We start from the raw sequence: 60,948 nt of genomic DNA, 5'->3' as shown, positions 1-60,948 counted from the left end.
AAGAGTGACCACAAAGCCTGACAACAGCTTAACTCCCAGCAAGAAATAGCACAATTGGTTTGGGTTTGCGTTGCCACAATTTCCGTGTTAAAACTACAGGTCACTCCGCCTTGCAAAACTCACACAGCCTTTCATTCATTGTGGCCCAAGCGGTCATTTTCAGCTGCTCCAAGGACCAGGATCCAAGTATTCATGAAAAAGGCCCAAGCACAGTGTTCACTCCATAAATCCACTACCTAAGACGGTGAGTGCTAGCCCAGTTATGTACAAAGTTTCAGTTTTCCATCACTCAGGGTAAAGTGCTGGTGCTGCCGGACGGACGACCTGAACTAGCAAGATTTTTCTCAGAACGAGATGCCATCAGCTCCAGCAGGCGGGAGCAGATTCTCGGCCCTTCTGGAGAGCAGTAAATAGAAGGGAAGCCATCCTTGCTGCATCCTGCTTGTGGCAGGCATGCCCAGGACCTCAAGCAGAGCACTGACAGTGGGTGCTGGGAAACGTCCTGCACCTTGCTGGAAACTAGGTCTCATTTGGATTTTGTGGTTTTAGGAAATTATTTATTTACTTACAAGGTTTCAACTTTACTCAGTCAAGGTGGGAAATGCATTCCCCCCCACCCCCCTTCCAAAGCACAGAGCAAAGAAACGAGGCTGTTTAAATCTAAGTCTCCACACTGGTGTTTAAGTCATTGAAAAGAAGATAGTTGAAGAGAAAAAGAAAATCAATATAGAAACATCAGTAGCATTCCTACACACAAACAATATCCAAACTAAGAGCCAAATCAAGAATGCAATCTCGTTCACAGTAGGCACAAAAAGAATAAAATATCTAGGAATACAACTGACAGGGATGAAAAAGATCTTTAAAATGAGAATTAAAAAACACAACTTAAAGAAATAAGAGATTATACAAACAAATGGAGAAATATTTCATATTCGTGAATAAGAAGAATCGATATTGTTAAAATGTTCATACTGCCCAAAGCCATTTACAGATTCAATGGTATTCCTACCAAAGTACCAATTACATTCTTCATATAATTAAAAAATACATTTAAAAAATTCATGTGGAACCAAAAAACAGTTCAAATAGCCAAGCGAATCCTCAACAGATAGAACAAAGCTGGAGACATCATACTACTTGACTTCAACTATCATGCAAAACAAAGTAACCAAAACAGCATGGTACTGGTGCAAAAACAGAAACATAGACCAATGAACAGAACAGAGAGTACAGAAATAATCCTGCACACCTACAATCATTTGATCTTTGTCAAAGTTGAGGAGAGCACGCAGTGGGAAAAGACTTCCTATTCAATAAATGATTCTCATATAACTGGCTGGCCACATGTAGAATATTGACACTGAACTCCTTCCTACACCATAGAAAAAAATCAACTCAAGCTGTATCAAAGATTTACATGTAAAACATAAAAGTACAAAATGCTGAAAGATAACCTAGTAAATACCATTTTGAATATAGGAACTGTCAGTGATTTCACCAATGAAGATATAAAAAGCAATTGCAACAAAAACAGAAATTGACAGATGCAACCTAATTAAAGAGTTTTCTCATGACAAAAGACACTGTCACCAGAATGAACAGACAACCTACAGAACAGGAGAAAATATTTGCAAATTATGCCTCCAATAAAAGTCTAGCATTCAGAATCTATAAAGAACTTAAACATATTTACAAGCAAAAATAATCAGCCCCATTAAAATGTGGGCAAAAGACTTGAGCAGAGATTTCTCTAAAGAAGACAGACATGTAGCTGACAAAAATATGAATAAATGCTCAATATCACTAATCATTAGAGTAATGCTAATTTATACCACAATGAGATATTATCTCACACCAGCCAGAATAGTCATTATTAAAAAGTCAAAAAAATAACAGATGCTGGCAAGGTTGCAGAGAAAAGCAACACTTTTACACTACTGATGGAAGTGTGAATTTGTTCAGCCTTTGTGGAAAGTATTGTTGTGATTCCTCAAAGAATTCAAAACTACCTTTCAAATCAGCATTCCAATTATTAGGCATATATGCCCACAGAAATATAAATCATTCTACCATAAATACATATGCATGCTTCTGTTAATCACAGCACTATTCACACTAGCAAAGATATGAAATCAACCTAAATGTCCATCAACAGTAGACTGGATATAAAATATGTGATAATATGTCCCATGGAACACTACACAGCCATACAAAAGAAAGAGATCATGTTCTTTGCAACAAGATGGTAGAGCTGGTGGCCATTATTATAAGTGAACTCAACGAGAGCAGAAAACTAAATACTGCATGTTCTCACTTATAAGTCGGAGATAAACATCAAGTATATGGACAGAAAGAAGGCAACAACAGACAACAGACATTGAGGAGTACTTGAGAATGGAGGGTGGTGGGAGGATGAGGATTGAAAAACTACCTATCAGACACTGTGCTCATTATTTGTTGATATGGTTTGGCTGTGTCCCTACCCAAATCTCATCTTGAATTTTAGCTCCCATAATTCCCACATGTCATGAGAAAGATCCGGTGGGAGTTAATGGAATAATAGTGCAGGTCCTTCTTATGCTGTTATGGTGATACTGGATAAGTTTCAAGAGATCTGATGGTTTTATAAATGGGAGTTCCTCTGCAGAAGCTCTCTTGCCTGCCACCACGTAAAATGTCCATTTTTTCTGCTTTCATCTTTGGCTGTGATTATGAAGTTGCCCTAGCCATATGAAACGGTGAGTCCATTAAACCTCTTTCCTTTATAAATTACCCAGTCTCCGGTATGTCTTTATTAGCAATGTGAGAACAGACTAACACAGTAAATTGGTACTGGGAGTGTGGTGCTGCTGTAAAGGTATCCAAAAGTATAATGTGGTCACTCTGGGATCATGTCTGAGTAGGACCAGAGGGTGTAAGTGAGCTTCATGAGCAGGTGCCACAGACATCCATATTATCCACTATGCTTGCTCCAGCATCCTTCTTTATCTTATACCTATGACCATCTGATGGAGGAAAAAAAATGCCTGAGCTTGATTTATAAATATTTTGGCTGAATATTTGAGGTCTAGCTGAAAATGAACAGCGCTTACCTTACACCCAAACTCAGGGGTAGCCTTGAGGAAGAATACATCTGACCAGGGGATTAAGCTGTAAGGGAGCTATGTAAATGGGCCCATGATCATGGAGTACATGATCATACTACATACTGCACTATTCATAAGCAGCTGACTTCACAGAGCGCTTGAATGACCCACTGAAGTCACAATGAGGAAGTATTAGCTCTAATGCAATACTCTGCAAGATAAAGCTCCATCTTGTAGAGTAAGATGCAGTATAAAAATTAAAACAGGTATTTCTAAATGGTGTCTTATCCTCAGTAGGAAAAACACATATGCCATAAAAAATAGAATTAAGAGTGGTCCCACTGGCCACCACTCTCAAAATGACTCACTGGGATCGCATGTGCTTCTTTTCACAGCAGCTCTAGGATCTACATAGTTGTAAGTCCTTATCCCAAAAGAGGGACATAAAGTTTGCCAAGGGACATAGCAACAGTCCCATTGAAGGACAAGTTACAGCTGTTGCTAGGAAACTCTTTACTCTTTATACCTAGAAACAACATGTTGAAAAGAATCACCATTTTGTGAAGGGCAATTTAATCTGATAAGCAGAGGGGAGGTAGAGCTGCTTTTTGCAATGTGGAAAGAAAAGAATATTGGCAGAAGTCACAAGATCCATTTGGGCTTCTCTTTGCAATCCCTTGCCCAATTTTAACTGTGAATGAAGCCTGAGAAGACTGCAATTACTAAGGGTTCAGACCCTTCAGGAATGAAATTTCAGGTTATAACACCAGGTAAGACACCAAGATACATAAGAGAATGAGAGAAATTTAGGATGAACAATGTACAAGGAGGAAGACCAGCTGCGGCCCTAAGATCAAATGGAGGGATAAGGACTGTGGTTTTTCCTCTACCCTTCCTCTTTTAAGTTTTTCCTAAGGAGGAAGAGCCCATAGAACTTTTGAGGAGTGAATACGGATAAATAAATAGATCTGTGCTGTAATGGTCAAGGGAAATTGCTGAACACTTCAGGGGAGACTTTTCTGAGGAGTAGCATCAGCCGGCAGCCTCTGCTAATTTGAGAATCACTAGTATTCAAGCTGCAGCTACACACTCACTGGACTTTTTCAAGACTGCAATAAAGCAATGTGAGAGTACTAATGACTGGATATTTCTGCCTAACATGGATTTCTCTAAAGAGCAGTCTTTGCTCTGGGCTTCTCATTGACCTGGCTGAGATTTTCCCTGAGCTGCAATACAGGTGAGGATCTTTTGCTTCCTTTCTTCTTTCATGGATGCCCGCTTGCATGGCAGTCTACAGTCTCTTCTTGCCTACTTCTGCTGTCTCTCCTTTTACCTTTCACAAGTGTTTCACCAAATAAGTCTTTTATACTTGTAATTATGTCTTTACTTTTGATTCCTGGAATATCCCTGATGTTCCAGGACAGAAGGCTGGGCAGCATTCAAGGTGTCAGGGGAGAAAGGGTGGTGAACAGTGTAGCTGCCATTTACCAACTGACTTAGAAACATGGTTGTATTTTTTCAACCATTACGGCTCACTCAATGTGTACTGGCTGAATATTAGTATTAGGTCTAAACTTCATCTCAATCTCTAACCTATTATTTCTCCAAATACCACTCCTTCCTTATGGGTAACCACTTTTATTATTTTATTTTGCATCCTACCACAGTCTCTTTATGTAAACATAGGCAAATGCAAACATATGTCAGCCCTTTCCTACTTTTAAAAACACTATAAATAACATAGCATATCATCTCTTTTGCACCTTGATTTTTTTCACTTTAATTTATATTGAAGCACTTCCCAGGACACTACATAGAGAGCTTTCTTATTCTTTTTCACATTCACACAGCATTCCATTGTGTTTTAGTACTATTATATATTCAGCAAATCATTTAATCACTTGTTGAGAGCCAATTGGATTGTTTCTAAACTTTTCTTGTAACTTTTTAAAATATATGTCATGTAGATATATGTAAAGTTATTATATGGTTTAGAAAAATAACACCTCTTTAAGAATTGCATCTGAAATGTTGTCATTTCTGAGAGAAAACTGAAGTCAAGATTATAACCAAAAGGCAGAAAGCAGACTGGGTGAAATGAAGGAGGCCTACATACTTATCTCTCTCTATTTCTCTCTCTATCCTTCCACACCAGTATCCTGCTCTAAGCAAATAATGTGACATGCATATTCAGAGAAATATGTAAAGTGATTGAGAAATGTGTGTTATTATCTCATGAACATTTGCAGTTTATTATTAAATAAATAAATGAAATGAGAAAAAGAAGTAAAAGTAAATAGGTTTAGAATTCTATATGTGTGTGGAGGGGATAAGGTATTAAAGAAAAAGTATTCACTGACACTCATTGAAGATGTAAGCAGACTTTCTTCAAAGGGGAGCTATCATAATAGGTATAGGAACCATGGGAACGGGTGTTTCCTTGGAGAAGAGAGATTGGGCTCAACTATGAATGCAGCATGAGCAAATAGGAATTTATAGCCAAAGAGCAGGGTGTCAGTCAGTGGATGGAAAATTACTGAGAGGTAACACTGGGGATAAGGGAGGATTATGGCTATATTGAGTTAACAGGATTCCAGGGTGTTGAGAAATCTCCTGGAGGATGGTGGAACATGAGAAACCTGATCATATATTGAAGAATCAGCTATTGAGGTTATAATACTCTTGCTAAACTGACTTAGCAGCTTTTTTGCTAACACAGATTTTATAATGGAAATGCTTAGATAGGCCTAGGGGATGGTTCAGGAGCATGACTAAAATTTGATCAAACAAAAAATTTTTGTCAGGTGTTACTATCTATATATAGTTCTCTATTTCTCTTCAGGGTGTGGAAGATCTGCTTCCTCCCTTTCATTCTCTGTTTACTTTTAGTTTGAATGCTAAGTTAAAGAGAAGTTTAATGAAATATTATAAGAATGTTGAAGGGGAGTACATTTGAACCCAAATTTAGAAATAGTTTCCAGACTGAAGCTTCAGAACATGAGGTAAAATGCTACATTACTTTGGTCTGAATAATGGAGACATTTGATACATTTTTTAAAAATGTCTATAAATCACTTCTGTAAATTACATGCCAAAAAAAAGCAGCTCTTGATACTCATGGAAGACGTTTTTATTTCAGTTCCACAGAGGTAGAAGTGCTCATATGAGAGGAGCTGGTGCTTACTGTAGTAAGGACGTTCTGTGAAACCAAGTGCTCAGTTGTTCTTTAAAGCAGCTTATGAATCCATGGTGCTTCAGGCTGAGGAACAAAGTAGAACAATGCAAATAAAAAGAAAGATTTTATTTGTCTATTATTCAAGACATCTTTGGTGTGTTAAGGATCACACCAAAGCACAGAATGTAATAGATGAAAGAGAACTTGAATATCATTTTTATTATTTCTTACTAAAAATGCAGATCTCTGATCTCCACCCCAGTCCTACCAAGTCAAAATCTCAATAAAGTCCAGCAATATGCACATTCAACAAGCTCCCTGAATAATCTTAATGAACTCTGAAGGGTGAGAAGTACTGAAAGGTAGTCCAAGCATCAGTGTTTGTACAAGAACCAAGGCCCAGCAATGTAACTCCGTTAACCTACACTTTCACAACTACATTAATTGATTAGAACTTTAAAAATAAAAATATAATGTAAAAAATGAAAATATATTTAAAATATCTTGTAGTCACCCCAAATTCCACCACACTAACACAATTATTTTCAAATTTGCATATTAATGCATATTCTTTATCTATGAACATGAAGATTTTTGTTTAGTTGCAATCCCATAGTATTTTTCCTTGCTTATTTAATTTAACCTCATAATACAAACTTGTCCCTCTATTTCCCTAGGCTCCATCATTATTATTTCAATGAATGCATACTAATCAGTTTCAGATATTACTAACACCTCCTTTAATTTTATGCATTATACATATATATTTTATACATTAATTTATAAGTATAATTTTATATATTATACATTTATACCAAAGTTTTTCTCAAATAGACAGTATTACAATCATGTTCTTTATGCGTAGTTTGTTTTTTTTTCTAAAAATTTTTAATTATATTTTTAGGGGTGGGATTATTGAGTCAAATATTATTTTACCATTTATGACTTTTCTTACATATTCCCATATAGGTCCAGAGGAAGGTTAAGCTGGTTTATATTGGTCCCTTTCTGAAGTCAGCAGTGAGTAAATGTACTGCTGTCACTGAAGCTTCAACAGTTGTAAGACGTATCATACATATACAATACATGTAAAAATTATATTTTATGTATTGACATAGTTAATATACATAAGACTTATATATGTATAATAGTCACATTACTAGGTACAAAATAATTTCTAGGGGTTGCTTTGATTTCTAACCATGGCCAATATTTTTTCATGATTTTACCTCTTATATTTGTTTTCTCCTGTATAAATTATCTGTTCCTATTTCTTGATTTTTTATTATATGGATCTTGTTTTTATTCTCAGAAATATGTCTTATTATAGCACTCTTGATTCACAGTTCAGTATATTTTCTATGTCATTATGCATCCCAAATAATTGAAACAAAATGTTGGCTTGTTTTATTCTCAAACACATGTGTGGCATAACTTCTACCTGTATATTGTGATTTGGGAGAGGCACTAGAAATGTCATATTCTAGAGCATTTCTTTTTTAAACAGACATTTCTTTTTAAAAAGACTTTTTTAAAAAGACATTTTCTTTTTTAAAAAAATCCTGTTTTTAATAGAGATAGGGTCTTGCTGTGTTGCCCAGGCTGGTCTCAAACTCCTGGGGTCAAACAATCCACCCACTTCTGCCTCTCAAAGTGCTGGGATTACAGGTGTGAGCCACCAAGACAGGACTGTCTTTTTTATTAAATTTATTATACTTTACGTTCTAGGGTACATGTGCAGAGCATGCAAACCACCATGGCACATACATACCTATGAAAATAAGACATCTTCTAAGGAAGACAGCATGTGGAATTAGAATTTATTATTGAGATTCAGAAGTCAACAAGAAGACACCAAATCTCATGGTGGGTGATGAAGGCGTTTCTATGCTTGGGCATAGCAAAGTAGCAACACAGTAAAACAGTTAAAAAAATAGGAAAACAAAATCTTTGCAAAGTGCATACAATTTAAAAATGAATCAAAAAGTTATCATAGAACAAACCAGCATTTCCTCCCACCTATTTTATCATTTAGTATATCTTTATTTTTTATTTTATTTTATGTTTATTTCCATAGGTCATTGGGGAACAAGTGGTATTTGGTTACATTAGTAAGTTATTTAGTGGTGATTTGTGAGACTATAAACATTCCAGAAGATAAGATTGGAAATACCCTTCTAGACATTGGCTTAGGCAAGCATTTCATGACCAAGATCCCAAAAGCAAATGAAATAAAAACAAAGATAAATATCTGGGACTTAATTAAACTGAAGAGCTTTTGTATGGCAAAAGGAACAGTTAGCAGAGTAAACACACAACCCACAGAGTGGGTAAAATATCTTCATAATCTATATATATGACAAATAAATAATGTCCAGAATCTACAACAAACTCAAATCAACAAGAAGAAAAACAAAACAAAACAAATAATCCCATCAAAAAGTAGGCTAAGAACATAAATAGTATCTCTAACAAAAAAAAAGTGTTGTAAAGAGGCATCACATATTCTATGTTGCTTTTATTTCCCTTAGCCTGTCATCATGCTTATCATACCACTTGCCAACTCTGTGTTTCTCCCATCATCCACTTTGACTGGCTTCTCAGCTGTAAATTGTTTTCTCCTTTAATTAGTTTCATCCTTCAGAATCATGTTCTACTATTGCATCTCATAATGTAATATCACAGCCCAGTTCTGCTTTTAACTAACTGGTTGTTTTTGGATATAAACTTCTCCGTTGCCTCTGTCAAAATTTTGCTCATCTTTTATAACCCAGCTGAAATATTACTTCACCTTTGTGGTATGAATAAATAATTTATGAGCTGGACATACTTAAATTTCATATGATCTAGTGACAGCTGTGTTTATACAACTGCTGAGAAATTCCTTCATTCATTTTTTGGTAGTTCTCTAACAAATGCAGCATTCACTTTTTCAATAAATATTGAGTTCTCACATTCTTGGGAATTTTAAATATATTAGTAAGCAAATTAAAGATTTTAGTCATCATGTGGCTTACTTTTTAGCAAAATATATATACAATGCATAATCATAATAATAACTGAGTAAATTACATAGATGAGCAAAGAATGTGAAGCTTCTTGTTTTTATGTAATATACTGAATGTTCCTATTTTCAGGGAAGGATACTTTCTTTAGAGGACAGCTAAAACAAAAGCTGCTGGCATTTTCATTCTTTAGGGCAAATCTTTAAGTTCTTTGAAAGAAATAGACATGATATTTATATCTTCATTGGTTTGAACAGTTTGACACGTGATTGATAATTATCCTAAATATGATAGAATTTCTAATATAAACTTTTGACTTAATACAAAATTTTAAGTTAATCAGTCAACAAATAGTTGTTAATCATTTACATGCAGAACAATACTCTGAGTGTTACAGTAGTTAGAAAGAATTGGAACACAATATTAATATCAAAACAATAAATAGAAAGCAAATAAGTGTTACAGTGTTTTGAGGAAAAGTTGAGCTTTGAAGAATACAACTGCAGAAGGAGAAACCAATTGCAAGAAAAAAGGGGAGTATTATAAACGAAGGCATAAGGCAGTAATAGTAGTAATAAAGTCTTATATTTGTATAATAATTTGCCATTTATAAAACACTTTCACATCTTTTTTTCATATTTGAACCTAAGAACAATTTGTTATAATGGGTAGGTTAGGTACTATATTTCTTATTTGCAGATGGCCTTACCCAAATAACAGAAAAAAACCCAGTATTAGTTAATGGTGGATTTAAATCTCAAGTTCATTTTTTTTTCTGATCTCATGGAGCTTAGAAATTGTTTTAATATAGGAGATAACAGACAAGAGTTAGAATAAGAAAATAGTCTAGGGATATACAGTTTGAAATATCTACAAAGAAGTGAAAATTTAAGCCATAGTAATAGATTAATGCTTCCAGAGTATATACAAAAGAGTCGAAGTTTAATAACTGAGCTGTAGAAACCAACTTTTGAGTTGGATATAGAAAGAGGAAGAAGTGCAAAAATTGGAGATAGAGAAACAGTAGTAGGAGTGGGGAAAGAAAAGTATGGGAAGAAAGAAAATCGCAACAGTAGAAACTCAGGGCAGTTAAGGGAGAAGACCTTTTTTTATAAAGGCAAGAGGTCACAAGTTAATGTAGGTGCAGACAAGACCATAGTATTCAGTGAAATGTCATTGCAGGGAACTATTAAAATAGAACTTTGTAAAAAAGAACTAGAGAAAAGGGACAGAAAAGAAGAACTGAAGATAAGAGTAGGGGAACTAGGAAAAATGTTATAAATATAATACTTAACGTTATAAAGGTAATTGTCAAACATATTAAAAACAAATATAGGACCCCATTAGAAAGAGAGAAGAGAGGCTGATGTGCACAACCTACATCTTTATCTGTTATGGAAGAAAACCAACGTAAAGCTGACCCTGAAATACAGTACTGCTTATGTGGTTCTTAGGTGCTGCTGTGAGAATCAGTGAGACTCCAGTGGAGGAGAAAAAAAAAGAAAATTCATCATTCTTCAGTGTAAAATTGAGAAGTAGTCATATAAAAATATTATGCAAAGACATGGAAATAACCAGCAAAGGAAATAAAAACAGAAACATATTAGTAGGTACTTATATCTTTCTGTCTGTCTGGAGCTTTCAGTTACACTGGTACTTGACTTTCACTTTATTAAATATAGTGAGATGGCTTCAAATTAAAACAACTCCAGTATTCTTTTAAATAGATAAAATCAGTTAATAACAGTTTCATAAATAAATGACCTCCCCAGTTATGATTACATATTGTACAAAGACCTCTAAAATCCTTCAATAACCTCTAGAAATCAGTACACAATAATTCATGAGTCCTCCTAAGAATGATTTCTTGTGGTAATAAATTCCATTCAATGTTACCATTAATTTTTGTGCTCTAGTGTGTCAGTCACTTTTGCTATCTGGTTAGCCTCATGAGGAATTCTATCCAGAGTTCATCACCGTTATGGGCAGACATATGACCTATATCTTTCAGGCGCAACTTAAAAATGACAAACTCATTCCACTATGCTAGCCATGAAATTTGAAATTGCAGTTCATCTAGTTCAATTCTTTACTTTAGAGATGAGAAATCAGGCCCAGAATAAGAAAGGGATTTAGTTTCTTTCTTTGATCATTAAGTAACATGTGTCCCACACACATGCAAAAAATAAAAAGCATAAAGTGAACCAAGATAGGCAGTTCTTATGTGTTTTACTTCAATTTGTTTATTTTAATTGATTTCACCAGAAATAAATACTTCCTTGAAGTGCTTTCCAGTTTAATACAGAACAACAACAACAACAACAACAACAACAACATCTTCTTTCCTTGAATAGGAACAATGAACCAACTTGAAGCCTCCTTAGTTTGGGTTTTCTGATTATTTAGTCTGTCTTCTTTTGACTCTTGATTAACTTTAGAAATTGAAAGATAAGCTTTTAAATCAATTGTCCAGTATTGAGCATAATGTCATGTAACCTCTGCATGCTCAGAAAATAATAATTCCTTATGGAAAATGAAATACGGATCAATTAACTAATTTTATTGAGGAGAGGATGGCAGTTAAAATTATTGACTGGCTTATTTGTTGAATTAAACATGTTCTAATAAATTTGTGTCTTTTACATTGTGTTCATATATTCTAGATAAATTTAGAAGCCACATGCATTGTTATTTGAGGGATGTTGATAGGAGTAGTGCTCCCTGAATATGAAGAATGAAATGTCAGATAATATAATAAAAACCTAACATATTTCATTTCCCTATAGGGAAGGTCTTATTTCTCATTTTGTAATTGAGAAAAAATAGTATTTCAAGTGATTAAGAAAGTCCCCCAAAAGTATTCTGTTGGTAAGTGATAGAGTAAGAATTTAAATTTAAATTTAAATACAAACTGTTTGACTCCCAAACTGTATGCAGTAGCCACTAGATTATACAATCTGCATGGGTTTTTCTATTTTTCAAATAACATATTTAATTCTTGTGGGAAAGAGATTAGGAAACCTCCTTTGTTAACTAATTTCAGTACAATGAAACCTTGATTGTCAAAATGATCAATTTGGACATTGATGACAGTTTATTATTTACTAAGGACTAAATTTTGTTTGTATTAGTCCCTGTTAAAGACTACTCTGTGGAGAAGATAATTTTATCTAATACAGAAAGCTAGGGAACAATCAAAACAATTATAGATGTATTTGACTATGTAAAAATTTAGCATTTGTGCACAGCAATATACACTGTGGAATAATTAATAGACATGAAAGTTGGGGAAAATACAACAAGAAAGACAGATGAAGGATTAATACCTACAATATGCAAAGAGACTAATAAATGCAAAAAACATATAAATAATTCATGAGAAAAATGCACAAAGAATACAAAGAAATAATTTTCAAAAGATCAAGCCTATGGCATGACAAATATTCAAAAGATATTTAAGCTCACTAGCATTCAGCAGAATGCAAATGAAAGTACCAATGAGATATCATTATGCATCCATTAGAACAGCAAAAGTTAGGAAGAGCTCTAATAACTATGGCTGACCAAGATGCAAAGAAGTATGCATTATTTCTTTATTTTTAAATAAAATGGTAAGAAAACCTCACTTCCTCCTGCTCCCAGCTGCCATACACTTTCATTCCTGCTCCCAGATGCCACCTCTGTCTGTATGTGTATGTCTCTGTGTGTGTGTGTGTTTGAACGGTTAATATGGTAAAGTGAAACTTGGCAAGAAGTATGGAATGAAACATAGTAAGTTGCTGATAAATGTTACCTAAAAAGGAGAAAAAAGTTACAATGGATAAAAGTGGGAATGAGAAGTAGAGAAATAAGCAAAAATAAAAACTTAAAAGATGGAAGGAAAACAAATTCAGAATGTATGGTATTCTGACACATTAAATTCTGCGTGTGTTTTCATAACCAAGTTGTAAATAAGAACAATAACATTAGGTATATGTCTAACGACTTATATGGATGACCACGATATTGTCAAGTGAAAAAATAACTTGTATTTTAATACAAGAGCATGATTGTATTTTGGTCAAAACAAATTATCTGATTGTTTCTCTCTACCTCCTTACATTTGCTTGTACAAGGAATGGTCTAAAAGAGAGAAATGGCCCCCAGGCTGTTAACATTGTTTACCTCAAGAAGAAGAAAACGTAGAGAGATATAGCATCAGAAAGTGGACATAAGAAGGTAAATGATTAGCTTTTCTTTACATATTTTATATTGTTTCTGTTGTTGTATTTGTATTTTTGCTATCAAAAATAATATATATATATGTATGTATATATATATATATGTGTGTGTGTGTGTATATGTACACACACACACACATATGGAAAAATCAGTATGGAAAACAAATCACCCTAAACATAACACCCTACTTTTCTACCTTAGCACCTGGAGTATAAAGAATTTTCATTTGTGATTGAGAATATTGCAAAGATTTATAAACATAATATCAAATGTAAACAATCCAGGAGTGTAAACAGTGCTGACCCTGAAATACAGTACTGCTTATGTGCTTCTTATGTGCTGCTGTGAGAGTCAGTGCGACTCCAGTGGAGGAGAAAAAAAGGATAGTCATCATTCTTCAAGCACATATTACAAAAAAAAAGAAATAATAAAACTCCATAAGTTTCAATAACATAGTTTGTTCATAAGTTCCCCATACACAAATGAACAGGATACATAGGTATTCTCCCCCAGACATCCACTTAGAATGTAAAGTGAATTTTTGTGACTCCCCTGACTTAAAAAAATACTTTATTTCTCTTAATGACATGTCTAGAGTAAAAACGCTTGAAAAAAAGGATATCCAAATGTCTACTACTGTGGTATGATATGTAGCTCTTTAGAGGGACCAAATTCTCAAGCAGCTAAACATAACATAGGTGCTGTTTTTGAATCTGCAGATATGTATATATATATCAAGATTTGCTGCCTGCATAGAACCTGAATTCTAATGAGGAATGTAACTAACAAAAAAGGAATAAAATATAATTTTAGATAAAGATAAATTCAATGAAGACAAATAATATACAATGCAGTGTTCGGAAATTGACTGGATAGTGATGGAGAGGAAGGTAACAAAACAAGGTAGTCAGGGAAGGCTTCCCTATAGAGAACACTGAAGCTGAAAAAGTAAATAAAGGGAAGAACTAGATAGGCAAAGTTCTGTGGGAGGAACATTCCAATCAGAGGAAACAGCATATAAAAAGGCTTTGCAAGAAAACAATCTTAGTATTTATGACAAACAAAAAGAATGCCAGTTTGGCTATGTGACAAAAGAAAAGAGAAAATGCGCTACATGATTAGGGTGAAAAATGAGTAGGGGCTATATATTGTAGACTTTGGAAGCTAGGGTAAGAAATTTCATTCTGCCAGGCATGATGGCTTACATCTGCAATCCCAGCACTTTGGGAAGCCAAGGCTGGAAGATTTCTTGAGCCAGGAGTTCAAGACCAGCCTGCATAATATGAGTTAATGAATTGATTACCTGTGGAGGGTGAGAAATAGAAGGGAGACAGAGATTATGTCCATGTTTAAAATAAACCAACTGGTTGGATGGCGGTGCCATTTGATAAGATGAAGAAGGCAAGGAGAGGAATAGAATTTGGTGTGGGTTAAAAGTACTATTTAAACATTTTAAGTTTGAGATGCCCAGTAGGTACTATAGTGGAGATTTCAAGTAAGTGGCTAGGGAGAAGACCTGGGAGTTCAACTGGAGAGTCGTAACTGAAAATATTAATTTTGGAATTGTCAATACATAGATAATATTTAGAGACACTTAACTCTATAAACTCACAAAGGGAGGATTGTAAATAGAGAATGTCCAGTACAAAAACAGGATCATTCCAATTTTTAATAATGAGGCAGGGAAGGATACAATAAAGGTGGTTAAAAGGTACCAGTATGTAGAAATAAAAACAGGAGAGCACAGGGTCATAGAAGTGAAGTAAGGGAAATATTTCCAGACAGAGAGGTTAGTTTAAATTGTGTTGAATTATGGAATAAGGTGAGGGGGGAGGAAAAATCTGTAGATAGGGCCACAAGAAGGTATTGATAACATTTTTTAAAAAGTTTCAGTGGAGTAGAGATAGAAAAGCCTAACTGAATGGTGGCTGTGCATATGGAAGTTTATTAAAGAGACTTGACATGAACTGTACAGGCCTAGAACATGCTCTGAAAGTTTTTTTACTACAATTAAAATTAATCCTTGTATTCAATTTTTTCTTATATTTTAATTATTTTTCCTAAAAACTGCCTGTGGAAGAGTCTAGGTATTTGAGAGTCTTTCTTCTTATTTATCTTAAAAATTATTTCCCAGTGTACTTTCATTCCTTTTAAGTTTTATCACTCTAGTGGCTAGCCATCAATTAACTCAATCTGGTAGAGAGAGAAGATAGCACCTAGAGCAAAGGGGTCATTAACCACCTTTGAGTCTCACAGCAGAGTTTTGGGGTCTACTTGAAACCCAGGCTTTCCAAGAGTGATAAAAGGTGTTGTTAACTTCCAAAATATTAATATATGAGGAGCAAATTGATGTATGTAAGTAAAATTTTATTATAAACCAAAGATAGAAAATACTTCATATATAAGATAAAAGAGATCTCTCTGCGTCTAAAAGAGGATATATAAACTTCTTGATTGGAAGAACAAGAAGATGAGAAGGAGAAAGGAGAAGAAAGGGAGGAAGAAATTAATGAAAATGAGAAACTTGGGGTCAAGAACTAGTCATAGCTACAATTGTTCTGAGTTTAGCAGGAGAGAGGGCAGCAGCCCTACCATGTTTGGAATAAACAATGACTATCATGCAAGCAAAGAAAACAAAGGTTGATGCCCAGAAATCATGTAAATGAATTACACCTCAACCGAAAATCGTAAAGCCAGAAAGAAAGAAAACATGTGGAATAGGAACTTGATATGGTTTGGCTGTGTCCCCACCCAAATTTCATCTTGAATTGTAACCCCACAATTCCTACACATCTTGGGAGGAAGCTGGTGGAAAGTGATTGAATTATGGGGGCAGGTCTTTCCTACATTGTTTTTGTGATAGTGAATGAGTCTCAACAGGTCTGATGGTGTTAAAAATGGGAATTTCTCTGCACAAGTGCTCTTTGCCTGCTGCCATCCAAGTAAAATGTGACTTGCTTCTCCTTACCTTCCACCATGATTGTGAGACCTCCCCAGACAAGTGGAACTGTGAGTCCAATTAAGCCTCTTTCTTTCGTATATTGCCCAGTCCCAGATGTATATTTATCAGCAGTGTGAAAACGGACTAATGCAGAGCTCCTCTGTCTAATGTAAGATGTCTGTTTACACTTTCCCTTACAATCAGACTATTTGGGTAGGGATTGAAGGGGAGGTATCCTGGATGAGAGAAGTAGTAACTCTAAGTGGACAGCGTATTTACCCCCAATTAGTCAAATTTAACCTAAGACTTATAAATTAGAGAAGATATATTTATTTCTGAAAAGTTGACTTTTGTTTCCTGATATCAGTTATGATGAGGGCTCATAAAAACTCCAGTTGAGATGTGGATTAAATAATTTAATTTTTTGCACAGCTGAATCTTGGTATGTATTCCACCTGCTGTGTATGGATTTTGGTTAATCTAGCTTTTATTGTATTTGGCAACTTCTCAGGAAATGTCTTTATATCTCGCTTAAATCTGCTCCTGTAGAAGTTTTAGTCAATTTTCATTTTTGTTCTTTTCCAAGTATAAAACTTAACCACTTTTTTTGCAAAATGACCTTATGTATACATAAATTCACATGTTTTCTTAAATCACGAGTCAGTTCTCTTTGCACTAGTCAATATAATTTCTATTCTTTTAAATTTATAACTTTTTTTGCAGTATTTGAGTACTTGCAAAGTACTCTTTATTTTTCTTACCTTCGAGTCAAAGTTGTTAATATTCTAGTAAAAGATAACTATCATTTGGAGAAAATATAAATGCAAACTTTAAAAACATCTTTCATTTTATATGAATTTCAGCCTAAAAATAAAACAGTAGTAAACTTACCAAAGGGGCATATCTTGGTTTTGGAGAGGGAGGAGGCATCCTGCACAGACAAAAACGTTTGACCTTTGGTGATGGTAGAAAAGGGTCACAAGGAGGAAGTGGTGGTCTTTCTCTTGATGAAGGAACTCTACCTGCACTTGCTTCTCCCCCTTTCTCTTGGAATGTAGTCTTCTTGGATGACATTGTGAATCCTGTATTTAATTTCAGTCCTTCCTTCTTTAAATTTGCAGTTGTGCCATTTGATTCATCAACTCTCTTTTTAGCCCTAGGTTTATACAGTGACTTTTCAGATTCAGTATCTGAACCTTTGAGTTTTGTAGACCTTTTAGAGACTGTCTTGGAAGATTCATTAAATTCAGTATCAGTAGACTCTGTGTCTGTCCTTGAATCCTTCTTGACATCCTTCTTTGAGCCTTTCTTTTCCTTCTTTGAGTCTTTCTTATCCTTCTTTAACTCCAAATCAGATTCCATTTCAGAGGATTCTACGTTTTTCTTTGCATCCTTCTTTTTGTCATCTTTCTTTGAATAATTCTTCCCCTTCTTTTCATCTTTTTTATCCTTTTTTGAATCTCTTTCAGATTCAGAATGAGCATTAGTAGACTCTTCATTCTTCTTGACAGACTTTTTATCTTGCCGTGAAGATTTTTTATTCCCTTTTTCATCTTTCTGACTCTTTTTCGACTCCAATTCAGATTCAGAATCAGTAGAGACTGTATTTTTCTTTGCATCATTTTTTTTGTCATCTTTCTTTGAAGCTTTCTTTGACTTTCTTGAATCCTTTTTTACATCCATTGAGTCTCCAGATTCAACATCAGTAGACTCTGTGCCCTTCTTTACATCCTTTTTCTTGTCATCTTTCTTGGCACTTGTCTTACTTTTCTTTGACTGTTTCTCAGAATCCTTTGAGTCTTCAGATTCAGCACCAGAGCTTCTCTTTGCATCCTTTTCTGCGTCCCTCTTTGCAGGCTTCTTTGAATTATTCCGTGAGTAATTCCTTAACCATGCATCAAAACTTATGGATTCATCATCAGACCCTTCTACTAACATCAGAAAATCAACATTTAAACTATTTTCTGAGAAAATTTCTAGTATGACATCATTAATAGTCTTTGGCCTCTTCAAATCTATCTCTGGATTGTTCTTTGTATGTATGGATTCAGTGTTTTTCTTCTTGGAATCCTTTGAATCTTTCTTATCTTTCTGTGAATAAGTTTTTGAGACTGCCTTAGAATTTTTGGATTCTGAATTCGTTTCCAAATTGGGTTTTGACTTTTTAGATAGTCTATTTTCATGTGATGATTTTATGAAAGTTTTAACTGTCTCGTTTTGTCTTTTAGTTTTCTCATCTTCTACTGTTTTCTTGGATTCTGGATTTGTTGCATATGAGCCTCTTTTATTCTTGAAATCTTTCTTCAAAGGTGTTCCTCCTTTTTCATCTTTGGACTCTTTGTATTCTGCATTTTTAAGATGGGTTTTGGAAGTATAAAGATGTCTGAATGGAGTCTGTTTCCTGGCAGCTATGTTAATAGAGGGCCACTGCAAAATTCTTCTTAAAGAATGCATTATCCATACATAAGCTGGTTTCTGGACTTCTTCTGACTTTCTTTTGTCATGACTCTGAAAAGATTAGTAAGAACAATAATCCTTTGTGAATGAGTTATGTCTTTCTATAATGGGACATAATAGAAATTCCATTTGACCTAGCAGTCTCATTACTGTGTATACATCCAAAAGATTATAAATCATTCCTTCATAAAGACACATGCACACCTATATTAATTGAGTGCTGTTTACGATAGCAAACACCTGGAACCAACCCAAATGCCCAGCAATGACAGACCAGACAAAAACATGTGTCACATATACACCATGGAATACTATGCAGCCATAAAAAAGATGAGTTCATGTCCTTTGTAGAGACACGATGAACCTAGAAACCATCATTCTCAGGAAACTGACACAGGAACACAATACCAAACACTGCATGTTTTCACTCATAGGCAGGTGATGAACAATGAGAACACCTGGGCACAGAAAGGGAACAACACTCACAGGCCTAGGTGAGGGGGTGGAGAGGAGAGGTGGTGGGTCAGTGGGGGTGGGGGCAGGGAGGAGGGGAGGGATAACAGATAACACTGGGGAGATTTATATATATATATATATATATATATATATATATATATATATAGAGAGAGAGAGAGAGAGAGAGAGAGAGAGAGAGAGAGAGAGAGAGAAACTCCACTTTGAAAATAAAATGACTTTAGTGGAAACTTTATGATTGGGGCAGGCCCACAGTGATCCATAACATTCCAGGACTTATCCTCAAAAAATAGCAGCAGGCCTTTTGGGACTTCTATATGGGGGAAATCTTTTGGAACAATTTAAACAACCTTTATCCCCAAGTTAAATTAGAAATAAACTGATCCTCTTGAAGTTTGTTATGACAGTTCTGTAATAGTTGTAGAACCCTAGTCTGATATCTACTCCTGCTTTTAAAGTTTCTTGTCAAATTGAGAGCCCATGACCCCCAGCTGCACTGCAAAATATAAAGACATAAATTGAATGAAATAAACAAATGCTGATTTACATTAGCTTGTGCAGCACTAGTGTAATTTCTTTTCTTTTTCTTTTTAATTATACTTTAAGTTCTGGGGTACATGTGCATATCATGCAGGATTGTCACATAGGTTTACACATGCCATGGTGGTTTACCACATCCATCCCCTCTGTCATCTACATTAAGCAATTTTCCTAATGTTATCCCTCCCCAGTAATTTATTTTCAACACTCTCTCAAATATTTGTCAAATCTAGTTGTCATACGTAACCATAAAGACAGATTTTAGAATTACTTTTTATTTTCCCTTAATTATTCAGTAAAGGTGCTAACAATCAAATGTTTTTGAGATTTAAGAGATAACCATAAGAGAAACATGAAAATTAGATCACTACAGATGTAATAAATGACCCTTGAATAAATGCATTGACTGTAACTGTGCTCTGGGAGATGCTTTAAACATTGTTTGATATCACAATAGGTGATCAATATATGATTATTTTTCCTTTCGCTAATTAATAGGATAACTCCACTTTAGAGAAGCAGTAGAAAACTTGAATCTCTTAATATCAAGTATATTGAATTTCATATTTTGTAAAATAGGGAGGCCTTAAAACCTCATTAAGATCAGTTTCTGCTTTAATATTAAAATTTTAGCTGCTTTTGCAGCTGGTAAGCCTGCTAGTTTCAGTATTAGGTTATCCAGCTCGCTTATATAATGTCTTTGGTGTAGATAAAGATGTACAAATATAAGCTTGATCTAAAGCAGGTAGGGCAGTCTGTTGTACAGAGAATTACAAATAAAAAAATCTTCCAACAGATAGACAAATTCAAGTTACATAGGCTTACTTACTATATTTATATGTTTTACCAACATAGATTTTGTTTTTAAAAATAAATTCTGTACTTACAGTAACTGTTACTTGTGATTTCAAAGGTCTTGATTTATCATTTCTACCTCTCTGGGGTCGTTTGGGAAATGTCAAAGCAAGGTGTTTTTCATTCCATGATTTTCTGCTTGATTCACTGACTAAAATGAGAAAGAACAATAAACAATTTGGAGTTAATGTCAGATTTTCCACAGACCTGAAATATTACTAAGTAAGAAACATATCTTTTAAATTAAGCTAAGTTATAAATTAAAATGTAAATGTTTCCCTCAGAGTTTCTAGTTTATTTGCCTAGTAAGTAGAGAAAATAAAAGCCACTTTTCCTATTTATCACTGAATTTTACTTAAAATGAAGTTTGTAATTTTATTTTCTACATTAAACTGATTTTCACACCTACTTAAATCATGATGGTAAAATAATGTAATCAAACATTAGGAATAGAAAATAGAGATTTACTGTTTCCTTTAAAATATCTACATCCTCTCTTCTACCCTGGCTTTTTTTCCCCTTTATGTCACTTTAATTAGATTGCAGACAATATAACTTCTTCTGTACTTTTTATAATAACTAGCATGGTGATGACATCAGTCAGTAAAAGTCTTGATTGATTACATCTGAGTGTTTCTTTTAGCACTTCTCTGACCTCAGTGGCATCCCAAACCACAGGAATTAGGGCCGTAGATGGAAATTGTACATTCCATTCTTGGGATTCTATTTAAAGACGGGCATATACATACTTGAGGACAACCAGAACAGTGTGATCAGGGAGATCAAACTATCTGAGAACTTTGTCAAAAGAAGAACTGGTGAGGAAACTCAAGATAGCTCTCTTGGAGATGGAGGGACTAATCAGAGGTATGGTAACTATATTTAGACTTTCAAAGAGCTACTATATTGGAGAAAAGTGGTCATAGTTGGAAACGATCCAAGATGGCCAATCGATAACAGCTCGGGATTGCAGCTCTCAGTCAAAGCGCAGAGAACTAGAGGACGCCACACTTTCAGACAAATTCTGGTTGCTCATGGAGCAGAAGATCCCCAGTGGAGGAACCACACGGGTTGCCAGCGCGAGTCTTGTGGCCGGCGCAGCAGCTTCACCGGCACCTCGGCGCAGCAGCTCTTGGCGCAGAGTAAACGAGACTGGTTCCCCTTCTGACCAAGGTTTGGAGCCGGGGGAAGGCAGAGTCGCCCATTACGGACACAAGAAGGAAGCCAGACAGGAGAATCCTGGGCAGAAAAGCACCATTAGTCTTAACGCCACAGTTCTGGCCCTGGGAACTAACAACTTGGATGTCCAATCAAGAGACCTAATCTGAAAGTTGGTAATTTCAAAGATGACAGGAGGATAAACTTACAATGATGGGAAGAAACCAGCGTAAAAAGGCTGAGAATACTCAAAATCAGAACGCCTCTCCCTCTAAAGATGATCACAGTTCCACATCAACAATGGAACAAGGCTTGGCAGAGAATAAGCGCATCCCAATGACAGAATCACTCTTCAAGGAATGGATAATAAGAAACTTCTGTGAGTTAAAAGAACATGTAGCCCAATGTAAAGAAACTAGGAACTTTGAAAAAAAGTTTGACAAAATCCTATTGAGAATAGACAACTTAGAGAGGAATATAAGTGAATTAATGGAACTAAAGAGTACAATACGGGAACTCTGAGAAGTATGCACATGTTTAAACACTCGAATTGTTCAAGCAGAAGAAAGGATATCAGGGTCAAAGTCCAACTTAATGAGAGAAAACAAGAAGACAAGATTAGAGAAAAAAGGATAAAAAGGAATGAGCAAAGTCTCCAAGAAATGTGGGACTATGTGAAAAGACCAAATTTACGTTTGATAGGTGTACCTGAATGCTACGGAGAGAATGAATCCAAGCTGGAAAATACCCTTCAGGATATTATTCAGGAAAATTTTCCTGAACTGGCAAAGCAGGTCAACATTCAACCCCAGGTAATACAGAGAACACCAGAAAGATATTCCTCAAGAAGAGCAACCCCAAGGCACATAATCGTTAGATTCACCAGGGTTGAAACGAAGGAGAAAATACTAAGGGCAGCCAGGAGAAAGGCAAGCCTATCAGACTTACAGCAGATCTCTCAGCAGAAACTCTACAAGCCAGAAGAGAATGGGGGCCAATATTCAACATCCTCAAAGAACAGAACCCTCAGCCCAGAATTTCATATCCAGCCAGACTAAGCTTCACAACTGAAGGAAAAACAAAATCTTTTATGAACAAGCAAGTACTCAGAGATTTTATTACCACCAGGCCTGCTTTACAAGAGCTTCTGAAAGAGGCATTACACACAGAAAGAAACAACCAGTATTAGCCTTACTAAAAATATACGAAAAAGTAAAGAGCACCAACATAAAGAAGAATTTTCATCAATGAATGGATCAAACAGCCAGTTAACATCAAATGGCAGTAACCCTAAATTTAAATCGACTAAATCCCCCAATCAAAAGACACAGCCAAAACCCAACGGCATGTTACATCCAAACATGTTTCACATGCAAGGATACACAAAGACTCAAAACAAAGGAATGGAGAAAGATTTACCAACCAAATGGAGAGCAAAAATAAATAAATAAATAAATAAATAAAAAGCAGGAGTTGCAATTCTCGTAGCAGAGAAAATAGATTTTAAAGATATAGTGGTAAAAGAATCAATACAACAACAAGAGCTAACGATCCTAACACCCAGATACATAAAGACTTAGATTCAATGAGGCAGAAAATTAATAAGGATATCAAGGACTCGAACTCAGATCTGGAACAAGTAAACTTAATAAATATTTATAGAGTTCTCCATTTCAAATACATAAAATATACATTCTTGTCAATACCACATCACACCTACTCATAGGTTTAAATGAAACATTGATTGGCCATTATTAATACCCATTATTTTTTTCAGAATAAAGCAGTATTTCCATTCACCCTCCCTCTCTCTCTTCCTCTTTCTTTCTCTCCTTTACTCATTTTTTTTCTTTCCTTCTCTCAAAAAAAGAAATCAACTTGTAAACCTCTAGATCCAGGTCGGCAACGTCTCTCTCATTGCTTGCATTCCTTCCTTCCCTTTCCTCCCTCTCTCCCTCCCCCCTTCCTCCCTTCCTTCCTTTATCCCTTCCTTCCTCCTCCCCTCCTTTCCTGCCTTCCTCTCTTCCTAAAAAAAAATAGTAGTCATAGTAATAATAGCATAGATGCAACCACTAACACTTATGAAATCTTTACTATGTGCCACACTGGTATTCTAAGCATTTTCATAAACTTGTTAAATCTTTACAACGATGTTTTGGATTAGATAATATAATTGTCTCCATTTTCTAGTTGTGGAAAAATAAAGCACAGAGACAGGGAGAGTTTAAATTAATTGCCCCAAATCATAAAGCTAGTAAATAGTAGAGTTGATTCAGACACAGGTACTTTTGCCCCAGAGCCCATGCTCTTAATCACAGTGTTATAGGCTTCTTTTATATGTATTCTGAAGGATGGGCTAGAACAAATGAGTAATAGTTATAGCATTGCAGACAGATTTCAGCTCAGTATATTAAGGAAAACTTTGCTAAAGTTGTAGCTGTTCAACAAATGGCCTGTTCATTAACAACTTTCATCTCTCTGACTTTATTTGTCTTCTTTACTGTAATTATGAATTTTAAACACAAGGGAATCTTATACAAGCAAAGTTGTTTTGTATTTTGAAGAATAACAATAAATCTTTCTTCAAAACCGGGGAGTGCAAACCTACATCAAGGCCAGAAATATACACAAACACATATACACCAATCAACATATGCATATGAATATACACACATACATACTTTTATAAAATTTTAACAAAAATTCATAGAAGTTTCTGCTTTATCACATTTAATGGAATACACTAGTCATTAGTTCCTAAAATTATTTTCCAGTCTAAGACATATTAAACTTCAATAACTAAATTCTTACTTGGAATGGAATTATCGTATGTTCTGGTGTTTACTTCTAGTCTATTAAAAGAAGAAAATGCATTAATTAAATTTGTATTATGGAAAACCAATAATAATAATTATTATTTTTTAAAGTAAACTATCCTTTATTTCTAAGAAACAAAGCCCAATGCTATGTTTCAGCAGTGATTTGGAACTGTCTTATTGTCACTCATTTCTATTGCAACACTTCAAAAACTTTTATTCATTTTCATATCTCCATTATTTAATAATGTCTACCTTTAATTCATATTACAGTCTCCCTATTCTAAACGAAGTGTATTTTTACTAGAAACTTAAGCAGAAACCTGAAATAAAAACACTAATGTAAGTAATCTCTTACTTAATGATATAGGACAATAAATTGAACCAGTTAATATCCTCTAGTGAAAAACTCTAAGGCAGAATTTTCTTAATTCACTAAATAAATTCTGAGGAAAACTCACAACATTTTAATGTTTTCAGAAGTTACATCAAATCACTAATGTCTGTTGGGGGTACATATAAGTGTTGACCTGGATTTTAAATTGTCTCTCTACACAGGGATAACTGGTCCATGATAGTGTCCATTTGGAAGGTTCCCATTTCGTTTGGTACTAATCAGTATTGTCTACCAAAAATAAGCATGGCATTATGTGTTTGGAAAATGTTACTTCCTTATTAGCTGGAACAGTGAATATAATCATTTCTAACATTGAGGTTATGCTTATATAAATGCATATCCTAATAAGCTTGTGCAATCTATGCTCAGGCCACATGTGGCCCAGAGGGCTTTGCATGCTATCCAACACAAATTTCTAATCTTTCTTAAAATATTATGGATTTTTAAAATTTGTTTCTTTAGCTAATCAGCTGTCGTTAGTGTATTTTATGTGTGGTCCAAGACAATTTTTCTTCCAATATGGTCCAGGGAATCTGAAAGATTGGATACCTCTGCCGTAGATTTTGACTTTTTTGATTTACCTAAATCATCAAGTTTTTAAACACAAAACAAAATAAGTCAAAATGATCGAAGGTATTCATATTTAACTGAAATCTATTTTCATTTTCTAAAGTAAAGTGCTAGTGCCCAGCACAAAATCGGACCTACACTCATTATTAAATAACAACTGACTCACAGAACACATGCACACAGGGAAGGGAGCATCATACACTGGGATCTGTTAGAGGATTTAGGGAGGGCCTGTGGTGGGTGGAGAGGGATAACATAGGGAGAAATGCCAGATACAGGTAATGGGGGAATGGAGGCAGCAAACCACCTTGACATATGCAACAATCCTGCATGATCTTCACATGTACCCCAGAACCTAAAGTACAAAGTACAATATAAAAAGAGAGAGGCTTTCTACAATCTCTAAACAAAAACAAAAACAAAACAAACAAAAATAAATCACTGACTTATTTAGGAAGGCTTTTGGAGACATTAGTCAATAAATATCTAGTCCAGTGACACAAAAGTGAAGGTAAATATCAGAATTAATTTGGAAATTTTAAAAACATAAACACATCTGAGAACTGCTCACAGAATCATGAATCAAAATTTCTGGATTGAGTAAATCAAGTCTGTATTGTAAACCTTCCCTAAGTGACTTTGATACTCAGCTCTGTTTAAGAACCACTGCTCTAAATTGTTACGCAAAAGAAAACTTTATAGATGTCTCAAATAGTTCAAGTTTGTGCTTTTGCTTTTTCCAAAGGCAATTGATCAATGACCTATTTGTCTGTAGTGAAGCCACTTAATTCAATAGAGCAGCTAGAAAATGGTACGACCTACATCCCTGGAAATTTAATAGTTTGGAAGTCTGACAGGCTGACTTGATCACTGCTTTTATACCCTAAGAAAAAGACTTTGCACCTGCATAAATTTTTACTTCCTTCCCACTGTCTAAAGTAACATTTTTTAACTTATTTTTCAAAGATTTTATCAGAAAACAATTTTGAACACATCAACATAATATGTGTGTGAATAGTTCATAGTCTACTGTAATCATATATATTATAAAATATATATTAAAATAGAAATTTTCAAAATATAAAGTAAAACATGTAAATTCAAGTTTTAATGACTTATTTATACACTTCAATTAATTGTCTTGCACATACATCTCACCTGGGATATCACTAGAAAAGGCAACAAAGAACCAGTGAGAAAGGGGACAATTTACCCAAATATGAAATGCCTGCTTTATATAGACAATATTTCAGTCTCAAATTATTGGAAATTCAAGCATAAACTTATGAGCAGTTTTCTTCATTTCCAAAGAGTAGTCTGAGTTATTATTTATGTTATAAATAAATATGTGCATACACCTTTGATTGATAGGTGGTGATAACTTATCTTTTGAGATAAAGGAGAAAATTATAGAAGCCAAAAAGTGTAACTACATATTTAAAGTTATAAAACAAAATAACTGCCAACTTAAGATTTTTTTTTTTTTTTTTGAGACGGAGTTTCGCTCTTGTTACCCAGGCTGGAGTGCAAATGGTGCGATCTCGGCTCACCACAACCTCCGCCTCCTGGGTTCAGGCAATTCTCCTGCCTCAGCCTCTTGAGTAGCTGGGATTACAGGCACGCGCCACCTCGCCCAGCTAATTTTTTGTATTTTTAGTAGAGACGGGGTTTCACCATGTTGACCAGGATGGTCTCAATCTCTTGACCTCATGATCCACCCGCCTCAGCCTCCCAAAGTGCTGGGATTATAGGCGTGAGCCACCGCGCCCGGCCACCTCAAGATTTTTAACACAACACAAATATCCTTTAAAATTAAGATAAAATAAATACATGTTTGTTTGTTTTTACTTTCATTTTAGGTTCATGGGTACATGTCCAGGTTTGCTATACAAGTAAACTCGTGTCATCAGGGGATGCTATACAGATTATTTTATCACCCATATACTAACTGTAGTACCCAATAGTTTTTTTTTTTTGATCCTCTCTCTCTTCCCTCCCTCCACACTCTAATAGGCTCCAGAGTCTGTTGTTCCCCTCTGTTTTCATGAGTTATCATTTAGTTTCCACTTAAATGAGAGAACATGCAATATTTTGTTTTCTGTTTCTTTGTTAGTTAACTAAGGATAATGGTCCACAGCTCCATTTATGTTTCCACAAAATACATGATCTCATCCCTTTTTATGGCTGCATAGTATTCCATGCTGTATATGTACCATATTTTCTATATGCAGTCTAACATTTATGGGTATCTAGGTTGACTCCATGTTTTTGCTATTGTGAATAGTGCTGCATGTGTCCTTAAGGTAGAATGATTTATATTACTGTGGGTATAAAACCAGTAATGGGATGCAGGGTTGAATGGTAGTTCTGTTTTTAGCGTTTTGAGGAATTGCAATGATTGAAGTAATTTACAATCCCACCAACAGTGTATAACCTTTCCCTTTTCCACAACCTCATCAGTATCTGCTATTTCTGCTATTTTTTTTACTTTTTAATTAGCCATTCTGACTGGTGTGAGATGGTATCTTATTGTGGTTTTGGTTTACTTTTCTCTAATGATCAATGATGTTGAGCTTTTTTCATATGCTTGTTGGCTGCTTGGATGTCTTTTTGAGAAATGTCTGTTTATGTCCTTTGCCCACTTTTAAGTGCGGTTGTTTGTTTTTTTCTTGTATATTTGTTGAACTTCCTTTTAGATGCTGGATATTGGACTATTGTCCATACTTCACAAACATTTTCTCCTATTCTTAAGGTTGTCTGTTCACTCTGTTGATAGTCTATTTTGCTGTGCAGAAGCTTTTTAATTTTTATGAAGCAATTGTGGTTTTTGCCATTAGTTTAAAGGTCTCATTTTGTCATTGCTAATAGGTCTCATTCATCAGTTTTTGCTTTTGTCGTTATTGCTTTTGGCATGTTTGTCATGAAATATTTGCCAGTTACTATAACCAAAATGGTATTGCCTAGGTTGCCTTTCAGGGTTTTCATGTTTTTGGGTTTCACATTTAAAGCTTTAATTCATCTTGAGTTGATTTTTATATGGTGTAAGAAAGAGGTGCAATTCCAATCTTCTGCATGTGTCTAGTCAGTTATCCCAGCACCATTTATTGAATAGGGAATCCTTTCTCCATTGCTGGTTCTTGTTAGCTTTACTGAAGTTCAAATGGTTGCATGTGTGATGGCCTTATTTTCAGACTACCTATCTGTTCCACAGGTCTATGTGTCTGTTTTTCTATCAGTCCTATGCTGTTTTGTATTTTGGTTATTGTAGTCTGGTAGTATAGTTTAAAGTTGGCTAACATGATGTCTTCAGCTTCGGGTTTGTGTGTGTGTGTGTGTGTGTGTGTGTGTAGGAGAATTTGTGTGTATGTGTGTGTGTGTGTGTGTGTGTGTGTGTGTTTGCTTAGGATTGCCTTGAGTATTTGGTATTTTTATTTGGTTCTATATAAAATGTAAATACTTTTCTAGTTTTATGAAGAATGTCATTAGTAGTTTGATAGCAATAGCATTGAATTTGTAAATTGCTATGGACAGTATGGCCATTTTAATAATATGGATTCTTCCAATCCATGAGCATACGTTTTCCACTTGTTTGTATCATCTCGGATTTCTTTGATCAGTGTTTTATAATTCTTATTATAGAGATTTTGTATCTCCCTGATTAGCTGTATGCCTAGGTATTTTATTATTTTTCTGGCAATTATGAATTATATTACTTTTCTTACTTGGCTCTTAGCTTGACTTTTGTTGGTTTATAGAAATGCTAGTAATCTTTGCACATTGATTCTGTGTCCTGAAATTTTTCTAAAATTGTTTATCAGCTTAAGGAGCTTTGGTGCTGAGACTACAGAGTTTTCTAGATATAGAAACATGTCATCTGCAAACAGGGATAGTTTGACTTCTATTTCAATTTGGATGCCTTCCTTCCTTTTTCTTGCCTGATTTCCCTGGCCAGGACATCCAATACTATGTTGAATAGAAGTGTTGAGAGAAAGCATCCTTGCTTTATGTCAGCTTTTAAGGAGAATGATTCCAGCTATTCCCCATACAGTATGATGTTGGCTGTGTGTTTGTCATAGATGACTTTCATTATTTTGAGGTATGTTCCTCCAATACTTAGTTTATTGAGAGTTTTTAACATGAAGGGATGTTACATTTTATTGAAAGCTTTTGGTGCATCTATTGAGATAATCATGTGGTTTTTGTCTTTAGCCCTGTTTATGTGATGAGGCACATTTGTTAATTTGCATATGTTGAACCAACCTTACATCCCAGTGATGAAGCCTACTTTATCATGGAGGACTAGATTTTTTGACATACTGCTGGATTTAGTTTGTGGGTTATTTTATTTTATTTTTTTCAGAATGTTTGCTTCAATGCTTATCAAGAATTTTGGCCTGAAGTTTTCTATTTCTGTTGTTTCTTCCAGGTTTTGGTATCAGGATGATCTGGCCTTATAGAGTGAGTTGAGGAAAAGTCCCTCCTCAGTCCTTTAGAATACTTTCAGTAGGAAAGATTCCAGTTCTTTGTACATCTGGTTGACTATGGCTGTGAATTCATCTGGTTCTGGGCTTTTGATGGTTGACAGACTATTAAAAACTCAGTGTCAGAACTTGTTGTTGGTCTTTTATAGTAATCTATATTTTTCTTGTTCAGGCAGTCTTGGGAGGGTGTATGTGTTCAGGAATTTATCCATCCCTTCTATGTTTTCTCCTTTCTGTGCATAGAAGTGTTTGTAGTAGTTTCTGAGGTTAAAAAAAATTCTGTGGCATTGGCAGTACTATCTCCTTTGTCATTTTAGCTGTGTTTATTTGGATCTCGTATTTTTTTTCTTTATTAGTCTAGATAGCAGCCTATCTATGTTATTAAGTGTTTGAAAAAACTTTTGTATTTATTGATCTTTTCAATGTTTTTTCAGGTGTCAATTTCCTTCAGGTCAGCCATGAGTTTGGCTATTTCTTGTCTTTTGCTAGCTTTGCATTTTGTTTGCTCTTGCTCCTCCAATTCTTTCAGTTGTAATAGTAGGTTATTAATTTGATATCACTTTTTACTTTTTAATGTGGGTGTTCAGTGCTATAAATTTCCCTCATAACATTGCTTTAGCTCTGTCTCAGAGATTCTGATACATTGTATTTTCATTCTCACTAGTTTCTAAAACTTATTTATTTCTGCCTTAATTTCATTATTTACCCAAAATTCATTCAGGAGCATATGGTTTTATTGCCATATAATTGCATGGCTTTGAGCATACAATTACATGGAATATAGTCTTGTCATCTATATTTTTATTGTGCTGAGGTCTGAGAGTGTTTTTGGTATAATTTTTGTTCATTTACACTTTCTAAAGATTGTTTTATGTCTAATTTTGTGGTCAATTTTACACTATATGCCATGTCACAATTAGAAGCATGTACATGATGCAGTTTTTGGTTGGAGAGTTCTGTAGAGGTCTGTCAGATCCATTAGGTCCAATGCTGACTTCATGGCCTAAATATTTTTGTTAATTTTCTGACTCAATGATCTGTCTAATATTGATAGTGGAGTGTTTAAATCTTCCCTAATTTTTGTATGGGAGTCTAAATCTCTTTGTAGGTCTCTAAAACCTTGCTTTATGAATCTGGGTGCTCTTGTGTTGGAGATTACACACACACACACACACACACACACACACACACACACACACGATATTTAGGTCTTCTGGTTGAATAGAACCTGTTACCTTTATAAGATGCTCTTCTTAAATTTCTATTTTATTTTATTTAAGTTCCAGTACACATGTGCAGGATGTGCAAGTTTTTACACAGGTGAACCTGTCCCAAGGTGGTTTGGGAACCTATCAACTCATTAGCTGGGTATTAATCCCAAGAAACATTAGCTATTTTTTTCTGGTGCTTTCCCTTCTGTCACCCAGACAGGCCTCAGTATGTGTTCTTCCCCTCCCTGTGTCCATGCATTCTCACTGTTCTTCTCCCACTTATGAGTAAGAACATGCAATGTTTGGTTTTCTGTTTCTGCATTAGTTTGGTGAGCATAACGTCTTCCAGCTCCATCATGTCCTGCAAAGAACATGATCTCATTTCTTTTTATGTCTACATAATATTCCATGGTCTATATGTACCATATTTTCTTTATCCGGTCAATCATTTATGGACATTTGAGTATATTCCATGTCTTTTATATTGTGAATAGTTCTGCAATGAACATATGCTTGCATGTATCTTTATAATAGAATGATTTATATTCCCTTGGATATATACTCAGTAATGAGATTGATAGATCAAATTGCATTTCTTTATCTGGGTCTTTGAGGAATTGCCACATTGTTTTCCATGATGGATGAACTAATTACATTCCCACCAACAGAGTAAAACCATTCCTATTTCTCCACAGTCTCACCAGCATCTATTGTTTATTGACCTTTTAATGATTACCATACTGACTGGCATGAGATGGTATCTCATTGTGGTTTTTATTTGCATTTCTTTAATGATCAGAGATGTTGAGCTTTCTGTCATGTGTTTGCTGACTGCATAAATGTCTCCTTTCAAGATGTGTCTATTCATATTTTCTCTGTTTTTTAACTTTTTTTCTTGTAAATCTGTTCTAGTTCTTTGTAGATTCTGGATATTAGACATTTGTTAGATGGATAGATTGCAGAAATTTTTTCCCATTATGTAGGTTATCTGTCCACTCTAATGATAATTTCTTTTGCTGTGCAGAAGCTCTTTTGTTTAACTAGATCTCTATAGCTAATTTTTGCTTTCATTGCAATTGCTTTTGTAGTTTTTGCCATGAAATCTTTGCCTGTGCCTGTGTCGTAAATGCTATTGTCCTAATTTTCCTCCAAGGTTTCTACAGTTTTGGGTTTTACATTTAGGTCTTCAATCTATCTTTAGTTAATTTTTACTTAGTATAAGGCAGAGATACAATTTCAATTCTCTGTATATGGCTAGCCTGTTATCCCAGCACAATTTATTAAATAAGGGCTCCTTTCCTGCTTGTTTTTGTCTGGTCTCTTGAACATCCGATGTGTGTTCTTATTTCTGAGTTCTCTTTTCTGTTCCATTGGTCTATGTGTCTGTATTTTCACCAGTACCATGCTGTTTTGGTTACTGTAGTCTTGTAGTATAGTTTGAAGTCTGGTAGCATGATGACTCCAGCTTTTTTCTTTTTGTTTAGGATTTCCTTGGCTATCTGGACTTTTTTTGTTCCATATAGATTTTTAAATAGCTTTTAAATTCTGTGAAGAATGTCAATGGTAATTCAATGGGAACAGCCTTGAATATATAAGTTGCTTTTTGCAGTATGGTCATTTTCACGATGTTGACTCTTTCTATCCATGAACATGGAATGTGTTTTCACTTGTTTGTGTCCTCTATTACTTCCTGGTGCAGTGGTTTGTAGTTCTTCTTGAAAAGGTCCTTTGCTTCCCTTGTTGGATATATTCCTAGGTATTTTATTTTTTGCAGAAATCATGAATGTTAGTTCATTCACAATTTGGCTCTCTGCTTATATATTATTTATGTATAAGCATGCTGGTAATTTTTGCACATTGATTTTGTGTCCTGAGACTTTGCTGAGGTTGCTACTTAGCTTAAGAAGCTTTTGTGTTGAGATGATGGGATTTTCTAGATATAGGATTGTGTCATCTACAAAAAAAGATAACTTGACTTCCTCTCTTTCTACTGGAATATGCTTTATTTCTCTTTCCTTATTTTTCTGGGCAGATCTTCCATTGTTATGTTACCTAGAAGTTGTGAGAGAGGACATCCTTTTCTTGTGCCAGTTTTGAAGGGGAATGCTTCCAGCTTTTGTCCATTCAGTATGATATTGGCTGTGGGTTTGTCATATATAGGTCTTATTATTTTGAGGTAAGTTTCTTAAATTCCTAATTTATTGAGAGTCTTTAACATGAAGGAATGTTGATTATATATCAAAGGTCTTTTCTGTATCTATTGAGGTAATTGTGTGGTTTTTGCCTTTAGTTATGTTTATGTGATAAAATACATTTATTGATTTGTGTATGTTGAACCAGCCTTGAATCCTGGGGATGAAGCCAGCTTGATTGTGGTGGGTAAGCATTTTGATGTGCTGCTGGATTTGCTGTGCCAGTATTTTATCGAGAATTTTTGCATTGATGTTCCTCAGGGATACTGACCTAAAGTTTCCTTTTTTGTTGTTGTTGTATCTCTGCCAGGTTTTGGTATCAGAGTGATGGTGACTTCATGCAATGATTAAGGGAGGATTCCCTCCTTTTCAGTTGCTTGGAAGAGTTTCAGTAGAAATGTTGCTGGCTCCTCTTTATACCTCTGGTAGAATTCATCTGTGAATCCATCTGATCTTTGGCTTTCTTTGACTGGAAGGCTACTTATTACTGTCTCAATTTCAGAACTCATTACTGGTGTATTCAGGGATTCAGTTTCTTCCTGTTTCAGTCTTGGGATAGTGCATATATCCAGGAAGTCATTTTCTTCTAGATTTTCTAGCTTATTTTGCATACAGGTGTTTATAGTATTCTCTTATGATTGTTTGTGTTTCTGGGAAGTGGTGATATTCCCCTTATCATTTTTGATTGTGTCTATTTGATTCTTCTCTCTTTTCTTCTTTAGTAGTCTAGCTAGGAGTTTATCTGTTTTATTATTTTTTTTTTAAAAGGGCTCCTGGATTCCTTGATTTTTTGAAGGTTGTGTGTGCGTGTGTGTGTGTGTGTGTGTGTGTATTTGTCTCTATCTCCATCAGTTCTGCTGTGATCTTGGTTATTTTTTGTCTTTTGCTAGTTTGGGGGTTTGCTCTTTGTTCTCTGGTTCTTTTAGTTGTGATGTGGAGGTGTTTATTTGGGATATTTCTAGCTTTTCTATGTGCGGATTTCGTGTTATAAATGTGCCACTTAACTCTGTTTTACCTGTGTTCTAGAGATTCTGATACATTATTTCTTTTATCTCACTGGTTTCAAAGAACTTCTTGATTTCTGCCTTAATTTCATTATTTACCCAGTAGTCATTCAGAAGCAGGTTGTTCAATTTCCATGTAGTTGTGTGATTTGAGTGAGTTTCTTAATCTTGAGTTCTAATTTGATTACACTGTAGTCTGAGAGACAATTTGTTATGTTTTCAGTTCTTCTGCATTTGCTGAGGAATATTTCACTTCCAAATACGTGATAGATTTTAGGATAAGTGCCATGTGGCACTGAGAAAAATGTATGTTCTGTTGGTTTGGGGTAGAGAGTTCTGTAGATATTTACCAGGTCCACTTGATCCAGAGCTGAGTTCAAAGTCCTGAATATCTTTGTTAATTTTCTGTCTTGATGGTCTGTCTAATATTTACAGTAGGGTGTTAATGTCTCCCACTATTGTTGTTTGTGAGTCATTTCTAGGTCCTCTAAGCACTTGTTTGTTGTTGTTTTTCATTTGGGTGCTCCTGCATTGGGTGTGTATATATTTAGAATAGTTAGTTCTTCTTGTTTAATTGAATCACTTACCACTATGTAATTTCCTGTTTGTCTATTTTGATCTTTATTGATTTAAAGCCTGTTATGTCAGAAATTAAGATAGCAATATCTTCTATGTTTTTACTTTCCCTTTGCTTAGTAGATTTTCCTCCATTCCTTTTTTGTTGAGTCTATATGTGTCTTTGCATATCATATAGTTCTCGTAAAAACAGCACACCAATGGTTCTTGGCTGTTTATCCAACTTGCTATTCTGTGTTTTTTAATTGGGATATTTAGCCCATTTACATTTAAGGTTAATATTGTCATGTGTTAATTATATCCTGTCATCAAAATGCTAGCTGGTTATTTTGCAGAATTGTTGACATAGTTGCTTCGTAGGGTTATTGGTCTGTGTACTTCAGTGTGTTTTTGTAATGGCTGGTAACATTTTTTCCCCTACTTATATTTAGTGCTTCCCTCAAAAGGTTTAGCAAGGCAGGCTTGGTGATAATGGATTCTCTTAGCATTTCTTTCTCTGTAGAAGATTTTATTTCTCTTTTGCTTATAAAACTTAGTTTAGCCAGATATGGTATTCAGGGTTTAAATATTTTTCTTTAAGAATGTTGAATATTGGCCCTCAATCTTCTCTAGCTTGTAGCATTTCTACTGAGAGTTCTGCTGTCATTCCGGTGGGCTTCCCTTTGTAGGTGACCTGATCTTTCTCTCTGGCTTCCCTTAAGATTTTTTTCTTCATTTTAACTTTGGCACATCTGATGATTATGTGTCTTAGGGTTGATCTTCTCATGGAGTATCTTACTGGAGTTCCCTGGATTTCATGAATTTGAATGTTGGCATGTCTTGTTAGGTTGGAGAAGTTTTCTTGGATGAGATCCTGAAGTATTTGATACAGCTTAGTTTCAATCTCCCTGCCTTTTTTGGGTATCCCAATCAGTCTCAGCTTTAATCTTTCATAATCCCAGATTTCCCAGAGGTTATGTTTGTTTTTTAATTCTTTTTTCATTAATCTTGTCTATCTGTCTTATTTCAGCAAGATAGTGTTCAATTTCTAAGATACTTTCCTTCACTCTGTTTGGCTATTGATACTTGTGGTTGCATTCTGAAGTTCTCATGTTCTGTTTTTCAGCTTTATCAGGTCATTTATACTTCTCTCTAAACTGGTTATTCTGGTTAACAGCTCTTGTAGTATTTTATCATGGTTCTTAGCTTCTTTGCATTGAGATAGAACATGCCCCCTTAGCTCTGTGAAGTTTGCTGTCACCCACATTCTGAAGCTCACTTCTGTCAGTTCATCCATTTCAGCCTCAGCCCAGGTCTATGACTTTGTTGATGAGGTGTTAGGATCATTTGGAGGAGAAGAGACCCTCTGCATTTTTGAGTTTTCAGTTTCTTTTTATTTATTATTTATTATCTTCTTGAGTTTATTTAGTGTCAATCTTTGAGGATGCTGATGTTTGGTTAGGGTTTTTGTGGGGACGTTTTTATTCATGCTGTTGTTGTTAATTATTGTTTTCCTTTCAATAGTCAGACCTCTCTTCTGTAGGGCTGCTGTTGTTTGCTGGGGGCCCACTCCAGATCCTATTGGTCTGGGTCTCTCCCGCCTCTGGACGTGTCACCAGTGGAGGCTGCAGAACAGGAAAGATGGCTGGCCTGCTACTTTTTCTGAGAGCACCATCCCAGATGGGCACTAGCCTGACACCAGAAGGAACACTCCTAAATAAGGTATCTGGCAGTCCATTGTGGGGCTCTCACCCAGTCAGGAAGCATGGGATCAGAGACCCACTTAACACAGCACTCTGACTACACCATGGCAGAAATGGTGTCCTGCACTGTGGGCGGGGGGCAAGGGAAATCCCATTTTCTGGACTGTCTGGATTTCTCAGAACCAGCAGGGGAAAAAGTAAGTGCAGTAATCTGTAGAGACTGTAGCCACTGCTCCCCCCAGGATATCTGTCCCAGGAAGATCAGAGCTCTGTCCATAATACCCTGTTTAGAGTTGCTAAAATTCCTGCAGGGAGGCCTTACCCAGTGAGGAGAAATGGGTATGGGTACAGCCTAAAGGGGTAGTCTGGCCATGATCTGTTACCATCACTGTGCTGTGCTATGGGAAATTTCTCCTGGTCCAAACCACTCATTCTCCCTGGCACCAGCAGGGGAAACTGGCAGACTGGACCTAAAGTGATGGCTGCCACCCCTTTGCCAAGGAGCTCAGTCATCTTAGGCAGCAGGCAGCCACAGTGATGGCTGCCACCCCTCCTTCCAGGAGCTCAGTCATCTTAGGCATTCTCCAGCCATGTGGCCAGTAAGAACCTGCACAGCTCTGTGCTGGGGATCCAAGGCACTGGTGGCGTGGGATCATGAAGGGATCTCCTGATCCTTGGGTTGCATGAATCTATGGAAAAATTATGGTTTCCCAAGTGGGGTTGCAAAATCACTCGCTGCCTCCCTCGGGTAAGTAGGAGTTCCCCTTGCCCCTTGCAGCTCCTAGGTTGGATGTTACTCCACCCAGCTTTTACATCTTTTCCACAGGCCCTGCCAACTACCTAATCAGTCCCATTGAGAGAGAACCTGGATACCTTAGTTGCTTGTGCAGGATTCAGTCACCATTTTCCTTCTTGGTGAGAACTATTGAGGGTAGTTGTTTCTAGGCAGCCATTTAGCACCTCCCTGTTATAATGCTCTTATTTTTTATCTTGGTTTAAAGTCTGTTTTATCTGAAATTAGGGTTATAACCACAAGTTTTTTTTCTGATTTCCATTAGCTTGGTTTATTTTCCTTCATCTCTTAATTTTTAGCCTATGGGTGCCATTTCCTTCATCTCTTAATTTTTTGCCTATGGTTGCTTTCATCTCTTAGAAACATCATACCATTGGGTCTTGCTTTTTTTATAATTTTCTACACTCTATCTTTTAAATTGGGCATTTAGTCATCTACATTTAAGGTTAGTATTGATATATGTGGATTTTACCCTGCCATAATGTTAGCTGGTCATTCCGTTGGCTTGTTTATGTGGTAGCTTAATATTGTCATGGATCTGTGTATTTGAGTATGTTTTTGTATTCACTGATAATGCTTTTTTCTTTTCACATTCAGAGTTTATTTCAAGATCCCTTGTAAGGTGTGTCTGGTGGTAATGAACTTCATCAGCATTTGCTTATCTGAGAAGGATCTTATTTCTCCTTTGTTTCAGAAGCTTAATTTGGGTGGATGTAAAATTCTTGGTTGAAGTGTTTTTTTCTTTAAAAATATTGAATATCGGGTCACAATATCTTCTGAGTTGTAGGGTTTTACTGAGAGTTCCACTGTTAGCCTGATCGGGTTTTATTAGTAAGTTACCTGCCCTTCTTCTCTAGCTATCTTTAGCATTCTTAAAGAAAGACATTTTTAAACAAACAAACACCATGATAATTTCATTGCAAGCAAAAAGCACTAAAAGAAATGCTGATGAGATTTCTCCATGCAGGAAAATATTACCTGAGATGATCGACATTTAACACAAGATAAAATAAAAACCGTCAGAAGAGCAAGTATGTGGGGCACAATATAAATATTATTTACAAATAGTAGTAATAATAATCTATAAGTTTTAAATGCATAAAGTGTATGATAATAGTGTAAGAATGTAGATAGAATAAACTGAAGTGTAAGGTGCTTGCATTGTTTGAGAACTGACAGAAATATCAATTTGTACTAAAGTATAAAAGGTCAAAGATTAATATAATTCCTGGAATAACCACAAATTAATAACAAAAGAATGTATAAATGATAAGATAATAATGGGGAAATGTAATTAAATAGTAGAAAACTAAAAGTAGTACTATATAAACTCAGAATTACAGTTGAAGCTTTAGCATACCTATATTAATAACTAAATAAACAAAAAGAAAAAATGCAGCTAACAAACATATAAAAAATGCTCATCACCACTGTCATTGCAGAAATGCCCATCAAAACCATATTGAGATACCATCTCACACCAGTTAAAATGGCAATCACTAAAAAATCAGGAGACAACTGATGCTGGAGAAGATGTGGAGAAACAGGACTGCTTTCACACTGTTGGGAGTGTAAATTAGTTCAACCATTGTGGAAGAAAGTGTGGCAACTCCTCAAGTATCTAGAACTAGAAATATCACTTGACCCAGCAATCCTATTACTGGGTATATACCCAAATGATTATAAATCTTATTATAAAGACACATGTACATGTATGTTTATTGTGGCACTGTTCATAATAGCAAAGACTTGGAACCAACTCAAATGCCCATCAATGCTAGACTGGATAAAGAAAATGTGGCAAGTATACACCATGGAATACTATGCAGCCATAAAAAGGATTAGTTCAAGTCCTTTGCAGGCACATGGATAAAGTTGGAAGCCATCATTCTCAGCAAACTGATGTCAGAACAGAAAACAAAACATGTTCTCACTCATAAGTCAGTGTTGAACAATGAGAACATATGGGCATGGGGAGAGAAACATCACACACTGGAGCCTATTTTGGGGTGTGGGGCTAGGGGAGGAATAGCAGGGGGTGGGTGGGTAGAAGAGGGATAGAATTAGGAGAAATACCTAATGTAGATGATGGGGTGATGGATGGAGCAAACCACCATCACACGTGTATACTTATGTAACTAACCTGCATGTTCTACACATGTACCCCAGAACATATATATACACATATATATATACACATATATATACACATATATACACATATATACACACATATATACATATATATACACACATATATATACACATTTATACATATATATGCACACATATATACATATATATATATATATCTCAGTGGAGATATAGAAAATTTGAATAACAAAATTTGACATACTATAAAGACACTACACCGAACAACTGCATAATATATTATTTTTTCAAATTCACAAAAGGGACCATATACTGGGCAATAAAGCAAGTCACAACAAGTATCAAATTATTGAGATTATATGGCATATGATTGCAGGCCTGCCCCAGTAAAACTGAGCACCTTGCAGGACCCCATGGCCCTAGGCTCCAGGCAGGCCTGGCAGACTCTGTCTCCAGGCTTGCCCCCACTCTAGACAAGGCTCATACCTGCAGCCTTCAGGCCAGCACCCATGAATTGAGTGTCCAGGCCTATCTCAGTGCCAGACTAGCCACTACAGCTCTGGCTTGTTCCATAGAGCAGAACTGCAGCCCTGCTCAAAGCTCCAGTCCTGTCCTACTACCAGGCTGACTCCCACAGCTCTAGTCACTAGGCTGACACTTGAAGACCCCGAGTTCAGGCAGCCCCCACAGCCTTAGGCATCAGACTGCCCATAGAAGACTGCCCACATAGACCAAAACTTCAGGACTGCCCAAGCCCTAAAATTGGCCCCCACAGTCCTAAAATACAGATTGGGACTTGCAGACCCAAGCTCTACACCAGCCACCATGTTCTCAGGCCTGGTGGGCACCCATGGACCAAACCTCCAGTTTGGCCCTAGCACACAAGCTTAAGACCTGTTCAGTGCCAGGCTGACCTTTGTGGTCTGAGGCTTCTAAGTAGATTCTGATAACCCACACTCCCACAGACTCAGGGTCCAGAAACAACCCAGAAAATTCCAGTACTAGGCAAGTCTTCATGGACTCAGGCACCAGAGCTGCTCCTGTGGAACAAGGTTCCAGTCTGGTCCCCGTGGACTGAGGCTTCAGGTCAGCCCTAACAGATAAAGGTCCCAGTCTAGCCCCTGAACATAGTTTCCAGTAAAATTGAGCACCAGGACAGCCCATGAAGCTGCAGACCAACATGTGTCTACCTAACCTCCAGCTTCATCTCAGCAGCTAGTTGGTGCTTGCAGACCTCAGATCCATACTGGACTGCATTACTTTAGGCAACAGGCTAGCTCTTACACATATAGCCTTCAGTCTTGCTCTTACAAACACAAGCTCTATGTTTACCCAATACCAGGCCAGGTTTTAGGCCCAAGATTCCAAACTGACCCTTATGGCCACAGGCTCCAATCAATCCCTTAAAGACCTTTCCTCCAGGTTCATCCCACTGACCTAGGCTCCAGACTGAGCTTCCTATCCCAGGATCCAGGTATTCTCTAGCACCAGGCTAGTCCAAGGTGCTAAGACATTCCCAATGACTCCAGGTCTGTTCCAGCAGACTCAGAGTCCAGGCACACTCCAGTAGATCCTGGTGCCTTTCTGCCACACACAGGCCCAGGACCCAGGCCAACCCCATATTCTCAAGCTCCAGGCCCACCCTGGTGTAGGCTAGCCCCATGGACTCAGTTTCCAGGACAATCCACATGAACCCAAGCACCAGAACAAAGACACCAACTGTCCAAATCCTGTGGACTCAATCTCCAGGATCTTTTGAATGCCAAGTTGATCACTGTGGACCCAGGCTTCAGGCTAGCTTTCATGATGCATGTTCCAGGCCCAACTCTTGTTGCCAGGCACCAGGCCTACCCAACTGCTTACCTAGAAACAAGTACAGTCTGACTGAGTATCCCAGCACTAGGCCCATCTGTAAACCAAGCCAGATTTCTTTCCCACAATCTCTGGATAAGATTACTGGTGAAGGGCATTCCCTTCTGAAGCAAATTCGTAAATACTGAAATAAGTGCATACTTCTTCAAATGTGCATACATCAATGCATTGCCACAAATATTAACAACAATCAGGAAAACATAGCACCACCAAAGGAACAACATAAAAGACCAGTAACCCACCCAAGGGAAATGGATATTTTAAAACTTCCTGACAATGATTTCAAAATAATCACCTCAAAGTAGTTCAGTGTGCTACAAGAAAATACAGATACTCATATAGACAACGCCATGAAAATAACACTCACAAAAAATGGAAAATTCAATAAAGAGATAGAAACTATAAAAAAAGAACCAAATAGAAATTCTGGTGCTAAAGAACATAATGATTAAACTAAATAATCTCATAGAAAGAGAGCTTCAACAGCAGACTCAGCCAAGCAGAAAAAGAGTCAGTGAACTTATAAGTAAAGAAAGTTTTTTAAAAATTACCGACAACTGAAAAAGAGATAAGAAATATAAGAAATACCACAGGAATTAGAGAAACACAATTAAACACATTATATATATATATATATATATATATATATATATATATATACACATATATAGTGTGTGGTGAACACTATATATATATACATATATATGTGTATACATGGCTGTTACATATATATAGTGTTCACTACTATATATATATGTACACTCACATATGTACTATAGCACTACTATCTTCAGATTCAGGCTTCCATAGGGAACCTTGGTGCATATTCCCCACAGATAAGGGGAAGCCACTATAAATCACAATAAAATTTTAAAAATATTTTGACAAATATTTTGAATATAATAAAGAAAACTGATATTTACAAACTTGTGCTACTCTAATTTCTATTCAGATAAAATATTATAATCTTCAGTTTATATATCAGAAAATAAGAAGGGCTGAAAATCTATGACCTATGTATCCACTAAAAGAGCTAAAAATAGAGCAACAAATTAAAGCCAAAAAGTAAGAATACAAAATAACAAATGTAACAGGGAAAATTAAAGAGAAGACAACAGCTTTATGCCAATTAATTTGAAAATTTAGATAAAATAGACAAATTCTTTGGGGAAAAACACATGAAAAGTTAAGTGGAAGGAAATAGAATACACTAAATATGTTGACTTAATAATTAAAAACTTACTGGCACAGTGAACTCCAGGTCCAAATGTCTTCATTGATCATTTCTTCCATATTACTAAAAAAATTGTTTACAAATTAATTGAAAGAGTAGAAAAGGAGGAAACATTTATAAATTTTTTATGAAGTGAGCATAACTTAGCTACCAACACCTGGCAAGATCTTTAATTCAAAGTATAATTATAGGCCTACACCTTTCATAAACCTTCATGCCAAAATTCTTTTTTCTTTTCTTTTCTTCCTTTTTTTTTTTGAGCTAGGGTGTCTTTCTGATGATGATGGCTCACTGCAACTCCTTTAACTCCTGGGCTCAAGTGATCCTCCTGCCTTACTCTCCCAAGTAGCTAGAAGTACAGGTGTACACTTCAATACCTGGCTGACTTTTATTTTATTTTTTGTAAAGATAGAGTCTATGTTGTCTAGCCTGGTCTCAAATTCTTGGCCTCAGGAAACCCTCCAATCTTAGCCTCCCAAGGCATTGGGATTACTAGCATGAGACAGTGTCCAGCTGATGCCAAAATATTTAAACATTTTTGGAAAATTTAATAAATAGGATATTATATCATGACCTAGTGGAGCTTATCTCAGGTTGTTTTAACATATGAAATTGACTACATTGAGACAGTAAAGAAAAAAAACTATATGATTATTTCAACATGTAGAGAAAATATTTGATAATATCTATCACTTATTTACCATAAATTTTAAGCAAACATGAAATAGACAGGAACTAACTTAATCTAAAAAAAGGAATCTAAAGAAAACCTGCAATAAATGTATTACTCTATAGTGAAAAGTTGGAAAGCTTTTCCTGACCTCGGAAACAAGAAAAGCACGTTCACTAGTATAATTTACATGGTAATGGAAATATTAGTGCAATAAGAAGAAAGATTAGGCAAGTAAAAATAAGTTAAAATAAAAAAAGAGGAAAAGAACAAATAAAACTGTCATTATTTAAGGGGAACATGACTGTTTACAGAGAAAATTCAAAATATCTACAGAGGCACTTATTAAAATTAATAAGTGTATTTAGTAAGATTATTAAAGACAAAAGATAAACTGTAATAATAGCCAGTCTGACTGGTGCGACATTGTATCTCATTGTGGTTTTCATTTGCATTTCTCTGTTGATCAGTGATGTTGAGCTTTTGACTCTTACTAAAAATTCAGAAAATAACAGATGCTGGCAAAGTTGCAGAGAAAAAAAATGCTAATAGACTGTCGGTGGGAGTATAAATTTGTTCAACCATTGTGAAAAAAATGTGGCAATTCATCAAAGACCTGGAGGGAGAAATACAATTTGACCCAACAATCACATTACTGAGAATATACCCAAAGGAGTATAAATTATTCTATTATAAAGATAAGTGCACCCTTATGTTCATTGCAATCCTTCTCACAATAGCAAAGAGATGGAATAAACCCAAATGCTCATTAACGGTAGTCTGAATAAAGAAAGTGTGGTACATATGCGCTATGGAATACTATGCAGCCACAAAAAGGAATGAGATCATGTTCTTTTCAGGGCTATGGATGGCTTTGGAAGTTATTATCCTCAGCATACTAAAGCAGGTACAGAAAACCAAACACTGCATGTTCTCACTTATAAGTGGAAGCTGAATAATATAAACACATGGACACATAGAGTGGAACAACACATACTAGGGTCTATCAGAGGGTGGAGAGTGAAGGGTGGGAGGAAGGAGAGAATCACAAAAAATGACTAATGGGTACCAGGCTTAATAAATGAGTGATTAATCTGTACAGTGAACCCTCATGACACAAGTTTACCTATATACGAAATGTGGGCTTGTACTCCTGAGTTTTAAAAGATAACAAAAAGATGTAATTACCTGTCTATATACCAGTGAAATAATTAGAAAATATTGTAATAATACCGTTTATACAATCGAATAAAAGTAACAAATATCTAGAAATAAATATAAAAATATATACGTACAATAGCTTTATACTGAATAGTAGAAACTAATATTAAGATAAATTTTAAAAGATACACAAATAGATGTATATACCTTGTTAGAATTTGAAAGGCTCAGTAATACAAACTATAGCAATTATTTCCAACTTGATGTATTAATTCAATGCAGTCCCAGTAAATTTATAAATGTTTTTCTGATTATTGTCTAGTAATTCTACCTTTTATATGGAAATAAAGAATTCAAGAATAGACAAGACAATTTGGAAGTAAAATAATGTGAAAGATACATAATGCCACATATTAATATACCAAGTTAGTTTAGAATGACAGTAATTAAGACAATGGAATATAGACACAAAGACAATTGATAGAGTCTACTGAAAAGCAAAATAAGACATAGGAGTAGGCAAGGACTTCATGAACAAAACACCAAAAGCATTGGCAACAAAAGCCAAAATAGACAAATGGGACCTAATGAAACTCCATAGCTTCTGCACGGCAAAAGAAACAGTCACTAGAGTGGATCGGCAACCAACAGAATGGGAAAAAATGTTTGCAGTTTACCCATCTGACAAAGGGCTGATATCCAGAATTTACAAAGAACTCAAACGGATTTACAGGAAAAAAACAAACAAGCCCATTCAAAAGTGGGCAAAGGATATGAACAGACACTTTACGAAAGAAGACATATATGAGGCCAACAATCATATGAAAAAATGCTCATCGTCACTGGTCATCAGAGAGATGCAAATCAAAACCACATTGAGATACCATCTCACGCCAGTTAGAATGGCGATCATTAAAAAATCTGGAGACAACAGATGCTGGAGAGGATGTGGAGAAAAAGGAACACTTTTACACTGTTGGTGGGAGTGTAAATTAGTTCAACCATTGTGGAAGACAGTGTGGCGATTCCTCAAGGCCTTAGAAATAGAAATTCCATTTGACCCAGCAATCCCATTATTGGGTATATATCCAAAAGACTATAAATCATTCTACTATAAGGACACATGTACACGAATGTTCATTGCAGCACTGTTTACAATAGCAAAGAACTGGAATCAACCCAAATGCCCATTGATAATAGACTGGATTGGAAAAATGTGGCACATATACACCATGGAATATTATGCAGCAATCAGAAATGATGAGTTTGTGTCGTTTGTAGGGACATGGATGAATCTGGAGAATGTCATCCTCAGCAAACTGACACAAGGACAGAAAATGAAACACCGCATATTCTCACTCATAGGCGGGTGATGAAAAATGAGAACACAGGGACACAGAAAGGGGAGTACTTAACACTGGGGTCTATTGGGGGTAAAAGGGGAGGGCCAGTGGGAGGGGGAGGTGGGGAGGGATAGCGCTGGGAGAAATGCCAAATGTGGGTAAAGGGGAGAAGGAAAGAAAAGCATACTGCCATGTGTGTTCCTATGCAACTGTCTTACATGCTCTGCTCATGTACCCCAAAACCTAAAATCCAATAAAAATTAAAAAAAAAAAGAAAAGCAAAATAAGAGACCTATATAGATACAGTCATACAAATTATACCAGAGGTTTTATGTATTGGGGAAAAATTGTATTTTCAACAAATAATTTTAATAAATTAAGTATCTACAAGGGAAAAAATGTGATCTCTGACCACCATTTCACAATAAGTACCAGAATCACTCTCAAATAGACTGAAGACCTAAAGCTGAAGAATACAATAAAACTGTCTTGCATGCTCTTCTCATGTACCCCAAAACCTAAAATCCAATAAAAAGTTAAAAAAAATAATAAAACTTTCAGGAGATAACAGAGGACAATATCTGAATGATACAAAGTAGACAACTGTTTATTAAAATGGGCATAAAATCTATAACCATAATGAAATAGCATGATATATTAAGTTTCCATTATCTAGTTATTACAAACTGTACCAGTTTTCCCTTCTCTGATAATGAAAATAAAAAATAAATAAATAGAAGAAAATATACATCTCCGAACATCATGACAAAGATTCTTTAGATAAATAGTATGATTAAGACAACAATATGAATAATGGCCAATATTTTAATTGTGCTTTTATAGTGTTTCAGTGTTCAAAGTAAACTTTCTAATATGCTATCTTGTATAACAGAGTTGAATAGTTATATTTGCTTGATTTGATCTGGAGGGAAGTCCTATTCTTAAAATCTTTTATTTCTTTTCAGTTTATTCACTCCCTACTTCAAATCTACTATTTATAAACATAACTTTCTTCTTGTCCTATTTTTTTTTTTGCTCCATTGATGTTTAATTCATCACTTTTCTTTAAATTGTACTTCCTGATAATTGAATTAACCCTCAAAATAGGCAATAAAATATGCTGTAGTTTTCACTAAATTATTCATTTAACTCTTAAATATTAAGTACTGCTGAAGGCTGAAAAATTAAAAATATTCATACTTTAATTTCTAAAACCTGGACATGTTATCTTACATGGCAAATGGGACTTTGCATTTGTGGTTAAATTGAGAATCTTGAGACTGGGAGGTTATTCTGCATTGTTCAAAAGGTCGAAAAATGTAATTACCAAAATTGTTATAAGAGGGATAAAAGAGGGTCAGAGGAGGAGAAACAAAGTGATTATGAAAGCAGAGACTGGAGTGATGCAATTTGAAGGAGGAAGAAGAGGGACAAGCCAAAAATTATGAGTAGTCACTGAAAGCTAAAAAAGACAAGGAAATAGATTTTCCCCTCAGACTTAAGAAGAAATCACCCTTGTTAACCCTTGGATTTTAGCCCAGTGAATTCAGTTTTAGATTTCTGACCTCCAGAACTATAAAACTATGTTGTTTAAGCCACTATGTTTGTGACCATTTTCCACAACAGCAATAGAAAATTAATACAAATGTTGGTACCAGGAGTGATTATTGCTGTAACATATATTTAAAGATGTAGAAGTGGTTCTGAAACTGGACATTGGGAAGAGGTTACAATAATTTTGAGAAGTCTGATAGAAAAAGCCTAGATTGCATTGAATAAAACTCCAATAAATATGGATGCAGCTGAGCTGTTTTCTACAGTTATGTAAAGAACAGAACTTAAGAGATGAACTTGGATATTCAGTTGAGGAAATTCTGAAGTAAAGCGTTGAATCTGTGATGCAGTTTCTCCTTGCTGCCTATAGTAAAATGAGAGGGAAAATAAATATAATTAACAAAAGAATTGCCATGGAAACAATCACCAGGACTTAATTATTTGGGAAATTCTCACTTTACGTAGATTTTAAAAGATGTTAAATTAATGTTCATTGTCAAGGAGGTGTTCTCCAGAGAGAATGCTGAGTGGGGCTGGACAACATTTTGCTAGTGCTGGAAGATAAAGCATGTGACTTATGAATCTGCTCAACCATCTCAGCAAAAGCCAGGAAAATAGACTAAGTGTATAAAAATATTTTCTGTATAAACATTTGTGGAGGATGTTTTTTTAAATGACTGGAATTCTCATAATATACACAAGAGAACCATGCATTTATGAGAATGTTATATCAACAGAAACACTGAGAGTCTGGGATGAAATGGACAGAGAGAAGAAGTATGAAAGAATTAAATTGACAAATCTCTATAGGCGGAAATCAGGTTGGCAGAGTGACTCAGTTGCAAACATATGCTATCCTTTAAGAAAAAAGATGGCTAACTCTGAGGACAGAGCTGAAAGCCTATGGGGTGGAGCCATGGGTCAAGGTAGTGCAATCTCAAGCCACAGTAGATTATTCACAGACTCCATTTGTATCTAACAGAGTTTGCTCCATTTGACTTAGAAACTGCTTGAGGCCTATTCCATTTTTTTTTCTTTTATTTCCCATTTTATGGAGTTACAATGTCTATGAGTGTTTGTTATTCTATCCATGTTCAATCATTGTGTTTTTGAAGCACAAAATGTGTTTTCCAATTGTACAGTGCTACAGATATAGGGCAATTTCATCCCAGGATGGAAGACATATAGACTCTCACTATACCTGATTTAGATGATTTACACTATAGCAACTGGGACTTTAGAGCTGATGATATTTGGATAAGATATTAGACTTGGGCTAATACTGAGATGAGTTTATAGTTTTGTAGATGTTAGTTTAGTTTTGAGTGACTGTGGTTGCATGGGGGATAGACATGAATATTTGGGATTCAAGACAGACTGTGGTAGGTTGAATAATATACCCTAAAGATAACAGTTTTCTAATCCCTGGAAGTTGCAAATCTTACCTTACTGGCAAAACACAATTTGCAGGTGTAATTAAGTCAAGGATCTTGAGTTGGGGAGATAATCTTGGATTATCCAGTTGGGTCCTAAGTGTTATTATAATTGTGCATATAAAAAACAGGTAAAATAAGGCTTGACTACAGAAGAAATGCTATATGACAACATCACAGAGATTAGACTGATACAGTCAAAAAGCCAAGAAATGCTAGCAGCCACAAGGAGCAAAAAGAGGCAAGGAATACAATCTCTTCTGATGCCTTCAGAAAGAATCAGCCCCTCCAATAACTTGATCTTAGTTCTCAATGATTCATTTTGTACTTATGCCTTCCAGAAATGTAAGAAATTAAATTTCTATCATTTTAACCACAAAGTATATGGTAATTTGTTACAGAGGCAATAAAAAGCTAACCAAAGGAACAAGCACAGAGGTTACTGTAATAACCTAAATAAGAGATCAAAATGATTTAGATTTGGTGGCAGAATTGATGTTGAGACTAAATTATAGATACATATTAAAAGTAAGCCATATAGAATTTGTACTGGATGTTAACCGCTAGAGAAAGAGGGCAATCAATGATGACACAAAAGACATGCTGAATGTGTGTGTGTGTGTGTGTGTGTGTGTGTGTGAGCATGCACACACACACATTTTCATGTGTTTGTTAGCTTAAACAACTGCCTGAATAGTAGTGCCAATTTCTAAGATGCAGAATATTTATGGATGAGCAGGTATCAAAGGGGTATAAAACAAGGATTTTGTTTTGCACATATTAAGTTTGAGATATTTATTAGACATCTAAGTGGATTGTCAAAAAAGTGGTACATATAAATGTAAAAATTAGAGATGTGGTCTGGAACAGAGATATAAATTTAGAATTCACCAACATTTAGATGGCATATAAGATCATTGGAATGGATGATATTATATACTAAATGTTTGTAAACAGGAAAAAAAAGAGGTCCAAGGACTAAGTTTTTGAGCTATTCAACATTTAAAAATTGAAGAGATGATGAGAAATCAGCTACAGAGGCTGAAAGTAAAGAGATAATAGGATAGAAGATAAACCAAGAAAACAAAGTAACACGATAGCCAAGAGAAGAATAATTTATGAAGGGGATCAATTGTATCAAGTGGTATTAGCGGAGTTGTAAATGTGAAAACCTTTGGAGAATTTTGTTTCCATGGAATGGTAAGAGCAAAATTTAAAATAAGTTTGGGAGAGAAAAAAAAAAACCTAGTAATAGTGATTATCTCCAGTAATGTCCTGGGAATCTAGTATGGGAGAGGGAATTTTGCCAACTCGTTTTTTGTATATTTTAAATTATCCGCCATACATATGAATTCAATTTTTCAATTAATATCAGTTTAGAAAGAGACTGTTAATTGTACAATTGGAAGTGGAGATAACTAATATAAATAATTCTTTCCAAGAACTTTACTATATAAAACTTACAGAAAATGAGATGCCACCTGAATGGGGCTGTGAAGGAAAAGAAACTTTTAAATGGAAAAAAGATTTTTTGAGTGACACAAGTTACTATTTTCCTTGAACACTGATGGGACAAAATCTACAAAAAGTAAATAAAAAATGATGATGTAGAAGAAAATTAGGTAAAAAACAATGCTATATGCATAAATAGCAAATAAAATCCAATCCTGTGATATGAGTTAAATTATGCCCCAAAATTTATATATATGTTCTAACATCTGGTACTTGTGAATATTACTTTACTTGGAATTGGATCTTTGCAGATGGAATCAAATAAAAATGAAATTATACTGAATTAAATTGTGGCCTAAGATGCTGACGAGTGTTCTCATAAGAAAAAAAATCATTTTCTTACAAGAATAAGAAAGAAATAGACATAGACAAAAAGCAGTTGTTACGTAATAATGGAGGCAGATATTGGTGTAATGGATCGACAAGCCACATAAAACCAGGTACTGCCAAAAACAGCCAGAAACTAGGAGAGAGAGACACACAACAGAGTGTCCCTTAGAACCTGCAGAATAAGTCAACACTGGTGACACCTTGATTTTGGACTTCTACTCTCAAAAATTGTGTGAAAACATAATAGTTTAAACCACTCAGATTCCGGTAGTTCTGACAGGAGCCTTCAGAAGCTATTATGCCTAATTAGAAGAGTTAGATCACACAAGAAGAAAGCATCTGTTCCATCAGGATGGATGGCGGAGTATAAGAGTAAAGATAAATGCAGACTTGCATATTTTCATGTGGAGAAATGTAATTGCCAGGCAGCATAAATGGCCAACTTGAAGTTTATCAATTTATATTGAAATTGAAGATAATTATTAGAGGTCCACATATTATTCTCATTCATATTTATCTCATAAAGGTGTGTGGCATAATTAGAGGTGTAAATTTATTAAAGATTAAGATTCATGTTGAGCAGAGATGTCTAAAGAAAGAGTAGGGTGAAGGGAGCCGAGGATATATGACAGGAAATATTTGGGCTAATTCACCGTGAACCAGTAAAAATCTAAGATAGGTAAGGATTTATGATGGGCGACAAGAAAAGCCACAAGAAGGTCCTTAGCCAGTGACAGGGAAAAGGTAGTAGAATCAACGGTTAGTCTTGGGGGTGGAAGAATTGTTGGAATGGGGTTTGCCGAGTTCCCTGATGTATCAGTTGGAGAGCGAAAGGATTGAAGTCGAGATGCTGGAGGGACATTTGCAAGGGTAAACCAGTAGAGTAGGATGTAAGACAAAATAACTGAAGAAGAGGAAGTCAAATAATTAAAATGTTAGATAGAAGATTGATCATCTAACAGTAAAATTACCAGAATTTAAGACAAAGGTACTTTGGCAGAAAGTGATAGCCAGATGGGAAGTCATCACGAAATGCAGTAGAGTACTAGGAGTGAGGAGATGAATAAGACAAGAAAGGTCAAGGGTGATATCAGCTGATGAAATGAGATTACTCAACGTTGGCTATTTTTGGAAGAAAGAATGACCTGGAAATAGCATTGAGGAAGGAAGCAGATGTCGACTGCATTTTTAGGTTCAGTGGTAGGAGAGGGTGTAGGAAGGGTGTACCCTTCCTGAAGGCTGTAGGAAAAGCAATGAATTTGAAAGAGAGTCGGGTTTCAGATCCAGCAAGAGGACAGAGTTATCATTCAGATAGGAGGCAGAGGATGTCCCTGATGACAGGCAGTTTCAAAGACATAATGCCTAATGCTGACATAAACCTGAGGTCACTGTGACCAAAGAGGGATGACCAGATGTAGGCAGCATCCAACGAGAAGTGTCGGTAAAAGCGCTAGGGACCTGAGAAGCTGCATTTGGGGAGCCCAATCTTAATTTCTAGGTCAAATCACTCCATTTTTCCGAACCTTCTTTAGTTTTCGTTTTCTAAAAGTAATACCCACTGATAGAAAGATATGAGCATTACGTACATGTATCGTTTAAATAGCGAAAATGTCTGCAATTGCTTTTTGTGAATAATTCTCTGAAATTTGAATTTCTGAGTCAAATATTTTCTAAATTTTCTTCTTATTATTGAGGTTGTACACTTTTTAATGTTTACTGGACATTAATATTTTTCGCATAACTTGCCTCATCACATGTCCCATATTTTAATTCCTCATTAATTGTATTTTCTGATAGACTTTACATGCATTTTGTATTAGGTTGTATCATAAGAAGTTTTCACTTTTTAGGTCAAAATATTTTATTATTGGCATTATCATACAGATAAACTTAAGATACATCAGATAGTATATGGTAGATGTAAGTTAGCATAGGTTACCCTATCTTAAGTTTTAAATTACATTCAGCAATATTCTTTAAAAGGAGACTCATTGACTTTTAAAACAAAAACAACACTACAGCAACTAAAGGCATCGGAATAACAGTTGAATCCCATATGAATGCTGTATCTTCTACTTAACGATGCCTTTAAAAATAAACAAACTATACTTTATGGGAAACAATAATCTTTTTGTCAGAAAAATAGAATGGTCTAATATTGCTTACACAAACAATAAAGTTTACCAAAATACCATACCTAGTCTTACTACATTGTATACTGCTTTACGTTTTAATGTGACTTCACATGAGTTTGTTCTTTCCATGACTCCTGAAACAGGATGTAGTTTTAAGAAACTGAGACCCAGAGAGATAAACTAGTCAGGGTTCGAAGCTCTTTTTTTAACAAAAAGATCGTACCAGTGAAATTCCAAAGCAAAACACCTAAGATACTAATGAAAATTTCATATCTCTCTTTAATATACAGATTTTAATTTATAAATAAGATGAGTATGAAAGAAACATTCTTTACAGTTAAACATATACATTGGTAACCATATTAAGCACACTGGTTACTTAAAATACTGAATGAAAGGTATTAAACTGAGGACTTACAGTCTTGGAAGAGACATTTCCCCTGCCTATATGTTGCCTGGACCTGAGCATAGTAACTTGTAACTGGTGAGTGATGTTGAGTGATGACGTCATAAAGAGGTTGTAAAGAAAGGAAATTTAAAGGGCAAGGACAGAGTAGTCAAATTTAAACTACAATATAATGTAGTTTAAACCACTCAGTTTCTGGTAGTTCTTACAGGAGCCTTAGGAAGCTAGTATGCCAAGTTGGAGGAGATAGATCACAGCAAGAAGAAAGCATCTGCTCCATCAGCATGGATGGCGGAGTATTGAAGTAAAGATGAATGCAGACTCGCCTATTTTCTTGTGGAGAAAGTAATTGCCAGGTAGCATTAATGGCCCATTTTAGTTTATCACGTTTTATTTAAATTGAAGATAATTTTTACGGGTCCACATTTTATTCTCATTCATACTTATCTCACAAAGGTGTGTGGCAAAATTAGAGCTGTAAATTTATTAAAGATTAAGTTTTGTGTTGAGCAGAGATGTCAACAAGGAGAGTAGGGTGAAGGGAGCCGAGGATATATGACAGAAAATATTTGTGCTAATTCACCGTAAACCAGTAAAAATCTAAGATAGGTAAGGATTTATGATGGACGACGAGAAAAGCCACAAGAAGGTCCATAGCCAGTGACAGGGAAAAGGTAGTAGAATCAACGGTTAGTCTTGGAGGTGGAAGAATTGTTGGAATGGGGTTTGCCGAGTTGCCTGATGTATCAGTTGGAGAGCGAAAGGTTTGAAGTCGAGATGCTGGAGGGACATTTGCAAGGGTAAACCAGTAGAGTAGGATGTAAGACAAAATAACTGAAGAAGAGGAAGTCAAATAATTAAAATGTTAGATAGAAGATTGATCATCTAACAGTAAAATTACCAGAATTTAAGACAAAGGTACTTTGGCAGAAAGTGATAGCCAGATGGGAAGTCATCACGAAATGCAGTAGAGTACTAGGAGTGAGGAGATGAATAAGACAAGAAAGGTCAAGGGTGATATCAGCTGATGAAATGAGATTATTCAACGTTGGCTATTTTTGGAAGAAAGAATGACCTGGAAATAGCATTGAGGAAGGAAGCAGATGTCGACTGCATTTTTAGGTTCAGTAGTAGGAGAGGGTGTAGGAAGGGTGTACCCTTCCTGAAGGCTGTAGGAAAAGCAATGAATTTGAAAGAGAGTCGGGTTTCAGATCCAGCAAGAGGACAGAGTTATCATTCAGATAGGAGGCAGAGGATGTCCCTGATGACAGGCAGTTTCAAAGACATAATGCCTAATGCTGACATAAACCTGAGGTCACTGTGACCAAAGAGGGATGACCAGATGTAGGCAGCATCCAACGAGAAGTGTCGGTAAAAGCGCTAGGGACCTGAGAAGCTGCATTTGGGGAGCCCAATCTTAATTTCTAGGTCAAATCACTCCATTTTTCCGAACCTTCTTTAGTTTTCATTTTCTAAAAGTAATACCCACTGATAGAAAGATATAAGCATTACATACATGTATCGTTTAAATAGCGAAAATGTCTGCAATTGCTTTTTGTGAATAATTCTCTGAAGTTTGAATTTCTGAGTCAAATATTTTCTAAATTTTCTTCTTATTATTGAGGTTGTGCACTTTTTAATGTTTACTGGACATTAATATTTTTCGCATAACTTGCCTCATCACATGTCCCATATTTTAATTCCTCATTAATTGTATTTTCTGATAGACTTTACATGCATTTTGTATTAGGTTGTAACATAAGAAGTTTTCACTTTTTAGGTCAAAATATTTTATTATTGGTATTATCATACAGATAAACTTAAGATACATCAGACAGTATATGGTGGATGTAAGTTAGCATAGGTTACCCTAAGTTTTAAATTACATTCAGCAATATTCTTTAAAAGGAGACTCATTGACTTTTAAAACAAAAACAACACTACAGCAACTAAAGGCATCGAAATAACAGTTGAATCCCATATAAATGCTGTATCTTCTACTTAACCATGCCTTTAAAAATAAACAAACTATACTTTATTGGAAACAATAATCTTTTTGTCAGAAAAATAGAATGGTCTAATATTGCTTACACAAACAATAAAGTTTACCAAAATACCATACCTAGTCTTACTACATTGTATACTGCTTTACGTTTTAATGTGACTTCACATGAGTTTGTTCTTCCCATGACTCCTGAAACAGGATGTAGTTTTAAGAAACTGAGACCCAGAGAGATAAACTAGTCAGGGTTCGAAGCTCTTTTTTTAACAAAAAGATCGTACCAGTGAAATTCCAAAGCAAAACACCTACGATACTAATGAAAATTTCATATCTCTCTTTAATATACAGATTTTAATTTATAAATAAGATGAGTATGAAAGAAACATTCTTTACAGTTAAACATATACATTGGTAACCATATTAAGCACACTGGTTACTTAAAATACTGAATGAAAGGTATTAAACTGAGGACTTACAGTCTTGGAAGAGACATTTCCCCTGCCTATATGTTGCCTGGACCTGAGCATAGTAACTTGTAACTGGTGAGTGATGTTGAGTGATGTTGAGTGATGACGTCATAAAGAGGTTGTAAAGGAAGGAAATTTAAAGGGCAAGGACAGAGTAGTCAAATTTAAACTACAATATAATGTAGTTTAAGCCACTCAGTTTCTGGTAGTTCTTACAGGAGCCTTAGGAAGCTAATATGCCTAGTTGGAGGAGATAGATCACAGGAAGAAGAAAGCATCTGCTCCATCAGCATGGATGGCGGAGTATTGGAGTAAAGATGAGTGCAGACTCGCCTATTTTCTTGTGGAGAACGTAATTGCCAGGTAGCATTAATGGCCCATTTTAGTTTATCACGTTTTATTTAAATTGAAGATAATTTTTACGGGTCCACATTTTATTCTCATTCATACTTATCTCACAAAGGTGTGTGGCATAATTAGAGCTGTAAATTTATTAAAGATTAAGTTTTGTGTTGAGCAGAGATGTCAACAAGGAGAGTAGGGTGAAGGGAGCCGAGGATATATGACAGAAAATATTTGTGCTAATTCACCGTAAACCAGTAAAAATCTAAGATAGGTAAAGATTTATGATGGACGACGAGAAAAGCCACAAGAAGGTCCTTAGCCAGTGACAGGGAAAAGGTAGTAGAATCAACGGTTAGTCTTGGAGGTGGAAGAATTGTTGGAATGGGGTTTGCCGAGTTGCCTGATGTATCAGTTGGAGAGCGAAAGGTTTGAAGTCGAGATGCTGGAGGGACATTTGCAAGGGTAAACCAGTAGAGTAGGATGTAAGACAAAATAACTGAAGAAGAGGAAGTCAAATAATTAAAATGTTAGATAGAAGATTGATCATCTAACAGTAAAATTACCAGAATTTAAGACAAAGGTACTTTGGCAGAAAGTGATAGCCAGATGGGAAGTCATCACGAAATGCAGTAGAGTAACAGGAGTGAGGAGATGAATAAGACAAGAAAGGTCAAGGGTGATATCAGCTGATGAAATGAGATTATTCAACGTTGGCTGTTTTTGGAAGAAAGAATGACCTGGAAATAGCATTGAGGAAGGAAGCAGATGTCGACTGCATTTTTAGGTTCAGTGGTAGGAGAGGGTGTAGGAAGGGTGTACCCTTCCTGAAGGCTGTAGGAAAAGCAATGAATTTGAAAGAGAGTCGGGTTTCAGATCCAGCAAGAGGACAGAGTTATCGTTCAGATAGGAGGCAGAGGATGTCGCTGATGACAGGCAGTTTCAAAGACATAATGCCTAATGCTGACATAAACCTGAGGTCACTGTGACCGAAGAGGGATGACCAGATGTAGGCAGCATCCAACGAGAAGTGTCGGTAAAAGCGCTAGGGACCTGAGAAGCTGCATTTGGGGAGCCCAATCTTAATTTCTAGGTCAAATCACTCCATTTTTCCGAACCTTCTTTAATTTTCATTTTCTAAAGTGATACCCACTGATAGAAAGATGTGAGCATTACGTACATGTATCGTTTAAATAGCGAAAATGTCTGCAATTGCTTTTTGTGAATAATTCTCTGAAATTTGAATTTCTGAGTCAAATATTTTCTAAATTTTCTTCTTATTATTGAGGTTGTGCACTTTTTAATGTTTACTGGACATTAATATTTTTCGCATAACTTGCCTCATCACATGTCCCATATTTTAATTCCTCATTAATTGTATTTTCTGATAGACTTTACAAGCATTTTGTATTAGGTTGTATCATAAGAAGTTTTCACTTTTTAGGTCAAAATATTTTATTATTGGCATTATCATACAGATAAACTTAAGATACATCAGATAGTATATGGTAGATGTAAGTTAGCATAGGTTACCCTATCTTAAGTTTTAAATTGCATTCAGCAATATTCTTTAAAAGGAGACTCATTGACTTTTAAAACAAAAACAACACTACAGCAACTAAAGGCATCGGAATAACAGTTGAATCCAATATGAATGCTGTATCTTCTACTTAACGATGCCTTTAAAAATAAACCAACTATACTTTATTGGAAACAATAATCTTTTTGTCAGATAAATAGAATGGTCTAATATTGCTTACACAAACAATAAAGTTTACCAAAATACCATACCTAGTCTTACTACATTGTATACTGCTTTACGTTTTAATGTGACTTCACATGAGTTTGTTCTTTCCATGACTCCTGAAACAGGATGTAGTTTTAAGAAACTGAGACCCAGAGAGATAAACTAGTCAGGGTTCGAAGCTCTTTTTTTAACAAAAAGATCATACCAGTGAAATTCCAAAGCAAAACACCTAAGATACTAATGAAAATTTCATATCTCTCTTTAATATACAGATTTTAATTTATAAATAAGATGAGTATGAAAGAAACATTCTTTACAGTTAAACATATACATTGGTAACCATATTAAGCACACTGGTTACTTAAAATACTGAATGAAAGGTATTAAACTGAGGACTTACAGTCTTGGAAGAGACATTTCCCCTGCCTATATGTTGCCTGGACCTGAGCATAGTAACTTGTAACTGGTGAGTGATGTTGAGTAATGTTGAGTGATGACGTCATAAAGAGGTTGTAAAGAAAGGAAATTTAAAGGGCAAGGACAGAGTAGTCAAATTTAAACTACAATATAATGTAGTTTAAGCCACTCAGTTTCTGGTAGTTCTTACAGGAGCCTTAGGAAGCTAGTATGCGTAGTTGGGGGAGTTAGATCACAGCAAGAAGAAAGCATCTGCTCCATCAGCATGGATGGCGGAGTATTGGAGTAAAGATGAATGCAGGCTCGCCCATTTTCTTGTGGAGAACGTAATTGCCAGGTAGCATTAATGGCCCATTTTAGTTTATCACGTTTTATTTAAATTGAAGATAATTTTTACGGGTCCACATTTTATTCTCATTCATACTTATCTCACAAAGGTGTGTGGCATAATTAGAGCTGTAAATTTATTAAAGATTAAGTTTTGTGTTGAGCAGAGATGTCAACAAGGAGAGTAGGGTGAAGGGAGCCGAGGATATATGACAGAAAATATTTGTGCTAATTCACCTTGAACCAGAAAAAATCTAAGAAAAGTAAGGATTTATGATGGATGACGAGAAAAGCCACAAGAAGATCCTTAGCCAGTGACAGGGAAAAGGTAGTAGAATCAACGGTTAGTCTTGGAGGTGGAAGAATTGTTGGAATGGGGTTTGCCGAGTTGCCTGATGTATCAGTTGGAGAGCCAAAGGTTTGAAGTCGAGATGCTGGAGGGACATTTACAGGGGTAAGCCAGTAGAGTAGGATGTAAGACAAAATAACTGAAGAAGAGGAAGTCAAATAATTAAAATGTTAGATAGAAGATTGATCATCTAACAGTAAAATTACCAGAATTTAAGACAAATGTACTTTGGCAGAAAGTGATAGCCAGATGGGAAGTTATCACGAAATGCAGTAGAGTACCAGGAGTGAGGAGATGAATAAGACAAGAAAGGTCAAGGGTGATATCAGCTGATGAAATGAGATTATTCAACGTTGCCTGTTTTTGGAAGAAAGAATGACCTGGAAATAGCATTGAGGAAGGAAGCAGATGTCGACTGCATTTTTAGGTTCAGTGGTAGGAGAGAGTGTAGGAAGGGTGTACCCTTCCTGAAGGCTGTAGGAAAAGCAATGAATTTGAAAGAGAGTCGGGTTTCAGATCCAGCAAGAGGACAGAGTTATCATTCAGATAGGAGGCAGAGGATGTCGCTGATGACAGGCAGTTTCAAAGACATAATGCCTAATGCTGACATAAACCTGAGGTCACTGTGACCGAAGAGGGATGAACAGAGGTAGGCAGCATCCAACTAGAAGTGTCGGTAAAAGCGCTAGGGACCTGAGAAGCTGCATTTGGGGAGCCCAATCTTAATTTCTAGGTCAAATCAGTCCATTTTTAGGAACCTTCTTTAGTTTTCATTTTCTAAAAGTAATACCCACTGATAGAAAAATGAACATTATGGACGTGTATCGTTTAAATAGCGAAAATGTCTGCAGTTGCTTTTTGTGAATAATTCTCTGAAATTTGAATTTCTGAGTCAAATATTTTCTAAATTTTCTTCTTATTATTCAGGTTGTGCGCTTTTTAATGTTTACTGGACATTAATATTTTTCGCATAACTTGCCTCACCACATGTCCCATATTTTAATTCCTCATTAATTGTATTTTCTGATAGACTTTACAAGCGTTTTCTGTTAGGTTCTATCATGAGAAGTTCTTATTATTTATATCAAAATGTTTTATTGTTAGCGGTATCATACAGATAAAATATACATCAGATATTTTCTGGTAGATATTTGTTAGCATATGTTACCTTATCTTAATTTTTAAATTTTATTCTGCAATATTTTTTTAAAGGAAATTGATTGACTTTTAAAACAAAAAAGGAGAACAACCCAGTTTTGAAGCTCTCCCTGGACACGCGGAGAGGGTGAGTCGGGGACGCATTTCCAGACCGATCTTAGTTGCCCACAGAACGGGGAAATTCCCAGGTATAATAGAGATGTGGGACACCCGGCAGAGGTCTCAGCTGGTGTAGCCTGCAGCCGGTGTGACTCCGGCCTGTGCCGGAGCACAGAGGTGCTCCTCAGTGCTCCATACAAAAGCGCACTGTTACGGGTTCCCTGTTGAACCATCAAACTGAGACCTGAGATGGCTGAACTTGAGACTGAACAAAACTTGGGCATTGAGCCAACCCAGGAAATTCCACGGACAAAGCGTTTGGGCTAGTGCAGTGCGACAAACAAAACGGTGATTCCAAACGCTCCTGGTGAGGAGTTTTTCTTAAAGCACAGCTCTGCAGGGGAGGGGCACCTGCCATTACCGAGGCAATCAGCCCCTACTGAGGTACACGCCCATTTCCGACATAGCCTGCTGTTGCCGAAGCAACCCGGTACAACAGAGAGACTCCACTGCAGGGCGTAGCCCATGGCAACAGGGCAGAGACCGCAGCAGAAGGGCAGAGCCTGCAGCAACAGGGCGAAACTCATACCAGCAGGGTGCAGCCTCAGCAGGCAAATAGTGACTTGACTGCCCCCTAGCTG

The 60,948-nt window shown here is 35.7% G+C and overlaps 1 protein-coding gene across 1 annotated transcript; it reads right to left on the bottom strand.

Moving 5' to 3' along the window:
- Positions 1-6,197: 6,197 nt before the first annotated feature.
- CYLC1 (cylicin 1) lies at positions 6,198-53,492 on the bottom strand. The gene is made up of 6 exons (XM_035288867.3): positions 53,412-53,492; positions 42,865-42,918; positions 24,727-24,767; positions 20,790-20,908; positions 17,323-18,939; positions 6,198-6,348 (listed from the first exon to the last, which is right to left on the bottom strand). The coding sequence occupies exons 1-6, from the start codon at positions 53,426-53,428 to the stop codon at positions 6,316-6,318; spliced, it is 1,881 nt and encodes a 626-aa protein (XP_035144758.1). The 5' UTR covers positions 53,429-53,492; the 3' UTR covers positions 6,198-6,315.
- Positions 53,493-60,948: the final 7,456 nt, after the last annotated feature.

This window comes from Callithrix jacchus, chromosome X (genome assembly GCF_049354715.1).
Source record: "Callithrix jacchus isolate 240 chromosome X, calJac240_pri, whole genome shotgun sequence".
NCBI classification, from domain to species: Eukaryota; Metazoa; Chordata; class Mammalia; order Primates; family Cebidae; genus Callithrix; species Callithrix jacchus.
Note: the sequence above shows the minus strand (reverse complement) of the source record. Positions and strands in the feature narration are given on the sequence as shown.

Coding starts and splice junctions, on each gene's coding strand:
- CYLC1 (XM_035288867.3), bottom strand. Junction 18,940..20,789: donor AATCACAAGTAACAGTTACT/GTAAGTACAGAA, acceptor TAATCTTTTCAG/AGTCATGACAAAAGAAAGTC. Junction 6,349..17,322: donor AACCAAGATATGCCCCTTTG/GTAAGTTTACTA, acceptor TTTGTTCCTCAG/CCTGAAGCACCATGGATTCA.